This window comes from Perognathus longimembris, chromosome 5 (assembly GCF_023159225.1).
Source record: "Perognathus longimembris pacificus isolate PPM17 chromosome 5, ASM2315922v1, whole genome shotgun sequence".
Lineage (NCBI taxonomy): Eukaryota > Metazoa > Chordata > Mammalia > Rodentia > Heteromyidae > Perognathus > Perognathus longimembris.
Window position 1 is genome coordinate 17467733 of NC_063165.1, and position 72089 is coordinate 17539821.

Here is a 72089-nt window from a genome sequence, read left to right on the forward strand (position 1 = left end):
ATTCAGTAAAGCATTATATAAGGTAGGAAAAGTAGGAAGATTATGGAGAAAGGCACATATTAGGACCTGTAGCTATTCATGCTTGTGAAAAACAGGGATCAAAGTGACTAATATTAGATTGTATGTATGTTTCCTTGTCTATAGCTAAAAGATCTGTAGATCAATCTTTCATCCAATAGTAGCAACATAAGAGGCCTTAATCTGCATAAATAAGATTTACACACGAGAAGTGAATAGTACAGATAAAGCAAGTCCTACCTGGTTGTAAATATAACATTGGAAAGATACAGGCTATTCTACAAATATAGTGCTAGAGCCCCTCCCTTAGCTCACACCAGGCCCTGAAATCCATTTCCAGTACCAAACAAGAAAAAAATCATGGTTAAGTAGAGCCAAGAGTGGTAGTATATGCCTGTAATCCCAGCAACAGTTGAGGGTGAGAAAGAAGGATTGAGAAGTTATGAACTGTTGCAAGAGAGAGAGAGAGAGAGGGTGGGGGGAGGAAGCAAGGAGAGGGAGGAAGCAGGGAGAGGGAGGGAGGGTAGGAGGGGGAGGGAGAAGGGAGGGAGAAAGGAAAGGAAATGAAGAGAACAAAGAGAAAGGAGAGGAGGTAGGGAAGGAAGACGGAAGGGGTAAAGGAAAGAAGGAAGGAAAGAAAGAAGGAAGGAAGAAAACTAGACGAAATTGGATAAGTAAATAATTAAAGAGAGCAATGAATAGATACATTACCTTTTTGCATTTTGAAAAAAAATAAATTTAATGTTTCTGATTACAAAAGATTACATGCTCATTACAGAAACTTCAAAGCACAGAATACAAGTATAAAAGAGAAAATTTTAAAAAAATTAGTCCGCTATGCTAATTTTTCTAGGCTTTTTCATTCAGTATCTTTATGTGCATATATTACAAATGCAATTTCTTATGCAACTGGGACCATCTTATTTTGAAAAAAGTCTCTCAATCTATCGAGTGATATGATGATCTTCTTTCACCAGTAGATGTGGAACCATTTTAATTTTTTTTTTTTTTTTTTTGCTGGTCCTGGGGCTTGAACTCAAGGCCTGGTTACTGTCCCTGAGCCTCTTTGTGCTAAAGGCCAGTGCTCTATCACTTGAACCACAGTACCACTTCTGGCTTTTTCTAGTAGTTTATTGTAGATAAGAGTCTCATGGACTTTCCTGCCCAGGCTGGCTTTGAACCATGATCCTCAGAGCTCAGCCTCATGAGTAGCTAGGATTACAAGCATGATCTACCAGTGCCAGCATGTTCAATAACTTTTAATGACTTTATGAAAAGTCTGCACTGTGGTTAGGCCACAAGTCACTGGACCACTCTAGTGAGCATGTGTCTTTTCCTCATATTTGCACTGTACACAAGGCTATAATAATAAATCTCACACATAGTTCATGTGTGCATCTCTGAAAGTTTTTTCAGAATACTTCTTTTCAACATTAAAAAACTATAGGCATCTTTAAATAATGACACTAAGGAGTTTCAATTCAACATGTCCATCTATGAGTACAATGCATCTTGATCAATGGGACAACTCCTTACACATAAAAATTCTGGGTCCAAGTACATGATTTAGTGTTTTGCAACACACTTTTACCTTTTAAAATGGATGAAAACAAGTGCTTTGAATGAATACTTGAATCTTACTCAGCAAAAAGGAAAATAATGGCATAAAATCAATATTATAAAATGGAGTAACATATTTTTAAAGGAAGGCATAGTAATTAAAGAAAAATTAAGGGGCTGGGAATATGGCGTAGTGGCAAGAGTGCTTACCTCATATTCATGAAGCCCTGGGTTCGATTCCCCAGCACCACATATATAGAAAACGGCCAGAAGTGGCACTGTGGCTCAAGTGGCAGAGTGCTAGCCTTGAGCATAAAGAAGCCAGGGACAGTGCTCAGGCCCTGAGTCCAAGGCCCAAGACTGGCAAAAAAAAAAAAAGAAAAGAAAAATTAAAGTAAGAGTGAGAAATTATGCCATGAAAAATCGCAATAGTGTAATGAATGACAAGCAAAATTTAAGAAAAGTATTTGAAATCTATGATAACATTGCATTTATGACCTTTTAAGAAACATTAATATATTTGATTTTACCCGTATTTAAATCCAAGATGTGTCAAAATACGAAGAAATCACAAGGCACTTTATCATAGATGGAAAATGACTAACACCTAAACAACTTTCAAAACAATTAAGGCATATAATATTTTGTATAGTAATTTAGCAGATAAAACTGTTTAACAAAACAGATACACAAAAGGGACAGATAAAACAAAGAAGATGTAAAAAAAAAACTAAAGCAATATTGACATAGTATACATTTTTCTCTTATTTTAATACTATAAAATTTAAAAGGTTTCTGGAAAGCCACTTTTATAAATATCTATATGTAGATATAGATACATATCTTTATATATATTTATAACTTTATATAGGTAATAGGTTTATTATATATGTAATATATATAAAGTTGCTTTCCAGCAAACTTTAAAATTTTTGAATTTTCTTTTTATCTAAGTGTTGAATAAACATTTATTGATTACTTTTGAAAATACTAGCTATAAACTCACAAAACAGATAGAAATTCTTACTCATCTATCTTAGATTCGGTGAAAGGAAACAGATAATGAACAAGGAAACCAGCACAAAATGAATTACTCTTGGACATTACTATGAAAAATGATGCAGACTAAAGAGACAATAGGTGGTGTTAGGTATGGAAGAGATGACATTTTCCGTAAGTGCTCAGCGAATGTTTCTCTGCTGTGGTAATATTTGAACATTAATTTGAGTGTGCTATGAAAATCGAGATGATAATATGTGGGGCAAAATCACTGTCAGAGAGAAAGATGCTGACCAGGGAAATAGCCAGTAGATAGAGATATGATTCCTCCTGATTTATATGAAAGATGCTGTTAAGAGAAATTCACCAGTGAGATAGACAAACATTACTTTTCCAAAGTTATTTATAAATGTCTATAAACTAGAAGACGGATATGCAGTTCTTATATTATACTGTCATTTCGAATTACTTTAAAAGTTATGATAGAAACTTGAGGTAAGTAAAAGCAGGAAAATGTCACACTCTGAATAATATATGATTCAATTTTTATAAAATGTATGTCTTTGATAATAAAAAAGGAAATTCAAGGTATAATAAAAATATGGAAAAATTACAGAATTATGCTTTTTGGTTTGCTTTGTCAAGTTAAAAAACATTTAAATGCATTTATAATAAATGAAAGGCATTAAACAAAAGAAGACAGGTATTATCCATTTAACAGTACTAACAATTCCATCTCTATGTTTTTGTCATAAATCTCATATTGTCAACTTATTTTTTGTTCCATATTCTCCCTAGTATAGACTCTTGTAAAGTCATTATAAATTCTCCCTTTGTCCATCACATTTGCTTTAATCTACAGGAAACGTTTCATGTACATGTATAAAATCAAGTTAGTGAATTCATATCACTTTTGTTTTTCCACTGAGAGCATGTAAAGAGTCATCTGTTTTAGTCAGTGACAAAGACCCTCCCACAGTATCTACTGATTTGACCCTTACTTAGATTTTCCCAGGCCATGTAAAATAACTCTGAAACCCTCCCTGTCTATATGGCTTCCAAAGGTTTGGAGCTTCAGCAGGGTAGCAAAAAAAGGCTCCTCCTCAAGTTCACAGTGTGAATGGGTGGTCAAATGGCTGAGTAGAAAGGCAATTGATTGAGTTGCTTCAAAAATATAAGACGAAAGCAGAGAAAAGAAAGGAAGTAAATATAGAAAGCCTCCTATTAGATTACTAATGAAACAGGGGAACCTTAATGAGGTATCAGAGCATCAAATCAAAATATTATGTTGAATAATTAGAGAACAAATGGTTATAATAGCCAGCTCAACAACTTCCATTATCTTGAAAATTATATAGTTTACTATTATTTAAGCATCTGGTCAAAACAGAAAATAATCAAACAAAAATAAGTAGATGATAGAAGATGGATGGATAGATAGAAACATAGATGCATAGATAGACAGATAATAGAGACAGGGAGGGACCAACTGCATAATTTAAAAAGAATCAGAGTCACATAAAATCTAGAAAAGAGGAGGAAATACAGCTTCAGAATATGTGACAGGATAAGCATGTGTAAATAGTTCTGACACATTGTTAGATACATGGATACTTTAGAGTAGAATGTAGAATATGGTCCAACTAAGCTGGAGGTGATGGTAGATGCTAAAATGTTACTGTGACTGGAAAATACGAGTTTGATTCAGACAGAAGTAACTAAGACCAAATACAAGAGATTAAGGCAAAGTTACACCATGGGAAGAAAATAAAGTCAGACACAAGTTGCATGGTTTAAGAATAGGCAAAACTTGAAGACTGAGTCTATAGGATGATGTTGAAGGGACCAGATACTTCTCAAGGGAGGACCTTACGTGAATTCAAGGCTAACCTGGAGTTCTGATCTTCTTATCTCTGATAGAAATGTTAAACTCTGGATAAGGTATGATTCTAAAATTTCCCTAATATGCCTCATTGTCAGTAGACTCTATTCATTTGAGCTATTGCTATAGGTGTTGCAGATGAACCTGCTTGAGAGGCCTAGAAAGACAGAGCAGTAATGAGGACAATTCAACAAAACAGAGGTGTAGTATAAGAAGCTCACGTTGCCTAGTACATTATAGCCACACAGAACAACAGAATTTAGCCAGGAACAAGAGATAAAACACTGCTTTGGCACTTTGGGAGGAATGTATGCAAGATTAACCAAGTCTTCCATGTGCAGATGGTAGAACATGATAAACTGCCACAACTTGAGGACCGAGGAAAACTCAAATCTATCTAATCTTTCCTTTTATGTTTTGTGGCTCCAAAAGCATTTTTAAAGATTTCCGTGTCCAAACCTTCACAGTACCAAGACATTAATTCTTACATAAGTAAAAGAGTCTCTCTCAAAACTCCTATAAATGTAAAATAGAGTATAGTTAAGCAAGGTGCTACCAGCTTAGCTACTTGAGAGGCTGACATTTGCAAGGATTATATTTCAAGGCTATCCCTGAGAACTTATCTTAACCAATACAAAAATTGGCTGTTTTTAGAAAGGATGATATTGTAGCTTTGGGAAAGAAGTGTAAGGACCTGGAAAAATAATGTCAAGTGAAGTAAGTTAAGTTGCAAGAGACAAAGGTTGTAAGTTTTCCCTCATATATAGAAGCTGGAATTAATTTTAAAAACACACATAACATTGTTGGATAGCATACAAACATATACAAATATATTAACTAAACTATGGTAGATTCAAGGGAAAGCTCAAATAGTGCAATTCCTTAGAAAGGCAAAGTCAATGTTCAACCAAATAAATACCAAGAAACAAGTAATTGAAAGGAGTACAGTGAGGTCAAGTTGAGAGTGGTAGATGAATGAAGAGAAGAAGGACAGAATGTAATCAATAATTCAATATATATCCTACAAATTAAGAAAAATGAAGGAAGGACCAGGTTGGGAGAGGTGGGTAGGAATATTGAAAGGGGAGACATTGATCAAGAAGAATTGTATACATAAAACTTTTGTTTAGTGGAAACTCCTTTGTACAACGATTTAAAGATTTTTTAAAGTATTGTAGTGATCACATAAATAGGACAACTTTGCTCAGTTCTGGGCAAAAAGCTAGATGCTACTGCAAAAATACCAAAGTGACAGGATTTAGCTTAAGTGATAGATTGTATAACTAGAAAGTACAGTGCCTTCAATTTAATCTCCACTACCTCCTCTCAATATAGTCAAGATTATATTCACCTTACAAGAATCAGGTTTTAGATTAGAACATTTGGGGCCCCTTTTAGGGGAGAAAATTCTAGATTAAAAATACTTAGATGAAAAGTTAGCTAGATGGAATCAGAACCGGGAAATTTGAGTTAAGTCATTTATATCACTAGGTCTAAAGTCCTTGTGGTACTGTGGCTGTAACTACGGGGCTTATATTGTTAGTAAAATTTAACCTCCAGAGTAGAGAATCCTAAGAGTTTAACCCCAGGCCACATACCACTTTCCTGAACCCTTTGATCCCATTACAAAAGTTTAGACCCATACCTCTGATAAGCAGAACAAATAAAGTTCAGATTTCCACTCTGAAATCTTCAATGAAGAATTAGCTTTCAATTCCTTATTGCTATTAAATTGGACTGGGGATTTGGTTTTATGTTTGTCTTTTGTCCCCACTTTGTACTTAAATTAATTAATGTTGAAACTTTTAAGGAAACAAAATTTACACTATTGTATGTGATCAAAAGGTTATGTAATTATCAGACATAAAGCATTTTTCATCCTACTATACCAATTTTACATTAACATTTTTATCATTTTCCTACTCTCTTATTTCAGAAAAGAATGCTCATGAAGAAATAGTTGAATATTACAGGATACTTGTAAACATAGAACTATGAAGACCCACTATGAAGGAGGTAACTCTTCAACACGTATCAGACAAGAAAACCTGCATTTTACTAGAATTCTAGTAGTGGAAGGTACAGAATAAGGGTTAGCTCTTCTTTACTTGATAAATGTGTATTGACCAGACCAATGCTATAGCAGAAATTTATAAAGAAGCTAAAAATATAAAAATAGCTCCCCCCAATTGAAACTCGGGTAGCTGTTCTGAAAGGTAGAACCTCTGAGCACATTTTAAAAGAAAGTGGTAAGTGTGGTATCACACACCTGTCATCCAGCATGAAAAATGCTAAGGCAGGAAATGGACAGTTGAATGGCCACACAGCAGGTTCCAGGTTAGCCTGACCTATATAGCAAGAACTGTTTTGAAAAAACAGAGAGAGAGAGAGAGAGAGAGAGAGAGAGAGAGAGAGAGAGAGAGAGAGAGAGAGACCAGTCACCAGTGGCTCACACCTGTAATTTTAGCTACTCAAGAGGCTAGGATCTGAGAATCATGTAAAGCCAGCCTGTAAAAGAAAGCCTGTGAACGTCTTATCTGCAATTAACCATCAAAAAGCTAGATGTGGAGATGTGGATCAAGTGGTACAATACTATTCTTGAACAAAAACTACTCCTCAGACCAGAGTTCAAGCCTTAGAACTGGAGCAAGGGAAGGAAGGAAGGAAGGAAGGAAGGAAGGAAGGAAGGAAGGAAGGAAGGAAGGAAGGAAGGAAGGAAGGAAGGAAGGAAGGAAGGAAGGAAGGAAGGAAGGAAGGGAAAATGGAGAGACACACAGAGGAAAGGGGAGGGGAAAAGAATAGACAAATAAAGGAAGATATTCCAGGCAGTTGACAAAATATTTCAGAAACCGTGCTGAGTATAATGGCAACGATGAACGGCAGGTGCTGGAAAGGATCGGGAAGCTAGCTAGAGATTTCCTTCATACCTCACTTTCCAAGGGTTGTACACATTCTATATTCATCATTATGCATTCCTTAGTGCTGCTGAAGCACTAAAAAAAAAATTGGATGGCTATACAGCTTTTCCTATCCATGCCTTTTCTCAGAGAGTCTTTGGTGTTGAAGAAACTGGGTTGTACATTCTGTTTTCCTTTACGTCTTGCCAAATGACTTCTCCCTTTTATACTTTTAAGGCTCAGGTATCATCTCTGGACTTTCCAGACCACTGTGGACTCTCATTGACCTTCAGCACTCAGTTCCTGCTAGCATCACACTACCATTTCTACTTAAAGATAGAAATGCTTCTGCTCTGTAACTTTGTCTCAGAATTCTATCTGATCCCATTCTTGTCTGTTCTAGCAGTTCTACTTTGGCTGGCTCATTGTTGACTGATGCTCATCTGGCCTCTTACAAATCTCTCCACCCTCAAACCACCTTCCCAACTTCTCTTCAGCTGTGAAACATTAAAAGAAAAAAAGCCCACCATTTCCTTCCTAAAAGACAAGTAGGCCCATGCTATTTGGGTGCCTAAAGTCTCTATTTTCCCATTCTCAAAATAATAAATGATTGAGTTAAGACCTGGGAACAAGGAGATTATTTGAATCACTAAGAAAGATGTGAGAGATAGCTAGTTATAATCACCTCTCCACTATAGAACACCCATTGATCTTCTTTTCCCTAAAGGAACATCTATAACATAAAAGGGACAGATATCATAAGCAAAAGTAAAAAGAAAGCTTACAGTGTTTATACAACAAATAGAAGATTCAAAGTTCTTCTTTATAGCAAAGAGTTTCCACATAAAAAGAAAATACCCTGAAATATAGAAGTTCATGTTTGTTGTTCATGTAATATGCTAAGTGCCACTTGTAAGTTCAAAGGAATGCCTATCTTCTATACAGATTCTAATCAGATGTTTATTAACTCATTCAAGAAAGTGACTGATAGTCAAGAATTATTACAGTGAATCCATGAAGGATAAAACATGAAACAAAGTAAGTAAAAGTAATTAAGTAGATTAGAGAAACAATATTCAATGAGGGAAAAATTTAAAGACAGGGTAATGTTTTTATCATAACATAGTCTAACATTAGAATATTTGAAAAAAAAGTTAAAATAAATTGGAAAGGCCAAGCACTTAAAAACAGGAGAGAAAACTACTCTTTTACCTGTTTATCATAAAAGTGCCCATGTAGATAATCCAGACCATGTGGATATCTCCATGGAGATTAGAGGAAATTCTGGTGAAGAAATTATTAAGGATATAGTACAAGAAAATCTCTCACAATTAAAAATATCAGTCTCCACATACCAAGTGCCCTGTCATAGGTTTGGAGAATCACAATAAAAACAAGTCTGATAGAATCTATTATGGAGAATAAAAACAGAACTAACTTTGAAAACAGTGTTTGAGAAACAGAAAAATAAACTCAACATGACATTCTCAATATCCTATAACCAACTGAGAACACATTTTCAAACATTACAAAAGCAAAATTATGTTTACCATGAGCAATCACAATTGCTTGATAAAGTAAATACATCTAGCTTGACTTTAACATAGGCAATATGTTATAATATTATACATATGTAACATTTAAAATGTATGGAACTCCATTAATATAGATTAATTTCCTACTTTCTGTTTCAGTTAAAATAAATTTAAAACATCATGAAACAATTTTTAAGCTATCAATCTCTATGCAGTGAAATTCAATCATATATCAATATAAACATTTATTAATTTAGTCACTGGCCTGCAAATATATTAAATATTTATTGCTTGTGAACGTTTTCATGAGATGTTATTAGGGCAAGTATTAAGGAGAAATATAGGCAAATACAGGACACTAATATTTCTAGAAAGAATGAATTATGTTATACCAAAATGGAAAAAGAAATTTTCAGGATGACAGCCCAAAAATCCATAATAGGTTTTTTACCTTTCTCTCTCTCTCTCTCTCTCTCTCTCTCTCTCTCTCTCTCTCTCTCTCTCTCTCTCTCTCTCTCTCTCTCTCTCTCTCTTTCTCCCCTTGCTTTATTTTATGCATGGGGAAACTTGGCCTTGATATCAGAACCTGGATGCTCTACCACTTGAACCCCAGAACCAATTTCATCTTTTTTGGTGGTTAATTGGAGATAGGAGTCTTACAGAATTTCCTGCCTAGGATAGGTTCAAATGCTTATCCTCAGATCTCAGTTCCTGAGTAGCAAGGGTTACAAGCATGAACCACTGGTGCTCAGCTCTTAATAAATCATTTTATACGATGCCTTAAAGAACAGATGATGAAAGTGGGAAGGGATAGTGTATCAAGAAGGATTTCTCCAATGGGGGAAAATTGGAAAAAAAAATGTGCTCAGTTATCTGACCACACATTGTCTGTGTCTCAAATTCAATACAGAAGCATTTTATAAAGACATTAGAGGTTTGAGAACACTTAGCCAGAAAGAAAGAAGAAAAGGAAGGAAGGAAGGAAGGAAGGAAGGAAGGAAGGAAGGAAGGAAGGGAGGAAGGGAGGAAGGGAGGAAGGGAGGAAGGGAGGAAGGGAGGGAGGGAGGGAGGGAGGGAGGGAGGGAGGGAGAGAGGGAGGGAGATAAAGAGAGAAAAAAGGAGAGAAAAAAAGGAGGGAGGGAGGGAGGGAAGAAAAGTGGGAGGAAGTGAGAGAGAGAAAAAGGAAGGAAGGAAGGGAAGGAGGAGAATAAAAGCAAAGAAAACCCCTCATGAGATAACTGTGTGTATTATTAAAGGTCATAAAGTAAAATGGTAATTGAAAGAATTGAAATTATCTTCCTGAGGTTGTGTCAAAGCATTTATTTTTTAAAATTATTAGCCTTTAAATAAAGTTTAATTTTAGATATTATATATATGCATTTATTTCTCTGGTGAAAGAAAATTATTTGTAAAGAAACACTATATTTATTTAAATTATTCCTCTTCCCTTTACTGGAATGAAAATTGAAATAAATTACTTTAGATCCTTTTTTCTTAATATATTTCCAAAAAGGTTGATTATACTACTAATATGGGTTTACTGAATAAATCTATTAATGCATGAGTATATGCTTTGCGTATTTCAGAGAGCATTGACATAAGAGATGCATTAAATTTGATAGCAAATAGAGTTTCTTACATTAATCTGTAGGTCAAGCTTGATTGGTAACTTTTTCTTTTATGAAGGGAACATACATTGCTAAATATCATCTTTGCTATATTTACCTGGTTTGTAGAGAACTGTCTTGTGGTCGTTTGAAACACTGCGTTATTTATTCTTATCTTCAAATCACCATGAGCAATCTAAGCAAAGTAAAAGAAACATTGATTTATAACTTGCGCACTCATTCAAAAACTTCCCAGCGCTAAAATTAATTGATTTCTATCAGATTACAATAATAATATCTCATTTTTCTCATGTAATTTTATATCCACTTCAAATGCAAAGTAATATTTTTCTGAGCTAGCTAGCCCTTTAAAAACAAAATTTCCACTGAACACACAGAAAACAAAGTACAAAGAGGTTTTACACAACAGGATGAGATTCCCTGTTATTATTTCTGGAAAGCATGCTAGCCCAATGTTTTTCCTTCTCAGTTCTCAGAGAAAACACAGTATCCACAACAAGTCAATCTAAGTCCTATTTATTTCCTCAGTAATAATGGTCAGACAACATGAATATCCTTGGGAAAGTGGCCCAATATGCCAAAGAGGACATCTCAGTACAACACCAGGAAGGCCAATAGTTTTCACTGACTCCAACATAATGAAAACAAAATGCTCTAGAAACAGTTGCTGTCTGATTCATAGTTTGTGAAAATACAACTCAGGCTGTGCTTTGACCACCCAAGAAAATAAAAGTCACTATATCTTCATAGGAGTATTAGTCCTACTGATGTTTATGATTCTAAAGCCATGCTCATTGGTAGTACAACCTCAATTCCTAGAACAGGATTGGTCAGCATTGGCTAAGACAATCTCATTAAAAAATTTAAAGGGGCTGGGGATATAGCCTAGTGGCAAGAGTGCCTGTCTCGGATACACGAGGCCCTAGGTTCGATTCCCCAGCACCACATATACAGAAAACGGCCAGAAGCGGCGCTGTGGCTCAGGTGGCAGAGTGCTAGCCTTGAGCAAAAAGGAGCCAGGGACAGTGCTCAGGCCCTGAGTCCAAGGCCCAGGACTGGCCAAAAAAAAAAAAAAAAAAAAAAAATTTAAAAAGCTAGGGGGCTGGGGATATGGCCTAGTGGCAAGAGTGCTTGCCTCGTATACATGAGGCCCCTGGGTTCGATTCCCCAGAAAATGGCCAGAAGTGGTGCTGTGCCTCAAGTGGCAAAGTGCTAGCCTTGAGCAAAAAGAAGCCAGGGACAGTGCTCCGGCCCTGAGTCCAAGCCCCAGGACTGGCCAAAAAAAATAAATGAATAAAATAAAAATTAAAAAAAATTAAAAAGCTGGGCCTGAGAATATGGCTTAGCAGTAGAGTGCCTGCCTAGCATGGATGAAGCCCTGGGTTCGATTCCTCGCCACCATATAAACAGAAAAAGCCAAAAGTAGTACAGTGGCTCAAGAGGTAGAGTACTAGCCTTGAGCAAAAAGAAGCCAGGGACAGTGCTCAAGGCCCTGAGTCGAAGCCCCAGGACTGGCAAAAAAATAAACAAAGCAGTATAAATGAAGAAGCTTGAAACTCCTCTCTTAGTTTCAGATTACTATGAGAATTCATGCTATGCAACATGAAAGGCATAAATTCACTTCACCTCTGTTGTAGCCATGTAGGCCTGTGAATCAGCAATATGCCACACCGTTTCCCATTTACATTCAGCCTCTACCATTTACCTGTGGGTGATCTTTGAGAGCTGACAGAGAAAGGACTCAGACGATTTTTGGAATGTGGACATTCTCAGAAAATCGTTCTCAGAAAAGTAGGCAATATTGGTCAAATTATTGATATCCCTCAGAAAAGACCCAGTAAAAGAGACAGTCTCAAATCTAAGTTGTTCAAAATTAAAGAGTCTTAGAAAAGATTTCTATTCACCATAAAATAAATAAGACATGAAGTTTCTCAGGCAGAGGGCAAATATGCACAAGTAAATTAAAGCAAGCTGATTAAATGCTCCTGCAGCGGTTATCTGTGGATCCTCATTGTGGTCAGAATCTCAAAGTTTAGGGAAGACCTTTACATGAATTCAAGATTTATTTTCTGTCTTGAAATTGATAAATGGAAATTAACATGACACTTGTGTCTATTCATTTTAAATAAATAGGCATTAAATATAACATGGTAAAATTGTACTATGCAAACCCAGCAATAAACGGATAGATGTAAAGTGAAAAACATGAACTACAAGATTTTGTTGCTATTTGAAAAAAACATCCATTTTAGCCTTTTTGATGTTTCCTTCAAATATTTCTACTTGAAGACTGGCAAGAGAACCAATGTAGCATTTTTTTCCCCCATCAGCATAAGTAGTATTAGATGGCTTGTATCATGGTACCTTTGGACAGAGATTTAAGCACACTTTGTGAAGAAATATTATCCAATCACTAGAAGCATTTTCTAGTTGTTCAGGAACATGACATATAATAAAACTGATAAACAATAAGTGGATAATATTTATGAAGCTGTTTCTGACTGCTTGTCAGTACCTCCACAAGTTACCTCAATATTTATATGCTCAGTAAGGGCTTAACTTTGTAATTCACTCCTTATATGCAAGAGAAAATTTAGGTTGGAAATTATCTGCAGATGTATTATCTCATTCTAATTTCTAAAAACTGGTTTACTTTGAAATAAGAGCAACTTTAAAATCATTTATCAAATGTTCATGTTCTTTAGCATGTCTAATTTGGGTTAAAGTCTATGTATGTTTTTGACGTGTAATTTCTCCAACGAAGATGTAAATAGTCTGAGAGCATAGACTAACACAAACCTTCATACACTGAGAATTTTCTTTCCTAGTGCTGAGGCTTGAACTCAGGGCCTACACATAGTCCCTGAGCTACTTTTGCTCAGGGCTAACACTCTACCACTTGAGCCACAGTGCTTCTTCTGGCCTTTTCTGTTTATGTGGTACTGATAACCCAGGGCTACATGCAAGCTAGGCAAGGACTCTATTACTAGCCACATTCCCAGCCTATACTGAGAAATATTATCAACTATGAACAAAATAAATTATATTGCAAAGAAATTACACTTAAGAAAATCAGTCATACTCTTGATCAACTTGAATATATGTGCATGTGTATATACAGACATACATATCAAAGTTTTCTGAGAGAACTTTCATTTGCCACAGTTTTTCTTTGCTTGCAAGGAAACAATATAACATTTCAAGTCATAAATGAATGCAATATTTTACTGAGCAAAGAGCAGAGAACATTGTGAAGGAAATTGTTGCATCTGAATCGCACACAGATTTCAATGCAGAACTGAGATGTGACAGAGTGCTAGTGTCAGATAGATGTGGAAATTAAGCCGACGTACATATGAGGAAAGTCATATTTATACAAACAGGCACTTGCTAAGGAAGACAGTTTCAATGCATGCTCTGTTACTTTTTTTTCACCACAGACACTTGGAAAAGTTGTTTAAATTCCCTATTCCATTTCTCACCTCTACAAAAAGTATGAGCACTCCTTGTTTCCTAGTTATATGTGAATGAGCTATATAATGTGGGGCCCTTTGCAAAATCCATGGAAACTATGGACATTTAACAGGATTGTGCTCCAATTTTGCCTTATATTTAAGGTGTAGTAACACAAAATTGTTGATTTGAAAGAAAAAAGACTTACAAATCTGGAAGATAAAATAGAAAAGGCAAGATTGTCAGGTACTTTTAGGGGAGGAAAAATGGCTCAATAGTGAATGTGTTTGTAGAATTTAAATGAATGAATTCAGTATGAGGAGGAATATTCATAGTCTTGGAAAGATGAATCTGTTTGAAAAATGAGGATTTATGAGGAAAAGTAGCTATAAATAAAAGTAATAAAAATGTAAGAGAGGCCTGTAGTATGGATTTAGGTGGAAATATGAGCCTATTTTGGAAAACCAGTGCAGCCCTCTGAGCGGAGCAAAGAGAATGAACTTTTCTAGAGGTAAATGGGTGAGATTCCTACAAAGCTCAATCATTACTATAAAATACTATTTGATGCCTTTCTTATTAAAAATGTAAGTTTCTTTTAATCACTGCTAATGAAAGCTTACTCTTCATTCATTTGTAAATTAAGCTTTTAGATAAGATAATTTTTCTTAAAGAAAAGAAGTGTGTGTGTGCGTGTGTGTGTGTGTGCAAGTACCCGCACATGGGCATGTGCACATGAGCATGTGCTCCTGGGACTTGAACTCAGGGCCTGGGTGGTGCCCTTAAATGTTGTGCTCAAGGCTAGCACTCTACTACTTGAACCACAGGTACACATCTGGCTTGGAACAGTTAACTGCAGGTAAGAGTCTCACAGACTTCCCCACACAGGTTGACTTTAAATCCTGAGCTCCCAATCTCAGCCTCCTTTATAACTAGGATTAGGCATGAGCTAAAGACCTCTGACTCATTACTATCATTTTGCTCTTTTGTATATTGTGCTTTTAAAAAATGGCAAAGGTAACAAAATCACTCTCTGCTTAAATAATTTGTAAACATGCAGAATTTGGACTAAGCATGAAATAGAAATACATGTGAAAAGTCTGACACAGTATAAAATGACCATGATTTGGGAAACAGAACAGACTGGGGTAATCATCATATTGGAATTTTAATGTCTCTCTATGGAGTTCTTCAGATACAATGACATCTCTTTGTAATGACAATAAGTAGTATGGATTATAATTGGTAAGGACATATTTAATTTATCTGAACCAATTTTTTTAGATGGGGAGTGAAACAGTCGAAAGAGGGCCTTTAGACATGCAACTTTGTTTATTTTCCTTCCCTGGAATAATTTTGCCCTATTTAAATAATGAGTCTGTTGGGTTTTTGGTATGTGATACATGTATTATTTTCCTGTAGCCTGTTTGTTAGTATTGCAGCTCTATTCCAAATGATGTTTTAAGGAACCTGGAGGGGAAAATTGGCACTGAGATGTAAAGTCAATATGCTTAGGGTTTGTTCTAGCCCATCCTGAAATGTCACTTATCTTTGTAGAGCTCATATAAAGGAAACTTACTTTGATTAAAATAATATTGAATGCTCAACTCATGAAGGAAAAGCTACCACACAGAGACAATATATGATGATTAATGTTTTTGTTGTTGTTGTTGTTGTTGTTTTGGTCAGTCGTGGGGTTTGAACTCTGGTCTTGGGCTGGCCCTGAGCTCTGCAACTCAAAGCTAGTGCGCTACCACTTGAGCCACAGCCCCATTTCTATGATGATAAATCTTTATACAACTGCTGTCCACAAATACAAGATTCCTTGAACTACTTCATCTTACTGAAAGGAAAAGCACAAACTGATTTTGAAGAGTTTCTTAAAATTGTATTATTTTAAATAAGATGCATGTCATTCATCCACATTTCAATTCAAATCAACTTTGAAATTCCATGAAATAGGGATAAATATATCCAATTTATTTTTGCTTTTCTTATTTTTCTTACTTTGATTTTCAATTAATTTATTTGAGGCACTGTGGCTAGACCTCTTGCCTTGCTTGCTTCACTTGCTACCAAGTGTCCTACCAGTGAACTATACCTCCAGCCCCTCATTCTGAATGTTAAATCTGGTATCATTATTAAAATTGAGTATAATGTCTAGAATAGCTTACATGTGTGTGGTAAATCCCCCACCCCACCCCAAAGCATTTTCACATTCAATTTACAGATATCCAAAACAGATCTGAAAAGAAGCAACAGTCAAGGGTGATGATGGAGAAAGACTGCCGGTGCTCACATGGTTCTTCTAGATGAGCAGACAGCCAGATTATTGTTCAGAACTTTTGGGTCAATCGAGGTCTTCATGTCTAAGTCATTTGCAAATACTCTAACATAGACAAATCACTATTTGATGTGCATAAATGAAAAAGAAGGTATATGCCTTTAAGAACTGTAGGAAAAAAACAGGCACTAGTGGCTCATGCTTATAGTCCTTGCTACTCAGAAGACTGAGATCTAAGCATCCTGGTTTGAAGTCAGCCCAGGCAGGAAAGTCTGTAAGAATCTTATCTATAATAAACCACCAGGAAACCAGAAGTGGTGCTGTGGCTCAAAGTGATAGAATGCTAGCCTTGATTGAAAAGTTCAGGGACAGTGCCGAGATCCTGATTTCAAGCCCAACAACGAGCACACATATATCCATACAAAGACGTGTAGAAAAGTCTCACAGAGCTCAATGAAGGTTATTCACAAAGAGGGAGATACAAAGAAAAAAAAAAAAAAAGAAGAATTAAAGGGGCTGGGGACATGGCCTAGTGGCAAGAGCGCTTGCCTCGTATACTTGAAGCCCTGGGTTCGATTCCCCAGCACCACATATACAGAAAATGGCCAGAAGTGGTGCTGTGGCTCAAGTGGCAGAGTGCTAGCCTTGAGCAAAAAGAAGCCAGGGACAGTGCTCAGGCCCTGAGTCCAAGGCCCAGGACTGGCAAAAAACAAAACAAAACAAAAAAAGAATTAAAGAATTTTAAAAAAGAATTTAAGAACTAAAAAGACAAGAAAATAGAATGACAAATTGGTGGTTGGTTTGAATAAGAAGTCATAATTTAACATGAGGAAGTGTGTTTTTAGCTTCAATATTGGGTATTATCCAAATGGAGTTGCTGGCAATAAGAATAACACATGTTCTTTGTAAAAGAGATGAGAACTAAAATTCAAATTTCTTTTTTTTCTTTTCTTTTTTTTTTTTTTGCCAGTCCTGGGCCTTGAACTCAGGGCCTGAGCACTGTCCCTGGCTCCTTTTTGCTCAAGGCTAGCACTCTGCCACTTGAGCCACAGCACCACTTCTGGCCGTTTTCTGTATATGTGGTGCTGGGGAACCGAACCCAGAGCTTCATGTATATGAGGCAAGCTTTCTTGCCACTAGGCCATATTCCCAGCCATAAAATTCAAATTTCTGACCCTTCTGTGATCAGGAAGAAAGTATCACAAGAACACAGATTTTACTAATAATGCAAGAACAAGAACAATACCTATAAATATTTATGGACTAATAAGTATAATCCCTTTATTCTTCCAGCACACCTGGAAGTGAAGGTCACAGGCTCCCTTATAGTTTGATGTAGGAAGTTAACATTCGCTATCAAAGTCACAGCTGGCCAATTGCAAATCCCAAGGTTTGAACCTCACCCTTCTGGAGTCAGAGCTCCCACTGTTGAAATTTTCTGGCTTTCCAAGTTGTTCTGATTTTTTTTTTAATTTATAAAATCTGTTATTATCATGTTCCTTTAAGGTTCGTGTTAGCATATGCACATCACTGATTTTTCTTATACAGTGAATAAAAGTGTAGAAACTGCTGAATGAGGGAGGAATTGATAGCTGGGATGAGAAGCAGGAAATGAGGAATAACATATCAAAGAATTTAGAATTCAGGCTGTATCATTTCAAAAGGCCCATTTGAAATAATCACTGTTATAGTTTAACCATCATAGATTACTTCCAGGTAACAAATTACTTAGAAGCTTAAGGACTCACATCATTTGATTATTGGCTCCAGGGTAACAAAAAAATGAAGAAATTCTCAAGAGGTTTGATCCAGCTCCTCTGGGGAGAGTAAACAATCTCTTAACCAATACCAAAACAAATCTGGGTTCTCTCTCTCTCTCTCTGTCTCTCTCTCTCTCATTGTATATTATGAAAGTTACATTATACTCATAGATGACAATAAAACTACCTTTTTCCTGACGTTCAGAAAGGTCTTGACACCTTTGTCCCAACCACCTTACCAGGCTCACCTCTTGTGATTCATAAATCACTCCTTCACTCTGGTACACCTGTTCACCAATACACCATGAGCTACTGTATTTCTTCTATTTAAATTATAGCTTCATCATGTTTGTCTTGTTGGCATGCTTGCCAATTCAGTTCAAATCTCAACTACTGTAAATGTCAGGTACTCAAATCTCAACTGTTTCCATGGCTTATCCAAGGGGGAAAAGTCCATAATACTGGGGTTTGAACTTAGGTCCTCCAAACCCATGAGCTCAACTCCTTTTGCAGTGTTCTACAGATAAGAGCTCATATTTTTTGCCTTCCTCCGCTACCATTCTCTTTATGCCTAATAAGGATGAGTTTCTGTGCCTAACCCTCAAGGTAAGCTTTTCTTCCATCACTTCATTGCTAACAAATAGTTTCATGCATATGTGAATATTTCCTTACAGTATTTATGTAATACATTGCCTCTCTTACTACATTTATTATAATCACTGAGTAAATATTTGTTGAGGAACAAGTATGTACCAGGCACACACTAAACTCTTTATACCAAGTACTATTATTGGTCATTTTGCCACTTGAGAGACAGGAAATGTTGTTTATCAACTGCTAGATTCTTAACAATTAATATTAGTTGTATTGAACCACTGAGGAGAGCCTCAATGAACATCATGGTCAACAATCATTAACACACAATATGCTACACATCTTTAGAGAAAAATGATATGTGGAAGGATCTGTATGTGAAGTTGAAGACATTTCCCTCTAGTTGTATCTCAGACCTGGACTTTTTATAGTCATAATTAGAGAGAGATAGATGAGGGGCTGTGCCATTTTGCTCCTTTAAATCTCCTTTCTTCATGATTTAATTGGATTTTCATCTCCTCCATACCCTCAAGTTTGATGAATTAATTGCCCTATAATTGAAGTCTTCCAGCTCAAGCCTCACATTTCACAGATGGGAGACTATGTTCATAGAGATGCTCAACATGGAAATGAGAATGCACGTCTCCTCCCAATGCCGCCCCCACCCCAACCCTCAATGCCTTGTACCAGAGAATTCTTCTCTTCCAGTGTTTGTTCTCTAGATGGCCAGTGGGATAATGACAAACCAGAAGCCAGTTGGAAGACACATGAGAATGAATGGGTGTTTTTCTATGAGCTCTCTCCTAAAGTTGGATTCTTGAATTTTTTTTATAAGAACATGAAAACATTTGCAGAACTCTGTTTTTTAACAAAGAGAATCTTCATATTAAGCCATTATGTATCCTTTTATTCCCTCTCCAGCCTTATGTAAACTCAAATCTGTTCCATGGCACATATATGCATACACATTATATATACATATGCACAGACGTATATGTTAGGAATACATATATATGCACACATACATATATGCACATGTATATATATTCGTTATGAAAAACAAATGTTTCTATTCATTTTATTACAAAATTCCTTGGAACTGTTTCATGGCTGATTATGATTAATTTGTCAAGTGCTTTTTTTGAAGCAGTACAGACTGATATGATTAATGTGTTTATCTGCCAAAAGCATTCTTTCAACAAAGCAAGTCACTGTGTTCTACATATTCATAAATCATTTGTTCTTCACACATTTTCCCTTCTGGTTTGTTTACCATTTCAGAGGCAAAAATCAACCTTCTTTCACTCAGAAACAGTACTACTTTCCTAACTACCAATTTAACTTTCTATGATTTTAAAAAGAAGTTAAGGCAGATTTCTGAAAGTGTATTACAAACATGAAGAATGAGGGAGGAAAGAATCCTACCTCCATTTGATTTCTAAGGTGTCTTTGTATCCCACAGCCAAAGTCAAAAGATATATAGGTGCTTTGGTTGGAAGAAGTTTGATTTTAAATCTCTGTATTTGAACCTAGACCTAAATAAGCAGAGGGGAAGGGTGCTCACAGGCTGACCCAGGATGCAACCTTGTGCTTTTGCTTTGCAGGCTATCTGCCTGTTATCCAGTTCACTGATCAGATTTTCATTGTTTTTGCTTACTAGTGGTTGACTCTTTCTTTATAAGTCATGACTTCGAAGACCCCAGTCCTCTTCCAAGCCTCTGGTCTCCTTCACTTCACTGTATTTTTTTAAACCACCATTTACATTATGTTTTTATGCTATTAAAAATAGACACAGTTTCCTCCTCCTGTTTTTGAAACCGGCTCATAGCCTGGCACTGTTTCTTGAAACAAATCACCGTGTCATTCCAGTCTAATAGGCAACAAATTCAGCTGCAACCTCTTTCAAAACATCTTACTAGGTTACTTTTCTGTCTTACGTCACCCAGGTTTCCAAAAAACTACTCAAAATGCCTAATGAGGCAATAAATTCCTTTATTGACTGTTCAGAATGTGGAAACAAATTGGAGTGACTCACTCAGGCTTTCTCTTAACCCTCTTATTCAGCAGAACAGTTTATTTTACTGAAAGAATGGGGAGAAAAGAGCTGACAATTTAAAATTAACTAAATAGGCCCTCCCTCCTTTATGCCTCCAGGACATTCAAGAAGTCTTTTCACAAGAGTATATGTTACAGCTTAATTGGGATTATAAAAGAGTAAAATCTTAAGTATATTCATCATTCTAGTGAAAATAAACCCTGTGTTTGTCTTTTCATTTATTATGATTTATTACTAGTTTATATTAATAAAAAGTCCCACTTCTTTCCTCTCCTCCTCCTCCTCCTTTTCCTCCTCCTCCTTTCTTCTTCCTGTCTTCATATATTTTCTAATTTTTTTCAACATCTTGTTACTTACTATCTATAGGTAAAAATTAACTTCATGGAAATAAAAATCTATTTGCTTTATAGCAAAAAAAAAAAAAAAAGAGCAAGTGCAATGAAATGTTGCCCAGTCTCTTTATAGTATGCTTTGAAAATATCAAATTATTTGCATCCTTTGAACATATCCCAAAGGATACAGGTGAAAGTGTTGAAAAATAAGGAGCTCTTTCCTTTTCTCTCTTACGCTCTCTTGCTCTCCTTCTCCTTTTCTCTTTTTCTCTCCTCTTCCTTCCCCTCTGTCTCCTGGGCCTCCATCTTATGTAGGCTGGCAGTTTTCTCTCCCACCTATAAATTCTTCTCTGACTGAGGGAAAAAAAAAACCCACCAGTAGGAAAAGTAAACAACTACATACAGAAAAAAGAAATGAGTTTAAATGAAGGCAACATATATATCCCAAGAAAAGTGTGTTTACAGCTAGAAGTGGAATAGAAGTGATCTCATCCTTCTCATTGCAATAGAATTTTCAAAGAAAGCCTAGGGAAATTAAAGGATTTAGTGAACTTCCCTGGAAAATTGGTATGTGGAACCGAATCTAGAACTCTCATCTCAAGTCCCCAAGTGTTGGCTCTAATAAAACCTTCTTGCTTTACTTTCCATTCTGCAGCTGAAAATAATATATAATATTGCTTCCTTTTTATGTGTTCATTCATAAAACCAAAGCTGAAGGGCAGCAGAGGAGGAGAGAGTATCAGCTTTGTCCTAAAATGTTAGAAGTCAGCTTTTTTGTGTTCCTTGAAACTGCTCCACAGTTAAAAATAGTTCTTTGTCTTCCCCTTTTCTCTTCTTTTTAAATTGTGACTCTTACAAACTGTTTGTTTGAAGAGGATAGGAAATGAAAGCAATACCATACAGCTATTGTTTTTTAACTCTTAGGGTGCTAGAAAATAACTTATTTTGACTCTGTGAAACCTTATTTTGAGTTCTTGGAAGTCCAAAGAGCTGTATGACACCAAAAAGTTTATTATAATAACTAATAATAGGAGAGCATAAAATATTGTGTTATTTATTGTTTGGTTTTTCAAAAGAATGAGATATGAATTTTCATCTTCGTCTTTTGAATTGGGATTTATGTTCTTGTGTACAATGAGCATTTGTCAAAACAAACTAGAGCTGGAAGAAATCTTAACTATGATCACACTTTAACTTCTGCATTTTACTGATAATGCCTAGGAAAATAAAATAGTCTATGGCAATAGCAAAGTAGTAGTTAAGAAAAAGCTGTGTATGTAGCTTGTATATGTACATGAGGACATTTAAATGTTCTACTGTAGATCATTTGATGTGCTAGAGATAAATGCACAAAACTGAGAGTAGTGCATACCTGTAATCTCAGCAATTTAGAGATCATAATTTCAAGGCCAGCCTGGGCTCCATAGCAAATTTGAGGCCATTCTGGGCTACATAGTAAAATTGTATCTCTAAAAATAAAAACAAAATAATAAGAATAATAAATATACAGATGAGTCAGTTCTCCACAGGGTTTTTGTTAAAACAACAACAACAACAAAATCCTTTTTAAGCAGCACAAAAGCTATAGAAAACAAAACAACAACAACAAAAATACGTCACAGGAATATCATGCCAATGGGTTACTGAAATAATTGCCACTATTAAAAATGATTGGAAGTGGCACTGTGACTCAAAGTGGTAGAGCATTTGTGTTGGGCAAAAAGAGCTCAGAGACAGTGCTCAGGCCCCAAGTTTAAGCAGCAAAACTACAAGCAAACCAAAAGATTAGTGCTTAGGTAGGTGGTGGCTCATACCTGTAATACTAACTACTCAGGAGGCTGATATCTAAAGATTGCAGTTGCAGTTTGAAGTCAGCCTTGGTTGAAAAGCTATGGTACTCTATCGAATTCTTATCTCCACTAAACTACCCAAAAATCTGGAAATGAAGCTGTGGTTCAAGTAGTAGAGCACCAGCTTTGAGGAAAAGAAGCTCTGAGATAGGCCCAGGTCCTGAGTTCAAGCCCCAGCCCCAGCACCAAAAAACACAACTAAAAACAACAACAACAAAAGATTAGTGGTTAATGAAGAGCATTATGGGAAACTATCTTTTACTAACATACACCAAAACATTGTACCTCATTCTCTTTATGAACTTCCTGGAGTGACAGTTAAAATCCAAATTAAAGGAATTTACAGAGGAGTAAATAATGCTAAAAATAGTATTATTCCTTAAAAGTAATAGATTTATGCTACGAGCCTAATGAGAAAAATAAGTTTTAAATATATTTCTTACTATAGTAATTATTTGAATTATAGTAGTTACGTATAATGATAGTCATTTGGTTAAGTTTTATTTATAAGGCTCGCTATAAGGGCCATCTGTGATATGTTTTCTCTATTCTCAATGTACCTCTTTAAATCATCCTCAATCTTAATACTTGAGTCAGGAAACATGGAGCTCCTTAAATCCATTTGGTATGAATTACACATACTAGTTATGTAATTTACTGATACGAAGCTGGTTACTGATACTATTCTAGTTACATATTAATATTCCATTGTTGGGATGTTATGTCAGTCCCCTGTCTCCTCAAACTTCCTACACAGGGTAAATACCTTGTGACTATGAGACACTGACTTCCACAGAGATTCTCTCCGTGAAAATGTTCTACATGACACCAACTTGACTTACTTGGCTGGACACTTGACCCATGCTGATCCATTCAAAACTTGTTCCCAAAGGAATTTAGAATTCAGAATTCAGATTGGGAAATTCTTTTTAATGGAGTTGAAGCCTTTAGGGGAAAAAAAATTGTGAACTCATGACTGGAGAGAAAATCCTGTCCAATTTCTAGAAGAACTAGAATCCAAGAGTTTGGCAAAACAGGAGCCATAGAAAGAGGTAGAGATGGAATGTCTTCTGTTAAGAATCAAGTTCCAGTCTCTTCCATGGAGACAGTTGTGTTTTTGCTATGAGTTTGCATGAGACAACTCAGAAGCTGTGCAATACATGCAGTTTGGGTTCAAGCTAGTACAAATTGGCATTTTCTTTATATTTGTAAAAATAAGTCCAGAATATTGTGGAATTTTTGTTAAAATCAGCCATAGACTTATAACACACACACATCTTTGTAAAAGAGAAATATTGAAAGTATTATATAAGTAATAACTGAAATAAATTTCTCAAAACAGTTTATTGTATTTTGTTTCCACACACAGAGATTAGAATATTTGCATGTATATATATATATGTCCTTAATCACTTAAAGTACAATTTATTGTTCATATTTATTATGTTAAAAGATTAATTTGAATATTATGTTTTTTTTCCTTACTACTTTACAAAAGACTTACAATATAGCCCTTGGATAAACACTGCAATGTTTTATTGCTTACTCTCAAAGGTTAAATTGAAAGGAGCTTACCTACCCTTTCTATCTCATCTTGTGTTTTAAGAGGGCTGTGAAGCAATGAAAGCAGAATAATGAAGCCATAGATCAAAGCACCTCATTCATTAACTTTTAAAATATCACCTCATTTATTTAGTCTTCGTCTGGAGTCTTTCTCTTGATATGCAGCAATTTTATTAAACATTCAGTTAAGGGCAATGAGAAAGAAGGACATGCTTTGCTCTAAAACATATAAAACAACGTTTATACATCTAAATTTACCTTAGCTGGGAACAGTACACTCTAATCACTGCATCTGTTTTTTGTATTTCTAAAGAGAGGGAAGAGTTCCACTGGTTTTTAAATTACAGTACACTAAATAGCTAATACAGATTTTGGCCATGTGGCAAAAGTTAGATGAAATTAGTCTGTCTAAACGAACAAAAGGAATGAAATCATTAGATTGATGGCAGCCAAGATATTTGAAAGGTGAAAGCATGCTTCAAGTCTCTGCAAAAGAAAAAAGTTAACGAACATAGTTCACTAAAAGCACCTCTGGATGCTATCTTTTAAGAGATACTAGTTGGAAACTTTAACAACAACAACGAAAAAGTCAGTAATCTGACTTACTTTTGTTTGTTTATTAAAGTCCTAGGGATTGAACTCAGGGCCTAGACACTGTCCCTAGACTTTTTTGTTCAGGGTTAAGACTCTCACTTGAGACACAGCTCCACTTCTGGCTTTTTAGTGTTACTTGGAGATAAGAGTTTCATGAACTTTCCTGCCTACATTGAATTCAAAACTTGATTCTCACATCTCAGCTTCCTGAGTAGCTAGGGTTGCATGTATGAGGCACCAGGGCCAGGCTTAACATGACCTTCTTTATATAAAAGAATAACAGTCATGGCAGGCAGTACATTTCCAGGAAATGAAACAAGAACTGTACAGTGGAAGAATCTTGGAGGAAGGAAGAGCTTTAAGAAAGAATATAGCATACAACCTTCTACAGCTTTAGACAAAAAACATTTGTTAAAATATCTAATTCATAAAAATGAGAAAAATTAATGGCCTTTAAGATCTCTGAATCTTTTTTTGGCCAATCCTGGGCTTTGGACTCAGAGCCCCAGCACTGTCCCTGGCTTCTTTTTGCTCAAGGCTAGCACTCTGCCACTTGAACCACAGTGCCACTTCTGGCCATTTTCTATATATGTAGTGCTGGGGAATTGAACCCAGAGCTTCATGTATAGGAGGCAAGCACTCTTGCCACTAGGCCATATTCCCAGCCCCAAGATCTCTGAATCTTAAGAGGATAAGATATACTCTTGGTATGAGACATCATAAAACTCTACACATACTTCAGCAATCCAATTATTACTTCTGATATAAGATCTTACTAAGTATAGGTTGATTATTCCTTATACAAAATGAGTAGGACCAAGCATGTTTTAGATTTTGTTTTCAGATCTTAGAATATTTGCATGTACCTAATGAAATGTCTTAGTGATTATTTATAAGTCTAAGCACAAAATTTATTTATGTTTTAAATACTTTATATATGTTCATATATTTCTCTATATATATGTATGAAAGAAAATTTTATACAGTATATTTAGTATATTTGTGGGGGTTTTTTTGGCCAGTCCTGGGCCTTGGACTCAGGGCCTGAGCACTGTCCCTGGCTTCTTCCCGCTCAAGGCTAGCACTCTGCCACTTGAGCCACAGCGCTGCTTCTGGCCGTTTTCTGTATATGTGGTGCTGGGGAATCGAACCTAGGGCCTCGTGTATCCGAGACAGGCACTCTTGCCACTAGGCTATATCCCCAGCCCTTATATTTGTGTTTTGACTACAATCCTGGATATGAGGTGAGGTATGAATTTTACTATTTATATGGTCATGTCTGCACTTAAAATTTCAGATGTTGGAGCATTTTGAATTTCAGATTTGACAGATTCAATATTCTCAATCTCTAATAGGAAAAATACAGGAAAAATAAAATCTAGAGTCAAGAAAAGAGCCTGTATTTCTTCAAAAAATTTTATATAATTGTGTCTTTTCCAATTAAAAGACTAGTAAGTTTCTATCACATAACTCTTTAGAAGTACTCATAAAAGTAATATTAGCCTCAGGGTCGCAAGACAACCATTTTTTTCCCTTTTTGCTAGAAAATTCCTTTTTCGTCCTCATTTTGTTGGAAAGAATTGAATTTTACCTCACTGAACTATCTTATAGAGATGGATAAAAGTTCCAAGAAGCCATTACATTTGCTTTTTCAATTCATCTATGAATAATAATGAGCCATTCAAGTAAAAAGTAGGAAATTTATTTATTTTACACATATTCTAAGATTGCCTTTTGAATGCAGCTAACACACCCAGTTTTACAAATAGTTTATGTGATTTTTAAAAAAATATATGTAGAGGCCGGACATGGAGGTATATAATTGTGATCTTAGCTATGAGAGAGGCAGAAGTAGGAAGGTCATAAGTTAGAGTCCAGCACAGACAAAGTTAATGAGATTCATCTCAAAGAAGAAACCAAAACAACCAACCAAACAAACAGATTGAGAGTGTAACTCCGATGTGGAGTATTTGTCTGGATATCAAAAGGGCTAGGATTTAGCCTTAGTCTTGCAAAAAGAATTTTGCAAAAAAAAGAATTTGGGTACTTTCATTTAGTCAATAAGTAAGGAACAATTTGGCTTTATATTATAAATACAGAGAAGAACTTTGTGTTTACATAATGGATCAAGATCAAGTTCACACTGGTAACTAAATACATTTCTTACCCAGCCATTTTCCATCTACTACAAAAAGACCACATTACAATCTGAAAAGTGTTGTGAACTTTTCTCCTTTTACATCAAGACATAGACTCTAACTTTACCATACAATATAATCACTACATTAGGAATTTATTGCTTTCCTATCAAAAGGGAAAACAAAGATTGTTATCTTACATTTTTTTCTTCAATCTTCAATCTACAGTTTGACAAAATGAATGGTTCCTGGAAGGCATACTAAAATAGGTTTTAATTTAAAAAAGTGCACAAAGATGATTATTTATTTCTCAGTGGTGGTATTTCTCAAACTTGGTTACACAATGGAATTATCTGGAGAGCTTTTGAAAATAATGCAGCCTACATTCCACCAAAGTCATACTTATATTTGATTTATATACGGTGCTTTTGGCATTAGGGATTTTAATACACTCCCCAGGTGATTTTCATATTTAGCCAAAATTGAAAATCACTGCCCTAGGAGGCAGATTAGTGCTAGGTTAAGCTAATCTTTAAAATAACATGGGAAATTTTATTAAAAACAAATAAGAGCAACAGTTATTTGATACCATTGTATACTTAGTAACAGGCTCCTAATTAAAAGAATAAGCATTTAAAAATGTTGTGTCACATTCGATTAGTATACTCAATCCATTATGAATTCAGTTAAAGACATCATATGGAATAAAATATTTAAATAAGACCACATGTACATGAGTAAGAAAACCTAAATTTCAGAAGCATGTCTATACTTAAACTACACTCATTTTCTTTTTCTTCCTGTGAGAGATGATGGAAGATAATTTTAAGTTTATTTTTTGACAATTAAATTGTCCCACTCATTAACTTTTCCAATAAGGCAACTGGAATTTTCTAGTTAAAAAAAACTTTTAGAAATTATAGAATGAAAGATGATATCTAAAATGCATCTCTTACTTCATGTCTAGACTTCTATGGCTCAGAGATGGAAGAAAGGCCATGCTTCTCATATATTTGGTAATATGCAGTGTGGAAATCAAAAAAGGACAAATAATATTCCAGGAATTAGGAGTTCTCAAGATAGCATTGCTTTAATAGGAAAAATAAAGCACATTGTAGCTTATGTAATCTAAATAGGTAGGCTTATATTTGTAAAGGACTACTTCTTCCTACACAATGAACTCTGTATGTCAGGGAAAAGTATATACACTTTAATTAATAGGTAGATACAGCCTCCTGTAACCTATTACAGGCTGAGATCTGTGAGTCAGTTTAAAGCCCAACCAGCGAAATGAATCTGAGAGATTATTATATACAATTAATTAGTGAAAACCTGGGGTAGTTGAGCCCAGTCTTGAGAAAAATAGTTGAAACAAGAAAATGGAGAGACGAAGGGTAAAAGGTGAACCAAGGCAACAGCAATACTTACAAGGTGATAGGCTATAAACCAACTGTACAAGTTGGGGAATGGTGGGAAGAGAGCCAGAGAGGGGGAAGGTGGGAGACAAATGAAGGAGGAGGTAAAAGTTTGATAAGAAATGTACTCACTGCCTTATGTATGTAACTGCAACCCCTCTGTACATTACTTTGACAATAAAAAATTGAGAAAAAAAAGAATATGAATTCCTGAACTTAAGTCCCACACTGGCACACAAAAAAATGGAAATGGGGGCTGGGGATATGGCCTAGTGGCAAGAGTGCCTGCCTCATATACATGAGGCCCTGGGTTCAATTCCCCAGCACCACATATACAGAAAATGGCCAGAAGTGGCGCTGTGGCTCAAGTGGCAGAGTGCTAGCCTTGAGCAAAAAGAAGCCAGGGACAGTGCTCAGGCCCTGAGTCCAAGCCCCAGGATTGGCAAAAAAAAAAAAAAAAATGGAAATGGCTCTAGAAAATACTATATTATTTAAATGATAGGAAAATATATATCATTTTCTATATATTCATGTTCACATGTACTTATAATACAAATTAATCAGAGAAATAGTAAACCAATGAAGATGACAGGATTGGGACAGCACCAGAATATATATATATATATATATATATATATATATATATATATATATTTATATATGTTGGCCAGTCCTGGGCCTTGGACTTAGGGCGTGAGCACTGTCCCTGGCTTCTTTTTGTTCAAGGCTAGCACTCTGCCACTTGAGCCACAGCACCACTTCTGGCCGTTTTCTATATATGTGATGCTAGGGAATCGAACCCAGGGCTTCATGTATAGAAGGAAAACACTCTTGCCACTAGGCCATGTTCCCAGCCCCAGAATATTTTTTATATGGTATTGACTTTGAAAAGTTAAAATGCATTTGTTAAAATTAATAAATACTGTGAATTTTCCTGCTACTTGAATTTATTCTACTTATGTGAATAAAAGATCTACTAACAAAAGCTTTGAAAGCAATACATATTTCAACAAAAAAAAAAAATTCCAAGAAAATTTAGATAAATATCTTTTACAACCAGAGAATACTATAACAAATTATAAAAGAAGATATTATATATAGGAGGTTTATAAAATTGGAGAATAGTTCAGTAATAGAGCATTCAGGGACTATGAGTAGAGACCTGAGTTCAACCATTAGCAACACACACGTACACACACACAGACACACACAAATAGATTTGTTGTTATCGTTAGCAAACATTGTTGCATTAGTAAATTGCCCATGATTGTGAGGAAATTCCAAGCAGACAGACAATCTGTAAAGCAAAAGGTTGATTTTGGCACCTGGTTTCAGAAGTTTCAGTCTGTGATCACTTGGCCCATTATGATGCTCTGAGCCACAGTATAGAAAGGATCTTGTATCAGAGAAGTTGTTTATCCCATGGTGTCCCGGAAGCAATGAACCTGAAGATGTTGCCCAAGGCTCCAATATCTCTTAAGACACACTACAAAGCCTCTTCTACTAGGTCCAGCCTCTTTAAGTTCTACTAGCTCCAAGTAATGTCAAGCATCATGCAAGAAACTATTTAACACAATGGGATTTTGAAGGGGGGGGCAGACATTGATTGAAACTGTAACTAAAAGTTATTACACATTTTCAAGCATAAAAAATGGTTAAAGGGAAATACAGGGCAAGGCCAGCCATGGTAGCACATCAGGAGGCTGAGGCAGAAAGCAAGCAAGAGAGAGAGACAGAAAGAGACAGAGACAGAGAGACAGAGAGAGACAGAGAGACAGAGAGAGACACAGACAGAGACAGAACAAGATATAATCACTAAAATCTCATCAGCAATGTTCCCTGGAATGTGGCAATTAGTGTGAACTTCACATTCTTGATGGTGAATGCCTGGATACCTAGCACATTCTTTCAAGCCCGGTTGGTGCCCTGTCTGCTGGAGAAAGACCTTGAACAGTCTTCTTTCTCCAGTGATTAGAAAGTTCACACCATTCCCTCCTTTCCCTTGGATTTAAGGAGGAAGCCCTGAATGAAGACTAGACTGGAAATTTGGAGAAACCCAGATCTGAGATCCATTTAAGATTCAGAGGAAAACCTAGGTTATGACCTCTGCTTGTCTTCCTTTGTAAAATGAGGGTCATCCCATACATCGTGTCACTAGTGCTAGGCTAGAAACTCTGGGGTGAGACCTGGATGAACCTGAAGTTGATAGCTGAGGGCTCAAGACACAATGCTGGTAATCAGTTCATAAAATAATGTATCATTCAGAGAATTGTTACATTAGGGTGGACTTATCTCCAAATCTCTTTATAAAATATATTTTTGTTGCTTTCAAGTAGTTGTTGCAAAAGAGTTGTCATACAGAAAAGCAGTTTAAGAATACTATGTGTCTTGATCGATGTTACCTACCCATTTCAACGTTGTCAACTGTTTGGGTGTGTGTCAACTGTGGGGCTTGAACTCTGGGCCTGGGGGCTGTCCCTGAGGTCTTTAGCTCAAGGATAGAACTGCACCACTTGAGCCACAGTGCCACATCCAGTTTTCCGGTGGTTAATTGGAGAAAAGAGTTTCATGGACTTTCCTTCCCCAGCTGGCTTTGAACTACGATCCTCAGATCTCAGCCTCCTGCATAGCTAGGATTCTAGGTGTTAGAGACTGGGTACCTTGCACATTGTAAAATTTCTTTGGGAATTATTTAACTTTGTTTTTATTTTGATTTTCTACTATAAAATATTGTTGTTGGAATATTTCTTCTCTCATTGCAATGGCCAGATTTGCCAGAATTTACCTTTTCTATCTATGATTATATGAACACCTAAAAATTATGTAAAGATATAACTTCTGGAACAATATTCCTGATACTAGATTGTTACATGTAGCCTAGGAGACCTATGACTTAGAGTTTGAGAAATGTTGGCATGCTAGGCTTTTGTACCACATCATTGCAAGAATGCCAACTATTTGACAAAGAAAGCCCACATACACACCCTCCCTCATATATCTGTAGCACATTGTCATAGCTAGTAAACTGGAAAGGACTATTTAGTTGTGATTTCCAACTATTTCAGTACTCCCAATTATTTCTCCATGCCCAGGGACAATACACTCATTCAGAACTTTTTAAGGGAAGCAAGTAAACATATTGATGGGCAAAGGTGGACTCTCAAGGCACTCCGGCTCTGGCTTGCCTGGGGATATTTGTAAATGTTGCCACTGTTTGATGGCTTTTAGCAAACTGAGGCTCTTATTTTTGTTTTAATTTTTGGCCTGCTCTGGAGCTTGAACTCTGGACCTGGGTTTGGTCCCTGAGCTTCTTTTGCTTAAGGCTAGCACTCTATCACTTGAGCTACAGCACCACTTCTGGCTTTTTGGGTAACTTATTGGAGATAAGAATCTCATGGACTTTCCTATCTGGGCTGGTTTCAAACCCCTATCCTCAGATCTCAGCCTCCTGAGTAGTTACAATTTTAGGAGTAAGCCTCCAGCATCTGGCTGAAGCTCTTATTAAAATGACTTTGTTTCCAGAATCATCTAATAAAAATACCACATGTATACTTAGACATTTGAAAAGGGACATACATCACAGAAGAAACTGACCATGGTACTTACGGGAGGAAAAATACCCAGAATTCCTTCAGATGTTACCACTACTCTCAGATTCTGTCCTTGAAACGACAAATGTCTTCAGTTCCCCAATCTCACACCACTATATCCAGCAACAAGGTGTAGTAAGCCTATGTCTAGGATATGAATGTTTCCTAATCCTCAAATACATTTTCTTAAAAGGAAGTCAAAGTTGCAAAATGTTAACCCACTTGCTACTGTCTAGCAGTGACTACCCCCAGTTGAGCAGTAAGTGGAACTAACACTAACTTTATTATACTCTCTTCTTCAGTATGGTTTAGAATCAGGTTGAGACAATGCATGTATCCACAATATAAAACTCCAAAGACTATATACACATTGAAGTGATATATTATGAAGTTTGCAGTCATTTTGTTACAATAATAATTGCAGCTTATAAAAATACATAATGCATTTCTTCTTTAACAGTTTTGTAGGAACTTCAAGATTTTATGCAGCCTGCAACTATTACTTCATATATACAAATGACATCTTAGAATTAGTTTCCAAAGCTTTTTATATTGTATCTTATTCCACTGACATACCATAATACCTAGATCTCTTTTTCAACCAATGTTTTACATAGCAATGAAAAAAATAAAAACCACCCTTGTGAATCAGAGAGTTATATAACTGGCCTAAAGATACATACTAGTGGATGGTTTAGCTGGGATTTTGACCTAGACATTAAGTAAGGCTCCAGCCAATTTTAGTGGCCAACCAAACACTCCAGGGCCAGTAAACAAGAAAAGTGCTGATTAAAGGCATCTCTTATCTATAGCCACAAAGAATATTTAAAATTCCAGGGATGGTTGCTTAAATTATTGACTCCAGGGAATGTGTTATAGACACTAACCACTAGTTGGTACAGTTGTGTTTATTGAAGGAAAGATCCTCATAAACTAGCAGGAAAAAAAAGTAAAAATGGTTATGAATATTGCAGTGAATGAGATCCTGCTTCAGTGAAGATCTATGACAGCTATATTAGTACTAGGCTCATTAGGATCATATTACACCATATTTGTACTTTCTGTCCTATTCCTTTTGGTAATAAGATGATTTTTTAAAAAGAGATGGCATGCTAGACATAGGTATAAAATAATAGCTAGCATTTATTAACCACTTCACTTGTGCCAACAAGTGACTGAACTGTTGTTCACAAAGAATCTTCTTTAAGTTGCATTTCATTTTTTTGAAAGTTGAGGTAGTTCTTGTTAGTATTGCTGTTTCATAAATGTAGGAGCTTAGGTTTAGAAATCTTCCATAACCTTTCAATGGAGTCGAAATGCTTACTGTTTGAATCTCCAATAAATGCCTTTAGGCACCACACTGCCATGTCCTCTGCCACCCTTGGGTAGGGGCCACTAAAGCCCTGTGGTCACTTCCAGTATTTCTTGTGGGACCCTGAGTGCCATATTCTAAGTATCAATCGTGGTAAATTTTAGAGTAAAATCATTCATTCAAAACTCAACTGTTGGGCTAGGGATATGGCCTAGTGGAAACAGTGCTTGCCTCGTATACATGAAACCCTGGGTTCAATTCCCCAGCACCACATATATAGAAAACGGCCAGACGGGGCACTGTGGCACAAGTGTGGCAGAGTGCTAGCCTTGAGCAAAAAGAAGCCTGGGACAGTGCTCAGGCCCTGAGTCCAAGGCCCAGGACTGGCAAAAAAAAAAAAAAAAAAAAAAAAAAAAAAAAAAAAAACTCAACTGTTCATTATGATCAAACCAAGTCATATTTATGTTTGAGAACATGATCATTACTAAGGATTGACTCAAGTGAGGAAACATACTCTGGATGGAAAACTCAAGTCTGGAGGTCAGAAACAGAAAATTATTTCCATGAATTTTGAAAATTAATTCCACTGAATTGTGACATTCAAACAGGAATGTACTCATTACATAGAAGTGATGGTTTCTGTTTAGCACCTAGAAATTCAGGAAATATTCCAATGTTCATGTGCTCTGATTTCCTTCCTTTATACATTGTATTTTTTCATACCATGTTTGTGTAGGGGAAACCTTTGATTTGTGTAAAGGGTTTATCATTCAGATTTCTCACTGATAAGCTAATACACACTTGATTACTCTGAATTCTCTTTCCTCTTTCCCATTAAAACTCAGTGGGAGACTGAACTGTAATTGCAGGAAACCATGTAATAGTTAAACAGACTGCAGTAACTTTGGTTCTATAATAAACTGTTAAGAAATTAAGAACCTTCTATTCTCTCACGCTAAGAAATCTATTCTACTAGGAATATAAAAGGTGAACCAATGCAACATCAATACTTACAAGACAGTATGCTATAAACCAACTGTACATCTCAGGGGAGGGTAAGGAGGGAACTGGGGAGAAGGTGGAAGAAAAATGAAAGGGGAGGTAAAAAGTTTGATAAGAAATGTACTCACTGCCTTATATATGTAACTATAACTCCTCTATACATCACTTTGACAATTAAAAATAAACAATAAGAAAAACATAGCACAGAGATTTCTGAGGTTTCTCCTATTCTTTTCTCATCCCTCTGGTCATGGTTAATGGACAGCTAGTGCCCTAACCCTATCCTAACCCACATCATTCAAAGCAGGTATATGATTGACAGCTGGACCCACATTCAAGAAGATTCCAATTACTCCACCCTCCTTCCCATTTCTTTGCAGAATCTCTACTTTAAATATAAATAAGTAAAACTAAATACCCTCTATCTTTAACATCACTATAGTGAATAGCATTCAAAAGTACATATGTTACATTATATTTTCCAAGCATATAGTTTAATTTTTTTAATGTACTATGGATACTGGGAAGGTGCCCTTAAGCTGGCGTGGGGGGTTGGGGCGGGGGGTTGGTACAATTGTTTCAAACCCTTGCCTCTGACTTCACTCTTTAATGAACATCTCTGGAATCAGTAATTACTGTGGGAACACATCTTTAGAGCTATTCTCAAAGAGCAAAATTGGCAGAGGTTGGTTTTATAAAGTTCACAAAATGAATGGTGCCTTATTGCCATAAAAAGGGGGATTTTTAAACAACCAGTTTTAAAATACCCAGAGAATTACCGATAAGTGAATCATAGAATAAAGATAAGTCTTTAATTAACAAGAAAATGAAGGCTTAAACTAATAGCATATTATGGAACTATACCTTGAATTAAAACTAGGCTTTCTTCCACATTTGAACTAATTTTTAAATGCCTTTAAGAAAGAAAAGCATGGTGGCTATTTCTTCTGCAACATTTTCTATTAATGTATCCTAAAATTCGTGTGACTAGTCTTCAGTCTCTGCATGAATTCTCTAAGTGACAATCAGATCCTCACACTGTGTATTTGATATGTCATAGAGTAATTTTAATGTTAATTTTGAAATGAGTATTATTATAAAATATGAATAAAATTAATTGCACTTCTATCCCCCCCAAAACATGTATACATACTTAAAATTTTTGATTCACAATTAAAATGTTTCAAAAGTGCAAATAAATCTAATTAAGAGCATATTCTTATTGTGGATACATGTTAACATTTTCTGTTTTAAATCCAATAAAAAAATGAAGTAGTAATATAAAAACGATGAAGAAATAACATGAACTTTAATGCAGCCAGTGGAGATCTAGATTCAACATCAGAGGCAAGTTGAGTGAAAATGGCCAAATTAAACTAATCTTTATCTGACGTAGTTTGAGACTCACTGTTTAGATACTATTGTCATCCCTCTGTTATTTACAGGTTTTTTTCTTTTTCTTTCTTTTTTTTTTTTTTTTTTTTGCCAGGTCTGGGGCTTGGACTCAGGGACTGAGCACTGTCCCTGGCTTCTTTTTGCTCAAGGTAGCACTCTGCCACTTGAGCCACAGTGCCACTTCTGGCCATTTTCTATATATGTGGTGCTGGGGAATCGAACCCAGGCCTTCATGTATACAAGGCAAGCACTCTTGCCACTAGGCCATATCCCCAGCCCAAACAGGGTCTTGATTTTACTATCTAGCAAATACCAGAGTCTATAAGTATAAAATGGCACAGTCTTTTTATCTAACGTACACATATTCAATTGTATAATTTAATAATTTACTTTACATATTATATAATGTAAATGTTGCCAAAATAATTTTATGCAGTTTTAGGTGCAAATAATGACAAGAAAAGTATCTGTTAATATAGACATGGAACTAATGTTCAAAGCAAGTGCATTTTGTCTGCCAAATATTTTTAATCTGGGGTTTGTTGCATCTCTATTTTTCATTATCTGATTTTTTAAAATGGAGAAAAAATATTCTTGAGTCTAGATTTTTGTATATAGTTCTGGTTTTCTCAAATCTAATGAAATCTCTTCCATCAGACTTCCCATTGTAAAATGCATCTTTCTAGGCAAAAGATATATAACATGTCCCTAGGAAGAAATGGTAGAAAAGTAAAACAGAAATTACCTCAAAGCACAGAAAAACAAAAAGAAATCTCAAAGCAGGAAAAGAATAGAGTTCACAGTGCCATGCTGAAATTTTGTGGTGCTAAAAGTAAATCTCATTTTCCTTTATTTTCTCACAGACAAAAATATTCAGAAAAAAAATTCCCAGACATTTTCCATTTAGGTCCTGTAGGAAAATAAATCATTTTGATGTTATTCCTTACTTTGATGACTACAAAATATGATTAGGGCATCTTCTTTATGTCCTACATTATAATTTAACTCATTCAGTCTTCATATTCTGTGAAATGGAAAGTATTTTGGCACACCTAGGTAGTTTGCATATTCATACTATATATTCAGTTCCATGTAGTTTTTTATGTTGATTGAATTAATTTAACACATGACTGTATATTGTGTTATGAGCTTTTCCTTCATTTTTGTCTTAGTTTTCTCATAACAGTTTGAAGTTTTGGCTACTTAAAAATATTAGTCATCTTAATATTACAGATTGCTTAAAAGCACAACACATCTTTTCCCTAAAAGTTTTCCTTCAAACTATGGGCTTTTCCCCTTCATCACTATTAAAATATTATTAAACTTTTATCAAACACTTAAACTAATCATTAATCATTAATCATTTCTTGAACAACCATTAACACAGAGACCAGCCACAGGTATTGGGATATGAATTTCAAAATGAAGCATCCATACAATTTATGTGAGAATGTGTTTTAGTTACTTTTACCAGCCAATAAATTTTGAAAGGGAAAGACAAGTGTAAAGAAGAAAGGAAAGAAATCTAACAAGAGCAGCGATGAACAGTGATTGAGAACTTACTGGGCCACAGTCCTGTGCTAAGTGGGAAAAAGCTATGGACTCTTTCATCCCACTGTGATATTAGAAGGCAAGGATTATCACCATTGGACACACAAAATACTGAGACTATAAGATACTTAGAAAATCTCCCCATTAGACAGCTAGCTGCAGTGAGGCCCAGATTTAAATCCATATTCATTTAATTCTAGACTTAGTGCCAGGTACTCACCCAACCATAACCATATGCTGACTTCTAAGGAAAAGAAATTCCAACGTGTCAGATTACACAGTATAACTCCGAAGTCAAACTCGAAGACAATAATAACAAAGCACGTGGGCCAAGAAGTAGTTTACCATTGCTTCTAGAACTGTTGAGATAGCGGTCTTACTGATAAATTAGCTTCTCAAGGAGAAAATAAGGGCTATGTCATGACTCTACCCACAAGAGACAGCTTGCTGACTAACGGGTATTATATGTAGGAGACTGTATGAGTGTAAATAGGAAATAGCACATCAAAATGTAAGTCAATATAACCAATATAAAAGGAAATCTAAATAGTTCGAGAACAACCGGGAAATATTTTTAGGATATAAAATGTTCTCATTTTTAAGAGTAGAATGTGTCTTAGCCTCATTTTTATTAACACCAATGAAAGCTATTTTTCCTAGCTTATTCAATATGAAATGTCATAGTCTATATTTATCACAGGTTCTGTCATTGGTGTTAGCACAATTTAATTTTTTTTTTATTTTTTGGCCAGTCCTGGGCGTTAAACTCAGGACCTGAGCACTGTCCCTGGCTTCTGTTTTTGCTCAAGGCTAGCACTCTGCCATTTGAATCACAGAGCTACTTCTGGGCATTTTCTACATATGTGATGCTGGGAATCAAACCCAGGCTTCATGTATATGAGGTGAAGACTCTTGCCAGTAGGCCACGTTCCCCTCTTAGCACAATTTAAAATGCATCCTAAAAGAAGCACAAACCTTTGCCTTTTAACATAATTTGCAAAGCAAAAGTAAGATTTAGCTTATATTAGTACCTCAGATTTCTCCAAATTATATAAATGATGAAATATCCCAAAGCTTGTCCAATGTTCATACTATACATCTATAAATCTCAGAGTGGTGTTTATTTCACTATACTAGAGATCACTTGAATCAGTTAACTTGTTTTCATATATACTTCCAACTGATTTATTTATGTTTATGGAAATATTTGGTTTGAATCACTATCTTGCGCTTTCTAGTCAGACAGTGTACCCCTTCAGGCATGTCTCCAGCCATTTTGGTCTTAGTTATTTCTTAGATGATGTCTTGGATTTTGCCTGGGGTTGGGTTTTGATCATGATATTCCTAATTAAACTTCCACATAGCTGCAAAGATAGGCATGTGCCACCATTTTCATTATATTTGTTAAGAAGGAGCCATACTTTTTCTGCTTAGCCTGGCTCTACAACACAGAAGCTTTATTTCTGCCTCCCAAATAACTGGTATCATGGGCATAAGCCCACATACCTAGACCCACCATCATTGTAGGTAAGAAATAACCTAATTTTTTCTCATACAAATAACTTCCCTTAATCAGATATGTGTGCAATTATCATGGTATTTAAACATTACAGGGAGAAATAAAATTCCATATCTTATATTTCCAAATTTTGCAAAGTTGAATAAAACAGACTAAATTGCAAAATATACCAAGGACTCAGGGCTAGTGCAATACTACTTGAGCCAAATGTCCATTTTTGGCATTTTGGTAGTTAATTGGCGATAAGAATCTCAATGACTGTCTTGATGGGGCTTGATTTTAACTGGGATCCTCCAATCTCAGCCTGTACCTGGAAGAATAGCCATTCTCTAAAACAATAGGCACAATAAGAAAACATGCTAACAAAACAAAATGGCTTATTGGGATAATAAACACAATTGATAATAATAATAAATGATTTGATATGCTTTAAATTTTAACTTTTTATTATACCGTCTCTCATATTGATAGACATCCTGAATTATTATACAATAAATGAGATAATGTTGAAACTTTTTTTAAACCAATATTGGTTATAAAGTTTGTGAAAGTAGTCAAAATCAGAAGAAAGAAACATGTTAAACAAAAATACCATGAGAATAATAGAATCACCTGTTGAATTCCATGTAGAATTTGATAGGAGAATCAAAGATAACCCTCAAGGATTTTGATCTGGAGAACTGGAAGGCAGATAGAGATTGGAGGAGGAATGGATCTGAGTTTAAATAAGAAGTTTAATTTTGTATGTTTGTATGTTTTCCATCTGAAATACCTATATAAGACCAACATAGGAATGTTGAGAAAACATATTTGATTCAAAGCTGGACAGATAAGATTCAAGTTTTGAAGTCTGGTATGCAAACACTTACTTGGGTGCCAGGGACTAACAGACAGTATTGCAAGCTATTCTTAAAGTCAAGACACTGGATGGATTTGTAAATTGAGTATGATCAAAGATCCCAGAAATGAGCAAGAAGAGATGCCAGCATTTTAAAAATACCAAAATAAAGAAATACAAAATGTTAAAGATAGAAGTGCATCATTTGGTAACCTTCTCAATGATTTATGGACCCATTTTTCTGTCTTCAAAATTTGTGCTAGTTTGGACCATAAGAATACATGAGGGGGCTGGGAATATGGCCTAGCGGCAAGAGCGCTTGCCTCCTACACATAAAGCTCTTGGTTCCATTCCCCAGCACCACATATATGGAAAACGGTCAGAAGGGACGCTGTGGCTCAGGTGGCAGAGTGCTAGCCTTGAGCAAGAAGAAGCCAGGGACGGTGCTCAGGCCCTGAGTCAAAGGCCCAGGACTGGCAAAAAAAAAAAATAATAATAATACATGATAGAAGACAGAAAAATACTATGAAAGTTTCAGGCCTATGCTACAAGGGGTGGCACTTTCTGCCTTTGTTCACTTAGAATTCTGAACCTCAGTAATCTTGAGGAAGGGACAGGAGCAAAAGCCTCATGGTATTTTATTTGGGAAAGGACCCTAATATGCCAGTTTTAATTGATGACACAGGCACCAAAGTAAAATTGCCTTGAAAACCTTCAGAGCAAATCAGCCTCCAGTGATACAGACTCAAGTCATCTATACACAGAGGACAAGAGGCACTCAGTCAAGCCCTACCTCAAATCCAAGTCCAAGGATTTGTTTGGAGTAGTAGCTTTGGAATCAGAAATGAAAAGGACCCACCAAAGAAAAGAAAGGCAAGTGAAGTGAGAGAAAATTAAGTTGCAGAAGCTAAGTGAAGACAAGATTCAAGCATGTGAATGTAAGCTGCTCTATGAACTCCTGCTTGATTAGAATAAGAACTGAGAACTCACCACAAATGCTCAGCAACACAGAGGTTGCTGGTGACTCTGATGGTTATTTCTGTAGAAGATTGTGGGCAAATCTTGTAGCAATAGATTACAGGTAGGGGATAAGAAAGGGGGTCACTGACTAAGAGTTTGGAAAATACTATGTCAGTCTTACCTGAAAGAACACTCGAGAACTGGAAATACAGAGAGTCTGTTATATAGTCAAGACAGTTTTATATTTTTTGTGTGTGAGCAAAGATAAATATGGAATATTTTTGTTATTGGAAATGGTTTAAGTTGAATAGGAAAATTAGTAATGAAGCAGAGAGACTGAACAATTAGGGCAACACTGATATTAATTCAATTGTTGAATGGATGTATTATACAAATAAGGATAGCTGTAGGTGAAAATACAAACAATGAAACCATGAGGAGAGGTCAACGATTCAGGTAGAGGATTTCAGTCAGTCAGTGGAGGGTCCATATGGCCTTAATTTTCAGTGTGGTGCTGACACAAGTCTAAAACAATAGATCATTTAAATAAAGTAATCTGTCTCTAGACAGTGACAGGAATGCAATATTTAATGAAAATAATATGATACAGAAATAGAAAGTAAAGGCCATTTAATAAAATATGAGGCTAATTAGCACACCATGAATATTCTGACTGCCATCACTTATAGTCTTCACAGCAGTTAATTGCAAGTATATACAAAAGCTAAATGGCTTATAATGAAACAATCATTTTTTTAAAATCCACATCAATAGAGAATGGAATCTTAACAGATCTTCTGATGGGCAGTACTTTCATAAACTGTGACATAGTATAAGTTAAAAAAAGAAAGATTCCAGAAAACAATATATTTACTATAAATATGCTTATTTGGTCTGCCATGGTTCAAATAAATAACTTTGAGCTGTTTGATTTATACAGCTTAGTTTTCTGTTTCTTCTCAATCTTTCAGATCACAAATCTAAGAAAGGTCTAAATCTAAGCTTTTTTCTTCTCAAAGACACTGTTCCCCAGCAAGGGGCAACTTTTCTCTGCTCTCCAAAATAGCCATGGTAATGTAAATTATTCTAGAATTGCTATCTAGATGGAAGTTAAGGATAGAAGCAAGGACAGAAAATATTTGAACTACAACATAAAAGACACTGACCAATTTTGCTCTGACTCTGTATACCTCCAGACTGCCCAATTGATTGGGGTCTTACACCTAATGGTGTTCTTCATTGTGAAGAAGGAAAAAGACAAAAAGCAAGCCCATTAAGAGGTGGATAGTTGCTAAGGAGTGTTGAAATTATGGATCAGGATTCTGTTTTTATACTTTATGGTAATAATATTTTTAAATATTTTATATAAAAATTGATAATAATTTAATTACAGTAGATCTCTCAAGATTACTCAAGTTGATGAATATTCCTCTGAGGTAAATTTTACTTTCCCATTATATTTATTCCTCCTACATGTTTTTATATTTACATTATGATTACTCTTAATTCTGATGGGTTTGGAGTCAATCAAGGTCCACATCTGTTACACTTCAACTGTGTGTACTCATCTGACCAAATAAAAATAATTGTAGCTTGTATTCCAACCAACTTGGGGGGAGGAAATGAATGAGATAATTTAGTGAGAACATTTATGAAGTATGAAATGCGTCTTTGATTATTTTTATGTTAGAATATTAACCTGGATCAAGCATGTATTCCATACGTAATCAAAGTATATTTGCCTTCCTTTAGATCAAGATTCAATTTGAAAGTTTTGTCCCAAAGGCAAATGTAAGAATAAGGAACCAATGGATAACATCTACACCTGTAATCCTACTCAGGAAGCTGAAATCTAAGGATCATGGTTGGAAGCCACCTGTGAAAGGCAGGAGGGAGGAGGGAGGAGGGAGGAGAGAGGTGGGAGGAGGGAGGAGGAGGAGGAGGAGGAGGAGACAGCCAGTAGTGGAACTGTGGCTCAAGTGGTAGAATGCTAGCCTTAAACAACAAGCTCAGAGACAGTGCTACACCCTGAATTCAAGCCTCAGGACTAGTATAAAAACAGAATTAGAGTTTAGGATATCACAATATTAAGTTTTTAAGAAATGTTATTATATCATAATTGCAATCACTGAGGAACTCCACTCTTACAGAAGAAGATTAGTATCACACTGCTATGAGAATAATATTGAGATGAGCTGGGCCATAGTGATTCACTCCTGTAATCCTAACTACTAAGGAGAATGAGATCTGAGAATCAATCACAGTTCAAAGCTAGCCCTGGGCAGGAAAGTCTGCTCTTATGGCCAAATAACTACCAAAAATGCTGAAGGTGGAGTTGTGATTCAAGTGGTTAGAGCACTATCCTTGAGCACAAAATCTCAGTGACAGCAGCAACCAGACCCTGTGTTCAAGCCCCAGATCAAGCACGCACACATGTATACACACACACACACACACACACACACACACACACACACACACGATATTTAAGTGAAATTTGTAAATTCTCTCCATTGATTGAATTGCTATAAAATAATTCCTCTATGAATAATTTAAGGTATAAATATCTACTACATAAGTTTATAATAGACTCTAATCTATTAGTATTTAAATTCTAGATCAAGAACGTTTTAAAAAGTTAAGAAAAGAAACACTTTCATTTCCACGAGTAAAACACTAATCATTAACTTCCACTCTGACTCTACCCAATGATTAATAAACACATGATGTTTGAGTTATACTTTTATTTATTTAAATCATGAACTCTTCTTTGTGTTTCTATGACTCCTGAATTTTTACTTTAGGCAAAATATAAATGATTTTTCTCCTCCCAAATGGACAGCCACTAAATAAGTCACAGACTTTTCTTATCTAGAAGACCTGTCAAATAAATTTCCTAAGGAAAAGTGACAGAGTGATTTGGGAAATATAACCCAAGTCTGCTGTTCTTCACTCCAGGCACACATGATTAGGGTCTGGAAAATGATGAGAGCAGGATATTTTCATTAAATTCCACAATGTCCCCAGTGCCTAGTGAAAAGTATAATTTCCAACAATGTTACTTAAAGCTTTCAAACAATTGTGTCTTGGTCACTTCCCATGGGGAGAGTTGGAGAATCGAGTTCAATTTTTACAAGTGTTCATAGGAAGCCAGCTCTCCATTTTCTTATAACAATTTCCTCAAGGCCAAATTTCATTGAAACCACTTTTCCTTTACAACATGCTTATTATTCTACCCAAAGAAGGGTAACTTTACCTAACCTTATATGTTTTCTATATTCTTAAATAGTGGTTTTAAGTTTCAGTAGTATGGAATTTGAATTCAGGGCCATGAGCTTGCTAGCATGTTCCTTTACCACTTGAGACTGCAGTTCTAGCTACTGTGGAGGCTGTGATTTGGAGAATAATGCTTGAGTCTGTGGGACTTTATCGCCAAAGTAGTCAGCAAAAAGATAGGTTCAGAGGCATGGCTGAAATGTACGTGCCAGCTGACCCTGAAATCCAGTCCCAGTACTAACTACCCAATATATGTCTGCTTCCAAAAGAGGAGAGAAAAACTTACGTATGTCAATTGGTAGGTTTGCTTAGAAGTAAGTGCACACTAGTGGGTCATGTGACTTTGTTTTAGAAAGGAAATGGAGAAGTCAGAAGATGCTAGAACCACCATCCAATATGATCTATTTCTGATCCTGATAAGGCAAAGTAGTTTTGGAAGCATCTTAGCCGTACAGTTTTAAGAACTTAGCAAAATGTGTTGTGGAGCCCTGGACCACAGTTTTCTATTAGATGTGTTTCAATTCTCCCAACTAACTAGCACTGTTGCTTCACTCAGGCACTGGTCACAAGCAGCCAGTGGAAATCTTGTGCAAAAACACTGATGGAATTACAGGAGTTACTGATGCTATCATGTGTGTTCCTGACAGGTTAAAGAACACTTACATGCTCCTCACAACAATGTACGTCCATTTTAGATACCTCTACTTTAACAATGAAAAATTTTACTACTTACATTTTCACATACTGCCTGGCTTAGTGGTACACACTTGTAATACCACCACTTGGGAGGCTGAAGCACAATGGTTACACATCTGAGGCCAGCCTGGATTCACATAGTGAGTTTTAGACCAGTCGATTACATCAGGTGACATCATCTCAAACAAACCCACCAAAAAAGAACATGCATTAAAACTGCGGTTAGTTTGAGATAGGTACTTAGAAATTATGGTCTTAATCTAAGTGAAAGAAATAGATAGCAATGAATTAAAGTCATTGTGGTGATTCTAAGGAGAAAATTAAACCAGAGCCTACATGATGACTATCTCCATTATCAGCACAAAGAATACAGTAAATTTTAAAAGGATAGAATTGACATCTAAGTAAGGAAAATTTAAAATCTGAAAAATATTTCTAAGATTACAGATAGGATTATTATTTTATACAAGTAATATAGAAAGAAGGATAGGAAGTAAGATTCAACTATAAATGACAAGTTTTCTAGTCAGTGGTAATATGAACAAAAGTGATATGACTGTATAAGCAAATTGCAGTGTACATAGTGAAATAATTTTTTAAAATGTGTTCCTAATGCAGAAAACAAAACTGTGCCAAAGGGAAGACAAAGTAGGAACAGAAACTCTCAGACATCTGACAATCCCTTGAAGTCCAAAGTATGCTAAGACAGATTCAGTATCACTTGACTTCTTGGAGCATATGCATAGTCAAAAGCACTCCCAAGGTGCCATGAGTTGTCTTTAACATGCTTAGTAAAACACACATTTCATTCACTAAAATAAAAGATTCAAAATGGTCAGATAACAGGAATATTTGACCTACATGATGAAATTCTAGAATACAACCTTAGGTACCCGAATAGTTAATTATATATATATTTATATATATATATATACACATGTATTATAGTACATATATGTGACATGCACATATCATGTGTATCATATATACAACATGTCTATGTGATATATATGATATACAGACACACCATTAACACACACGCATATGTGTGTGGGTTTGTATAGCACATGGCAAAGTCAAGACTACAATTGAACTACAAAAAACAGCCATATTTCCTATTTCAAATGATTCCATACAGTTCACCCTAGAAATTATACTATCATTCTTACTTAACAAATATGCCTTTATCAAAAAAAAATCCAGACTATCTCTTTTTGATAGTTTATCACGTTCAAGTAGAATTGTTAGATTAATACTACCCTGTGCGGTTGACCTACAAAGCACACAAATTTCAGAGGTATTTACAAAGGGTTTTGAAGGGTTTTTGTGGTTAACATGTTTGGTTTTTAACGGGCTTTCTTTAAAACTATGACGAAGGAATCAATCCCATTGTATTTCAGTGGTTGCCTGTTTCCACTCAAGCATTCTTGGCTCCAGTGATTCAGGTTAGGTGCCAGAGAAGCAATTCAGTCTAGTGGACACGTTAAGAAAATGTGGTTATCCAAAATCTGGGTCACAGTGAAATTCTGAGCTGTTCCTGTGACTTGGCCAAATCTTCAGATACTTTTAAAACGCTTTACATAACTATACTCAAAGGGGAGGGTGGGGTCTGGGCAGGAGGGGTAGAAGAATGAAGTGAGGAAGGAGGGCGAGAACACAGGCAATAATTTCATTGCATATACCACAGAATTGAGAAATATAAAGGGAAGGGTGGTGTGGAAGGGGAGGGGTGAAGACATTGAGAAAATGACACAATTCAAGATGCATTGTATACATAAATTGATTTGTTAAATGGCCCCCCAAAAGTTAACACATAACCTAAAAATTCAGAAAAATGATGGGAGGGATGGATTAGGTGAGAATGTTGAAGGGGTGACATTGAGCAAGATGCACTGCATTCATAATTTGCTCTGTTCAGTGGTAACTCCTTTGTACAATTACTTAAAGAGAATTAAAATACTTTTAAGTAGTAAAAAGGCCAAGAAGATGATGTGACATTGCTTTTCATTTTACTGTGGGATGTCACGAGGTGTCCTTTGCCTTTAGAATGGCAAAGTTCTTATCCTCTTACTATGCCAGTCAAAAAAAGAAGTAGCTCAGTGTTTCCCAGCAGTGACTTTCACGTTCTTCATGCTGACGTTTTCTTCATCTTGCTGATCATTGCAGCTCTTGAAGACAGCAGGCAGATAGCTTAGGAGATATTCCTAGTTGTAGCCATAAAAATATTCCTTTTCTTACGAAATCAGGACATTCAAACAAAGAGTGTGAGCTTTACCTGTTCAAGTGCCATTCTCTAATGTGAAAAAGAAGTCGTTTTTATCAATCTGTTTCCTGGTGGACCAGCTAAGAATCCATAAAGATATTCTCTTTTCTAAATTAGTTAATCCCATGTTGTCATGCAATGAGAGAAGGATGGTTACTTACCCTTTGCTAATCTGAGATAATTCTGTATGAACAAATTTTGGGGTGTACTGATAATAAAAGCTTGGCTGATAAAATTTTAACCACATTGCATTCTGTTTGCTTGAATTTTCATATGAGAATTTTAGGTCAAAGTGTTTCCTATTCATCTGTTTATTTCTGATTCCTAGATCCTTGGGCTATTTATCAGCTTCAAAAGACTACCTTTTTAATAGGCACTTTTGCAGTCTCCAGAGAAAATAAAATCTATTCATTCAGAAGCTAGTAGCATAATATTGAATAAGCATTTACCAATTTAACTAATTCTGCTTCAATCAAATTAGAATCAGTATTGGAAGCTATTTATTCAGGAAATAATCTACTTTTAGCTTCGAATTGGCAAATAGAAAATTATCTAAAGTTTTAACAAATTTTTCAGTTTCAAATTCTACATATTCCTGAGAAGAATAATCTCATATTCATTAATATCTTCATTTCATACTAAGATGATGAATATTGTAATGTTGTTCTTAATTTCCTATGTTGAATTTTGATGCATTTGTTTTTACATTTCAATATTTTGATATAATTTTAAACTGATGTTGGATCTTTGTTGATGACTCTGAATAAAAGTCAATAATATCTAAAGCTGAGATTTCCTAATTTTAAAGAAAGAGACATTTCCCTTTCCTATCAATAATAGCACTATTTTGGGCTTGTTTCATATTTAGGTTTATTTTACAACATGGAACACTTTAACAGTAAGATTTTACAAGGACAAAAATTTTGCTTAGGACAAAATAATCATTTGGTAAACAAGAAGTTACACCTGGCATTTCTTTCTATATGGAGTACTGACCATATTTTTATTTTTTAAGTAGTTATATATTCATATTCTTTTTATAAATAAATAATATGCATTTTAAACTACCACATAGCAGTGTTAACCTGCCTGACAGATTTTTTTATAAGAAAAGACTTGCAATTTAAGGAAATTGTCTATGCAGTCCAAAATTATATAATAGTGAGCAAAAGTCTTTTATGAAAGCAAATGAATTAAAATATTACCTGTATAACTGCTACTTTAAAATTAAATCATTCTTTATAACATACATTTAAACATAAAAATTCAGTAGATTTATATAGTTGTAAACTTCTAGCTATATCTTTGGGAGTATATAGATTACTTTTCACTTTATAATGTAAGAATACCCAAGAATGAAAAAAAAACTTACACTTTGTATATTGATTAGAAATTTTTTCTGAAGTTGCCTTTGACTAGATACTTGTTCCAGTCAAGAAAATATTATACTCTTGCACACAAAGGATTATTTTCTAACTTGAGAAACCCACATTTTTCATAAAAGTCACTGGCCTGTCTCAAAGTTTAATTGGAACCAAATGAAGTCTAGTAAAACTAATCAAAACCAAGAAGCCCTTGGGCTACATGAAGGACTTACAGCTAGCAGGTTTAACTTTGAGTTACATGCAGTTCTCAAGGATCCAGTTAAAGAACTCCAAAATAAAATTTAGAAACATTGCCAAGCTTTGTAAACTAGGCACAATATAGTCTCCTAGGAGTTTTTAGGATGGCTAAATTACAAATGGACCATATTCCCTATATGCTTGTGTACATGTATACCCCTTTATACTATGATTATTAAGAATATACGCTGCGGAGCCAATTAATAGAAAATAATTAATAGTAAAACAAATTAAGTTTTCCAATATTAAAATTTACATGCTACATCAACATTGCTCATTAAATAAACATGTCAGAAAACTTCTTAAACACGCCATTCCACAAGCTCTAGCTTCTCAAAAGCAACGCAGGAGGGGGTTGGAAAGGCATAAAAAAAAAGGGGGGGGGGAAATCCTTGCAGATAACAGAGAGAATACCAGATCTGAATCTGAGTACTAAAGTCACACACAAGTTCTTGCACCAGATTTTCTTATACCGAAACAAGACAATCAATCTAACTCTTAGAAGTTTAACAATGCATTTCTCTTGGACTTATGCATGTGAACATTGAAGTAAAGGCAAATTATTGTGAAAGAAAGGCTGATGTAGATAGCAGCAAATGTTGGAGTGGTAAGCAAGAGAAAATATAATCACTTCCAACTTTCAGGTTCACTAGTAGGAATATTATGTGTGTTTACAGGAATACAAAAACCTGTAGAGAAGAAAATGACTGCACCTTTGATACCTAAAAAGATTTGCATTTTGATGTGCCTTTTTCATATTCAATAATAAGAATTTAGTTATTACTTTGAGGAATTCATGTCTGAAGTGAGTTTCTATTCAATGCCTCAGCAGTCAGAAGAGAAAGTAATATGGCCATTTGCTGAACAGGACAAAAATGTCAGACATAAAAGTGATTTAAAAGATTTGGTGTTGCAATACTGAACAGACTTAGGACCATTTTTCATTCCATGCATTGGGCTCCTGCCAGGCCACTGTAAAAAAAATATGGAGTGTTAAATAAACAAATAGACATAAAATACAAGAGCATTGTCCTAGGGGAAAATCAAAAGAAATATTTCCTTTCAAGTAGTTAGATAATCAACATTTTTGGCAAAGAAGGAACAAAGAAATGTGTTTCTAGCAGATAGTAAAGTTTATTACCAATAATTTGATGTGCTTAATCCAACCTTCTAGTTAAGTAAGGACATTATATGCAATTGTTACTTTTAATTTTATACAGTTAATAATCTGCATAATTTAATAATACATCTGATTACTTTTTGTTTGCAAATTAATATTTAATAATTTAATGTTTGGAAATTTAGGTTAGTACCTTCAGAAAATTACCATTACATATACTTTATAGTTTTTCAAGTTTCTTATTTGATATCTAATATCTTAAAATTCTAGACTGTCACTCAAACAATGTACTGAAACTCAACTGTATTTGTTTAAACTTCTCTGGTAAACATTAAGGAAAAGGAAAAAGAAAAATATTAAAAAGAAGAAAGAAAAATGATTAAAAAATACTACTCAATATTTTACTGGAAACAAGATATATATGATTCATTAGAATCACACTGCTGACTTATTCAACAGTTTCACCTCTGAATACATATTTATCATAAATAAATATTTTTTTTCTGAATTCATTGTTATACTAAGACTAGGTCTATCTCCTACTGAGCATGAGGACTAAGGAAGATGATTGTGTGCTGTATTGTCCTTACTGCAATGACTGTTCCTTTTGATGGAATTTATACTAAAACTACAGAATTCCAGGAATCTGCTTCTAAACTAGGCAATTAAGGCTACTTCTCTTGATGACAAAAAATAAAAACTATTCAGTGAAGTGTAAAAGTGATTCTTTAGTCACTCTTTATTTACTGTACCAAAGTTGGTTAATATATGATTATTTACTGGGATGAAATTCCTGAGAAGATGAGAACCCAATAACCACACCAGTGTACCAGGACTAGTTCCTAGATGTAAAGAAGTTATCTGAGAGCCTAAACCGTATCTTGCTAGTTCGTCAGAAATCCAAACAGAAAATGTTGTATCCAATGTCCTAAAAGACTGGCTAAATAGGCCTAGACCAAGAACCACTTAGGTTAATATTATTACCCCAAAGTACGGCTCCCTAAGAGCATGCTGGAACAAGAAATAAATGACCAATAGTGCTTTAATCACAGCTGTGATGATAAAGGTCCAGATAGTGCTGAAACTTGAAACTGGATTAAAGGCACCTCAGATTTCTAATACCTCAACAGTTGGAGAAAAATCAAATGAAGGTTTTCTAAACAGAAAGATAATATTATACTAGGTCCTGAAACTTATCTAAAATGTTTTCTCAAGTGCAATGTCTAGCCCAAAGTCAAAGATAACCAGAGACTCAAGAGAAATACACCATTTACAAAGCCCAGCAGAAATAAAAAAAAGACCCTGAAGACATTACATAATGGAAATAGTGACAACAAATATAAAATAGCCAAGCTTAGACTTTTCAGAAGGAAAGAATTATGCTGGAAAAATCCACAAATTCAGAAACTTAATGAAATATAAGCAAAATAAAAGCAGACACGTTCACAGAAAAACTCAGGAAACTATAGGTAAAGAGTAAAACATTTTATATGAAAATAGAAATGCCTGCATACAGGCAGATTAAAATAAAGACAGAAAGAGGGAGAAAGAAGATAAATTTCTTTCCAAAGATTAATGACTGACTTTTTAACTAAAAGCCAGAAGTATTTCTTTATTATACTAAAATAAAATTTCAGCTAACGATATTATAAAAAGATCTTTTGAAATTGTCAAACATTAAGAAATATTATAGCCAATCATCCTACAGTATAGTAAAATCTGAATAATATCTACTTCGGGCAAAAGGAAAAAATTCTGAATTTCCAAATGTAAGCTCAGAGAGGCAAGAACAGACATCCAAAAGGGGAATAAGACCAAGGGATGAGGGGAAGACAACAAAGTCGGGGAAGGGTAGGAGAATACAGTCAAGAATTCATTGAATATTCCACAAAATTAAGAAAAGTAAGGGAAGGCTTGGGTGGAAGAGGATGAGAATGTTAAAAGAGGTGATACTGAACAAGATGCATTGTATGCAAAAACTGCTTTGCTAAATTGTAACTCCTTTATACAACTACTTAAAGATAATTTTTATAAAATGATTAGAAACATTAATTGTATCAGTAAATTTCTGTTACAGTAATGGGTTACTGTATATTGATCATTTACATTAACTATAGCATTAACAGGTTCACAAGTCAAAAAACTTCATGACCCCTGTCTTCTTGGTACAATATTAACATACGGAACAAGAGAAATCCATCTATGTAAGTTTGACTTCATTAAATTAAATAAATATTGTACCTCCACAGTAACTATCTAGAAATTGAAAAGATAACCTTAGAATAGGTGAAATTTTCTCTAAAGCATTGTATAAGAATATATAAACAATTGTTATAATTTAACGATAAAAAATAACCTAATTTAACCTAGAAAAAATGAATAAGAAGAAAGGTCAAAGGAAGTACAAGAAAAGAGATAGAAATGTAGAAAAATCCAATTATACTATGAAAGTATTTATCAACAAAAGGTATTTTAAATATGCAGTATAAATAATGACTAATAAGTGAAAAACATTTCAAAATAATATTATCTTTATCTACAGCTTAGATTCTTATCAAGAGAAGCATTAAACATTAGGTCTACTTTCTTCTTCCCAGTAGATAATAACAACAACCCATAATAGTGCCTCAAAGTTATTCTTCAAAAGACCCATTTTCTTTTTTATTGTCAAAGTGAAGTACAGAAAGGTTACAGTTTCATAGGTAAGGCAAATACATTTCTTATCCAACTTGTTACCGCCTCCCTCATTTCCCCCGCCTCCCTCCGTTTATAAAAATTTTCAATGATATTCTTTGGAATTATTATTGATATTATTTCTTTATAAAGACATAATATATTGAGCATTATACTAAATATATACACATTAAGAAACAATTTTAAGGTATTATTTTCTCATATTTGGTAACTAAGGAATATATAATATATCCAGTATGCATATGATAAATATACATATGACTAATTTTCCTTTGTCTTTTTTCTAACTTTTTATTATAGTATAATGTTGAGTTTGAAAACTTTAAGACAAAAACAAGTTTTTTTCTCTCTTGCCTTCAAACAATGTAAATTTTACTTTAAAATATGAACAATTTCTATATTATGAATTTAGCTTCTAATTTTATTTTTCAAACAAAATATTCAATAAACTTGCTTACAAATTACTGTTTCCTTATTTGTAGTTGTTCATTAGATATATTAATTAAACTATTCAGGTCACAATTACACTGAGAATAATTGGGTATTTTGAAGTCACATATTATCTGATTTATAACAAAAGATTGGGTCAGGTGCTGTTGATACAAGAAGTAGCCATTGCAAGTATATTGCCCTACTTTTAGTAACAAAAAAAAAATGTTACGGCTTTCTTCACATTACAGAATTAGCACAGAAATCTGTTTCCAATTAAAGAAACTGTGGGAGAACCCAGCTGTACTTTTAGGATTTGGCAAATGCCTTAAACTGTTCTCCAAATGCTTTGGTTTCAGCAAAGCCTGTAAAGTATTTGCTTGTGTCCTTTCTTCCTTAACTTGAGAGTGTAAGTCTGTGAGCAAGGGTTTTTTAGCCTCTCATTTCAATGGTGAGAATTGGAAGGTGGAGCCTTCAATGGGTTCAGGAATCTTGTCTCTTTAACATGTACAAAAGGTGAAAAGACTAGATCATGAGGCCACATGGATAAGTTAAATTGGTCAAAGTCCCACTACTGTGAACACCACCAATTTCATGGAACGGGTTCGTTCGTTGGTGGTAGAAGCATTTAAAAACCAGGTTCACTCTTGGAGACAATCAAGAAATACACTTTTGCCAACATTTAATGGCATTCAGGCTATGAGTGGCTTGGAATTGGTTTGGAACAGAAAAAAAAATGAGATAAAGGGGTTGTTTCAGGATAAGTCTCCACAGCTACTTCTCATGTCTTCTGAAATAACATTTTTGTTTCTAAAGCAAAATTTAATTGTGGGAGGAGAGTGTTTTCTAGGGGTATTAAATCAATTTTAAAGCAGATATCCATTAGAAAAACTTTGGAAATATGAATGTATAAAATAAAAATATCATGGAAAACCCAATACATTTAAAATAGAAGATTAAAAAAATATAACATGAGATCAGTCCTCAAGACTGGCCGATTTCCCAATAATATTAAGATAGATAAGCATGATTCTATCCTATTAGCTTATTTGGTGACATGGTCAATTTTTACCATAAAAACTTCTAGAAAGATATGACTAAAGGAAAATACACATTGACAGTATACTTCTTATTATACATTTTTATTTTTAGTTCTGGGGAGGATTAAAATAAGGATTGAATTTAGAGCCTCACTCTTGCTAAGCAGGGACCTTAGAACTTGAGCCATTCTTCTGGTCTGTTTGTGTTGGATTTTCAAGGTGTCTGCATTTCTTGGAGTTCAGAAGTGTCCACCACTGTGACCAGCCATTAGATAAGATGGAATCTTACCAACTGTTATGCCTGTACTGTGGACCGTAATTAAGCCATAATAACCATAATACTATAATAACATACCAAGTGGCCATGATTAATCTTGAGTCACCAGATCTAACTTGACCATCATATTTTCAATGTCACATTTAATAGGTTTAAAATACCATCATCTATAAGAGGAAAATGTCTTTTCTTCCTTGAGATGGATAAAGAAGAGTAATACATTAAAAATCACTAGCACATCCATAACATTTAATATATGCCAGGTGCTTTTCAAAACCTTTTAAATGTATTATTCTAATAATCCATTCAATATCTTATAAAGTAGCTACTGTTCTTACTACTAATTTATATGTGTCAGAAACTGACACACTGATAAATTAGGTAGAAATTAAATGGACAATTAAATATCTAGTATGTGGGGTTATGGAAATTCAAACCCATAAAAAAAGCCTTGATAAAAAGTACTTCTCGTCATCACACTGTGTAATATTAGAGTGTGACAAAATAATATAAAATGGCTGAAATGCTCAGATTCCTACTCTATACAGATTTTTATGTTTTAAATATGGGTACCTCCTAATTTGTTTTCATCTATTGCAATTTCATTTTCCTTCATGTATAAAATAGCAATGTCTGCCCTCACTCACGATTGGTAAGTATCTTTAGAAAGTTGTAGAAGGCTAGGATTTTCAGATAACCTCTGTATGGCTCTGCTCTTCTAATGCTGAGTCCTTAATGTTCTAATGGTCTTTTACATATATAAAATGGCTGTTGTTTTCATGGTTTTCTGATTGGTTTATTTTTTTTTCTTGCTTTTTGTTGTTTTTATCTTTAGAGATTACATTGCCAAGGCTGTACTTATATCCCTAGGCTGGAGTGATTCCCTTCACCAGCTTTCCAAAAGCTGAGATTATAGTACGCACCAGCATACCCAGCCCATGGTCATTTAAACTAAGCTGAGTGTATGGATAAATTATAGAATGCATATCTACTATATTCTTATGTTGTTATTGTATATTTTGTTTGCCTACGTTCTCTTTCACTATTTTATTTTTGAGAAAATCATTACACTGATTTCCAATATGATAATATAGTTTCCAACACTTGAATGGTCCATTACAGACCTTGCATAGGCAGAAGATCTCTATTACAATTGCATTTTTTCCTCAATTTTCATTAATGCTTTAATTATAATCAGACTTCTTGTCTGTGATCTCTAATATCTAGATCATCCATGGATTTGGTTGAATTACTATCTTTCTCTTGATTATCAGTTATATTCTCCTGCTTTATATGTTGACTAAGTTTTGTTATGTCTTGGATATTTTTTTAAAGAACCACAGAGTCTCAATATACAATTATCTTTTATTGTGGAAGATTCTGCCTTTCTACTGTTAGGTACCTTTTGCTCTCAACTATGGCTTTTACTAATTAGATTAAACTCCATCAATATGTGTTCATAATTTCAGTAAAACTTAGTTTATACCTAGTTCACTCCTGCTTTTCAGTCATGGACTTCCTGAGGTTTTGATAGAGATTCTGACAAATATTTCTATTCTTATCCTTGAAAGAGCTAAAATCTTGCCCTCCTATCCTATTCCAAGGTGAGCTTCTTAGATTCTTGATTGTCAAAAATTGGCATTCTCCTATGAGGGCAAGAGTAACTATGTTTGAGTAAGTCATTTTTATTTGATAATTGGATATGCTTCTAAATATCAAAAGGTCTTCAAATATTTTATGTTGCTTTTGATGTAGTTGCCTCTAATAGTCTCAGCACATAGCTATTTATTAGAATAATCTCAAGTTGACAGTTTGTCACTCTAACACTTCAAGACAATGAAAAAAAGCTCTGTTGATTTCTTTTTACATAACAGTATCTCTGTCCTTCATTCAGTTTATTTTTTTTACACTGATTCAAGGTTGGTTAGTGTCTTTAGAAAATTGTAGAAGCCTATGGTTTTCAGATAATCCTAGAATGATTTTTCTTCTTCTAATATTTAATCCTTAATATCATATTGCACCTTAACAAATAAAAGTACTTTTGAGTTCTGATTTGTCTTCCTTTTACAGTAGAAGAAACATTGAGAGTAGATTGTGGCCAGCACAAGATTCCAAGTAATAAAGGAACAGGTATCTTTTGTGACAGCAAAGTGTTACTCTTGCTTACTAGCACATGGAACTAAGATTATTACATTTTATATGGAATTGTATTGACAAAGAAACTGCAAAGAAAATTTCAAAAAGCCTTTTAACTCTCAAGGCAAAATTCTTAAGTTTCCAAATCTATACCAGAGGGAAACAGACTATAAAATTTGGAGTGTAAAATTTTCCAAATAGCATACTTGCCAACACTAAGTTGGAGCCATGGAAAATAAAGGTGGGGGGAAATTTTTACCAGATGGGACATCTATGAACCATAGAGGACAACAGAAAAAAATCTCTAGATAGCAGAACAGTAATGATGGTTGATACAGAATAATCTAGTACATTTTTTTTGTGTCAAGATTTGATAACAATATAAACCAGTAAGTTTCTTTTGTCAACTACCCTTATAATTTTAAGGAAGTATTATTTCTCTGTTATTCTGGTCTACTATGCTAGCTTTTTTATGTAAAGTCAGAAAATGAGTGACTGGTCAGTCATCATTTAGTTTATAGGTTGCTCAACAATTAGTTTGAACTGGCACAAAAAAGAAAAACATCCCTTAACTGAATTTAGCAATTTAATTTTTGTCAGTTTATATGTACCAAAGTATTTTTTAATTACATCTAAAAGTAAACAAAGTTTTTTTTGTTTTGTTTTTTGTTTTCGCTTTTTTGCCAGTCCTGGGGCTTGAACTCAGGGCCTGAGCACTGTCTCTGGCTTGTTTTTGCCCAAGGCTAGCACTCTGCCACTTGAGCCACAGTGCCACTTCTGGCTGTTTTCTATATATGTGGTGCTGAGGAATCAAACCCAGGGCTTCATGTGTACAAGGCAAGTACTTTTGCCACTAGGCCATATTCCCAGCCCCTAAAAATAAACTAAGTAACTTACACACACACACACACACATATATATATACATATATATGTGTACACACACACACATATATATGTGTGTGTATATATATATGGTGAATCAGACTATTAGAAAATAGTATTGTCATCTAATGTAGGTTCTTTTATTTCATTCCTTTAGGAACAAAATCCATGGAAAGCAAAGCACTTTAATTTCCTTTTTAGCAAGGGCCAACAATCAATTGTCAACAAAAAAGCAGCTACATATAAGACAAAAAATTGACCTTGTCCATCCTTTGTAAGATTAAAAGAGACCAATATTGTTTTGGGGGAAAATGAGGCAGGATAGATCATGAAGTGACAGGGAAATTTATATAAATACATATTACACACATATGTATAATTTTATATATAATGTATATTTACATGTAATTTATATAATATATGTTTACATATTATATATAAATGTATTTATATAAATTTCCCTCTGTTGCCCTGTTATTTCTCCATGGAACATATCAATATTTTGTCACTACATATTTTGTCTTATGATGACAAAAATTTTATATATATTCCCACTTTATACTTCCTTATTTGTATTTCCAATGCCTTGCATACCAACGGTCTTTAACATATATTTATTGAATATAAGACCAAAGGAAAAAGTGAGATACATGCAGTTATTTAAATTTAAAAGGTAGATGGGAGAGGAATAGAAAGTTGTGCAAGATACCAAATTATTCCAAATTCTGTCTAAATGTACTTGATGTGATATTTGTCTAGATCAATGAATTTCCTTTGTGATTTAGATAAAAATGGAAAAGTCATAAAAAGTGACCACTGAAATATTTTGTTAGTGGATAAAAAGGAGAAATGTTGGAGTGCTTGATAAATATGCTAAGAAAGAAAAGGCTATCCACATTTAAGAGAATGAAACTGTACTCTTCCATTACACAATATAAAATGAAGAGATCCAATTATAAAACCTGAAACCAAAAGACTCCTAGTAGAAAACCTAAGGGAAAATTTCTTTGATATTAGACCTTGTAAGAATGTTTTATGTATCACACTAACTGCTCAGATGGCAAAAGCAAAAATAAACAAATTGGACTAAACTAAACTAGCTTCTGGAAGAGAAAGAGAGAGAAGGGAAAGAGAGGAAGGAAGGAAGAAAGGAAGGAAGGAAGGAAGGAAGGAAGGAAGGAAGGAAGGAAGGAAGGAAGGAAGGAAGGAAGGAAGGAAGGAAGGAAGGAAGAAAGGAAGGAAGGTCAACAAAGTTGAAAATCATCCAATGAATTACAAAAAAAATCTGTGAAATACATATCCAGTATGAAGTTGATATTCAAAAATAGATAAGGAACTCAACTTAATAGGAAAAAAATAACTTACCTAAAACTGAGCATATGAAAAGCATATGAACACACTTTTCAGTAAAGAAATTTAGTGAAAAGGTATCCCATATCTCTAGTCTTCAAGGAAAATTAATTATAAGTCAACAGTCAGCTGATTTATATTCCTAGCTGTAAGTAACACATTAAAGAGAAACTAAAATTTTGATCCTTTACCTTGTATGATGAAAATAGATTAAGAATATAGATTACGCATACAAACATCCTACAGTTAAGCTGTTGTGTAAATGTCATTTACCACAATCACCCTATTTAAGATTTTAAACTTTTCAATACTTCCATAGTTTTTATTGTCTCCTAAAGTAATATACGATGCCCTTACATTCTTCATTAACTGTTTATTGTCTGTCTTCCTCGATGAGCAGATAAATTTCATGAGAATATAACTTTCCTTTTCCAATAATTCTCCACAACCAGAGCAGAAGTTACAGGGTTTTTTTTAGTCACAAAATTGCAAACATTTATTACCAGTGAGAAGTGACTTCAGTTTCTGGATGAAAGACCATATCTCATTTTCTAGATAACACAGGTCCCCAAAAAGAGTGAATTCAGTTCTTATGAACAGTAGGAGGATGTCCTCATTTGATATTAATCTACTCACTATCCATCTGTTTTATGTCACCTATTGACTTGTCTGTCTCCAGAGAACTTACAAAAGGTTTTTAACAGCTCCTAGATTTTCTATGTCCTAACTCAAGCTACAAAATTTCAAAGTTGAGGAGATGGAACTTGACTGGATATGATGCTCATCACTGAAGTGTTAAAAAAAAAAAAGACACTTGACTGGATATGGTGTTCATCATTGATGTGTTTTTTAAAAAAAACCACAGGAGATTGCTTCCTGAGCAAGGTATTGGGCTCAATTCCAGTGCCCAAAAGAAAAGCACAACAAAGGTGCATGACATAATTATCATCAGATAAGTGTATATCATAAATCCAATGAGAATAAATAGGGATGTCTAGTTTTGGATCTTGGTAACTGGAAGACTGATGGCATAATAAAATATTGGCATGTGGAAGCAAGTTGGAACTGGAGGAACAGGGCAGAATTTTAGCCCTATATTTGATGTGATATAAGGACCCATAGAGTGGAATTATCCAACAGATAGATGAAGATTTAAAGCTGGAATTTAGAAGAAAGGTCATTTCAGGATACATGATTATTAAAAACAGAAACACATGCACAAGCATAAATGGGCAAGTGGCCTGCCTTCCTTGATGATGAATGTTTCTATGTGTATGCTCACATGTACAGTGTTATGAAAAGCTTATATACTCACTACCTCAAAAATAATAAGAGCTGCATAAATGTTTGTCAGCTTCATACTGTGTAAATGTTCGTCAGCTTAATAAAAATCTTTTGAATTTAAAACTAAAAAGCAAAGCCACAGAAATAAAGGGGTTATGTTTTATCAAGAAGATAGTAAGAGGGCTGGGGATATAGCCTAGTGGCAAGAGTGCCTGCCTCGGATACACGAGGCCCTAGGTTCGATTCCCCAGCACCACATATACAGAAAACGGCCAGAAGCGGCGCTGTGGCTCAAGTGGCAGAGTGCTAGCCTTGAGCGGGAAGAAGCCAGGGACAGTGCTCAGGCCCTGAGTCCAAGGCCCAGGACTGGCCAAAAAAAAAAAAAAAAAAAAAGAAGATAGTAAGAATAGAAACAAATAGAACACAAACTTTTAAGATATTTCATCTTCATGATGTATTCATCATCATTACATACAATGGTGAAGGCTAGATGGTAAATAGAGAATACATAATAAATTATTATAATTATATCAAGAATTTATTTAACTTTTTTCAAAAGTTCTCTTACATTATCATAAATTTATTCAAGTCTCTTCATTACAACATAGTTGATTTCAAACAAATAGATCACTATAAGAAATCCACAGCATGTTTATCATGTGTGAGTGCAAGAGTTGAAAGCTGCATGTAATGAATGCACCACAACCACAAAGGATTATTTAGTCTTTGCATTTCATTTTAAATTTAAATTTTAAAATGAATTTAAAAATAACCTTATATTTTTACAAGATCTTCAAAGATATAATCACATTAATATTAAGAAAAGCAATACATGACCTTATGAAATCTATCTCCATACTCAGTATAGGTTACTATCCTTAAGATTAGAGTAATGGGTTCTTGTGGCCATTAAAATCCTGAGCTAAAACTGGACCCTACTTATGCCATTATCTAGTTAATCTGTAAAAACATTTGCTTTTAGTGCGTGAAGCTAATGCAAATTTATAGCCAACACTGAAAGCTAACAGGCTCAATACCCAGCTCAAATATCCTAGAAAGGAGGTTTATCTATGCAATCCCACACCAATTACATAGGTGTGATGGTTTTACTTTCTACAGCGATGAATCTACTTTAAATATGACTCTAGGAGGCCCTCAAATTTTATGATTCCTACCTGCACAGCTCAGATTCCTGCCTCGCCAATTTTCCAGAGATTTACTATTGATACCTAAAGCTTTTAGGCACTCAATTATTACCTAATGAACTCTACACCAATAAATTCTGCCTAGTAAAGGAACCCACACCTCTGCTTGAAGCCAAACAAATCTAGACAGAAGGAATGTGATGTTATACTTCAAGCAAAGCAACACATATTTTTCAGTGTTTATTCCCCAGTATTGCATAGTACACATTAAAATGTCTAATTATGTAAAATTCTCGTTCTCTGAAATAATTTCCATTATTGATTCCAGAGGAAAATTGTGTAAATTATGTATAGTTAGCCTTGTTTTTATAGAAAATTATTTAGTTGCAAAATGCCAAAGAAGCAATATTTTAGACTAATTTTAGCAGGTATTACCTTAATTTCTACTTAAACTATAATATTAAAAACTGGATAAGCAGAATCTTTGTGTGTTAAAAGTAATCTCAGGAGAAAAAAAGTGCCTTTAGGAAACTTTCTCTAAAATGCCACAATAAATAAAAGCAACCAACAGATAGAGAGGATTACTCAGAAGGGACATGAAGATTTCTCATTCTTGTGCCTACTGCATTCTTTAAAATAGCTGTTATTAAAGATTATAGAGTAAGATTTTTTTAAAAAGATATGATATCATAAGGATTTAAAAGTATGACAGTTCAAGTAATAAAAGTCAATACAAACTTTTTTTTTTTTTTGGCCAGTCCTGGGCCTTGGACTCAGGGCCTGAGCACCATCCCTGGCTTCTTCCCGCTCAAGGCTAGCACTCTGCCACCTGAGCCACAGCGCCCCTTCTGGCCGTTTTCCATATATGTGGTGCTGGGGAATCAAACAGAGAGCTTCATGTGTAGGAGGCAAGCGCTCTTGCCACTAGGCCATATTCCCAGCCCTAATACAAACTTTTAATTAAAATTTCTCATGCAGGTGTGTGTGTGCATATGCACATATGTGCCAGTACCTGGTCTTCATCTCAGGTCCTCTAGCTTGCTTGGCTTTTATTTATTTATTTTTTTTGGAATCTGGCACTTTACCATTTGAGCAACATCTCTACCTCCAGCTTTTTGGTGATGAATTGGTGGTAAGAGTCTCACAGACTTTTCTGCATGCACTGGCTTTGAACACTTATCCTCAGATCTCAGGCATCTGTGTGGGTTTTGTTTGTTTGTTTGTTTGTTTGTTTTTTGGCCAGTCCTGGGCCTCAGACTCAGGGCCTGAGCACTGTCCCTGGCTTCTTCTTGCTCAAGGCTAGCACTCTGCCACTTGAGCCACAGCGCCACTTCTGGCCGTTTTCTGTATATGTGGAGCTGGGGAATCGAACCCAGGGCCTCATGTATACAAGGCAAGCACTCTTGCCACTAGGCCATATCCCCAGCCCAACCATCTGTGTTTTGGACTACAGGTGTGAGCCACCAGTGCGCAGCTCATTTCTCATATTTTAATGGGTATGTAACTTGACAATATATTTATGAAAGATAGAAGGATTGTGAGTTGATATTATATAGAAATTTACAAAAGAATTCTTTAATAAAGATATATAATCTTGCTATTTATACAATCTTTTGAAATGAAAGAAATTAAATTTACTGAAATTACCAAAAAAATAAAATAAATAAAAAAATAAAAGCAACCAGTAAATTTTGTAACCACATTTCAAGAGTAATAAGTAGTGTACTTGTTAACATATGTTTTGGTAATAGTTTTTACTAAGTTAAAATTATACATATGAAGGAAATATAATTTTTTTAATGATGACATAAATCCAATTGTATGATTTACTTTAGACACTTCTATATAATAATCATTTACATGAGCAAAATCAACCTCACTGACTAGTACTTTGAAAATAATTACTTCATAATAAATATCTAAGGATTATTAACATTCACTCAAAAATATATTCAGAGTCCCTATTTGTCCTAGGCAAAATTGTAGGTATATGCGTAAGATGATGAACAAATTGAATAAATATAATTCCTTATCTTTTGTAATGAAAGCATGTTAAATATTTGTTCAAAACAATATAAGTGTTTATGAGTGTATAGAAAAGGGTTTTCTGTGCATTAGACATGCATTTGTTCTTGTGTAGACAGGTGTACTTAATGATAACACAAAACGTAAGTTTTACAGGAACCACAATCAAAACATATAAAGCTATTGATCTGATAAATAAGTGTGGATAAATATGTTTGTAAGTTCACAACTATGAAGATGAGACATATTAAGACTTTTTGGTGAATGTTTTTAAACAGCATATAATGTTGATGGACCACAGTGGAACAGAGCAGACTGGGGATGCCAGTGGGGGAGGGATGAGAATAAGAGAAGAATTCAGTCCGCGGAATCTCGGACTGCTGGATGCATTCTATATGAAGTTGGGAGACAAAAGATGAAAGAACTCACAGACACACCAAAGAACACACACACACACACACACACACACACACACACACAAACACACACACTTCAGAAAAGGAAAGCAGAAAATGGACACGTAGGGAAAATAAAGGAAGAAAAATGGCAAATCTCCAGCAGCATCATACTTTGCAAGTTTACTTAGAGCGGATCATTCTCAAAGATGAAAAAGGCCTCTAATAATAATTATTAGCTATGGGATAAGTTCGGCAAGGAAATCCTTTACAAATCTGCCTAACTTACCAACACTGAACCACAATGGAAGATTTTTATCCTCTCCACTCATGGTAAAGATAGTATCAATTATGCTTTTGCAATCACATACAAACCAACACCATGCAAAATGTGACTCCCAAGAGAGTTCAAGAAATATGGTTATTTAGTGCTGTTTTCACAGTGATGTATTCCCTATGGATAGTAACATAACAACTCCATAAAGCACAGGTCTAAAACAACTTCTTTCCCAAAACCATTGAGAAGAGAATCCAAGGAAAACCAAGGGAAAAGACCTTCACAATTGGAAAAGGCCCCTCAGGGATAGTGACCTTTCAAGCACTGGAACTCAAAGTTATAAACTGGTATTTCTCTCTAAAAGATGCTCAATTTGTTTCAAAATGTGAGAAGGTAGGAATGAGCACCAGGTCTGGAAAATTATAGAGCATGTTGATCTCTCTAACTAATCAAATGAAATAGAATTTATACTAAAAAATTAATCATCATATAACCAAACAATGTGTGACTGATGTTTAGCTAATAGGGTTACTAAATTGATTTCCTTGTGACTGGTTAAAAAGAAATACTCCAAATTAATGGTTTGAATTGTAAATCCTGAAACAACCTCGCCAGGTTAATCCTGTGATTTGTATGTCTTGTGATTTGGGTGAGTTTCATTGAATTTCTACGATCCTGGTTCCTCAGTCTAAAGAAGGAATAAAAACCTTTCCACTACAATCAGTTTTAAGAACTACATGCTTTTCAATAAAAAAAAAGTACAGCCCAGAGCTTGTTTCATAGAAGTTATCAGTAGTATTAGAGTTATTGTTTCTGAAATAAAATGATGTTTTTCTTTAACAACTATTTATCAAGAAAGAGATAATGTGATTATTAATTTTATTATGTCGAAGTCTACTGGCTTAAGAAATAAACCACGTGTGTGTATGTGTGTGTGTGTATGTGTGTGTTTGTGAGAGAGAGAGAGGGAGAGAGGGAGGGAGGGAGGGTATTTCTGGAAGAGATTAGCATCTGAATCACCAGACAGAGTACAATACATGTATCATTATCAATGTAGAGGGCAAAGGAACATCATCTAATTCTTTAATGGTCTAGATAGGAAGCAAACAATGGATTAAAAACTATGGGAGGAAAATATTTGAACCTGGTTGAATTGAAAAAATATGGATGTTAGGACTTCCATGCAGAATTGGCATGTGGTGTGTCATGCATGTACTCCTACTACTCAAGAGTCAGATATCAAGAGGATTACAATTCAAGACAAGCGTGGGAAAAAGCTTGACTTCACTAAGGTTAAAACAAAAATAAATACATTGCTACTAATAAATCAGTAAATAATTTTAAAAAGCTAAAAACAATAGTACATATCTGTTATACCATGTTAAGTGGGAGGTAGAAATATGGTGGATGGTAGATCAGGCTGACCTGAGTATAAGACCAAACCCATTGTGGAAAATAGCTATGGCTGAAAGATTGCAGGCATAGCTCATATGATAGAGCATCTGCTTGGCTAGTGTGAAGCGCTGGGTTCAAATTCCAGTATTACAAAAAACTCCAAGGGAACAAAACCTTCCAGCTAGGGACTTGACTCCATTTGTAAAAATCTTGATGTTAAAACACAAGAAATCTGAGGAAAAACTGATGAGGAAAAAGTGATTAATAATTGATTCCAATGATATGAAAGTATATGAAGTTACACATAAAGTATTCAAAAACCAAATGATTGTAAAATTATCAACAAATTCAAAGAATACATAAATTCCTTAGTAACTTCAGGAAATACCAATAACAGCTGAATGAACTCAGGAAGACAATATTTCATATGAAAGAGGAATCTAATAGATACCCAAATATGTAAAAAAACATGAAAATTTATAAGTGAAAACTCAGTGAGCCATATCAAAAAATAAACCGTAAAACACCAGGAGTAAACCTCATCAATAGAATAGATTAAGTGAAAACAAAGTAGCAGGGTGTAACACCAAGGTAGAAGAATTACTGTATCCAAATAATAATAAAGAAAAAGAAAGTGGTATTAATATAATGTTCTAAATTACTAGAGTATGTTGAATAGTCCAAACTTAAGAAACATGAGCACAGTGAAAGGAGAAAGCAAAGACATAGAAAATATATTAAATAAAATAATGCATAGCATTTCTAAAAATCATGAGACTTAAACATGTAGGTACAGGAGACTTTTAGAATTAAAACATGACTAGAAAAGGATGTTCACATATCATATGACACCTAAAACACTCAATGAACTTGAAAAAGAATGGTAAGAGTTGGAAGAGAGATTTGTCAATCATGTATACAGGCAAGCCAATCAGAATAAAAGCCAGTTTCCAGAAACTTTAGAGATCACGATGGCCTGAAAGATAGTCTAGGAAGTGAAAGAAAGTATGCAGCAAAACAACCCTTGATAAATGAAGGAGAAATAAAAATGTTCCACGTTGAGCAAAGAGGATAGGAATTCATGACCATTCGGGCATGGACAATCCTTAAAGGTATTCTACACAGATAAACTCAACAATGATAACAGAGAGAATAAATTTCACTAGAAAAGAAGATAAGCATGTAAGAATTATAAAAGCAGTGAAATGACAGGCATTAGCATATAATTTTCAAATGCTAATGGTCTCAAGTGTCCTGAAAAGAACACAGAGGAGAAAACTATTAGATTTTAAAAAGAAGACACAATGGGCTGGGGATGTGGCCTAGTGGCAAGAGTGCTTGCCTCGTATACATGAGGCCCTGGGTTCGATTCCCCAGCACCACATATACAGAAAATGGCCAGAAGTGGTGCTGTGGCTCAAGTGGCAGAATGCTAGCCTTGAGCAAGAAGAAGCCAGGGACAGTGCTCAGGCCCTGAGTCCAAGCCCTAGGACTGGCAAAAAAAAAAAAAAAAAAAAAAAAAAAAAAGAAGACACAAATGTTTTCTGTGTGTAGGAAACATAATTGATTGGTAAGACAAACTGACTTAGAATGGAAGAATTGAAAAGATATTCTAACGAAATGGAAACTCAAAACAATCAAACTAACTATATTTAAATTCGATGGCATGCAGTTCAAATCAAAATTAATAAGAGTCAAAAAGATCATTTTTCATTAACAAGAAACAATACATTAAGAGGACATGGCAATTATAGAGACACACAAAATGTCAATTCACCTCATTTTTTAAAATAAAATGAACATAACTGACCATAAAAGCACAGAATTTCCCGCTTGCAAAAAGAGCCATTGGCCTCAAAACACCGCTCTTTTCAATAGACAGGTTGTCCACAACCAAAAAAAAAAGTCATGATGGAAATATAAATGAAACTATAGATTAAATGAACTTCACAGGTATCTATAGAAATTTCATCCAACAGCCTCAGAATACATAAACACCTATTCTTCTCAGTTGCCCATGGAACTGGCTTGACACGTCTTCAAAACATTAGAAAATAAGAAAACTTGTGCATTTTGTCAGATAATAATGGAAAAAACTAGAAATAAGCAAGAAAAAAATTAAAAGTATACAAAACATAGACACTCAACATACTTTTGAACAATCGGTGTATTGTATAAGGAATCAAGGGAGGATTTATAAATGTCTAGAGGAAAATAGAAAGGAAAACATACATTTGAGAACCTATGAGATACAAGGAAAGCAGTTTTAAGATAGAATTTAATAGCAATAAATGTCTACATTACAGAATCAATGATATTTAAATAAATTAGGTTTGCATTGGAATCTATATCAAACATTTAAGAAGTTAATGCTATCTGTATCTATTAACATTAAGAATACAAGACTAGAGATTCAATCAAGATAAACCTTTCTGTAATACCCTACCTCTCTAATAAACCACATTAGTCCCTACTTATTGAGCATTTACCTCATAAATATAAAAAACTCATACACAGATACTAAATTCCATGAAATTGGTCTGATATTTGAAAAATACATTGCATCTTTTCAATTTTCTCTAATACTACTCATACTATGATCTATACCAACATTTCTTCTTAATTCCATATTTAATAAATATTAAAATCATGGCTTGGTTTTCTCTTTTTGGAAAGAAGATCATAAAATGACAATTATATCTGCAGAATAAAACAGCCTTTTCTTAAAGGAATAATATAACTTTTCAAAACTCTGTTAAAAGATGATAAAGTAATATTTTAGCGCAAAGGATATAAAGTCAGTCTATAATATGTTGTTGTCCCCCTACTCAATAAATAAATCAATATAGACAATTTAGATCTTCTTACAATTTCTCCAAATTCTAATTACTATAATTATTTTTCTTGACGTTAACCTGTCAAGTATGGGTATTTGCCTGATCTTTCTATAGCAGGCGGTTCCATTCCTGGTAATGCTGTTATCTGAAGTGTCAAAGCACAGAGCTTCAAAGGGAGACAGCTGCAAAACACATCTTTACAGCTCCTTGATCTCTGGATTGGAGTGTGTACATACAGATCTAAATTGTCTAAAGGGAAATGGAGAGTTTACTTTTGGAATGCTTAAAGGTAATTTGTTCCAATAAAGGCGACTGAGGAGACTATCAGTCCAAGACATAATGTCAATTTCATGTGACTAAATGATGACATGTGAAACTTAACCCTAGACTCATTTTGACCAATATTTGTTAAACACATACTGTGACTGGTGTGTTAAAGCCACACAAAACTGTGTTTATCAAACAGCACCTCTCACTTGGAGCTAAATTCTAAAACATGTGAGGATAAAATGATATCATGATTGGATTTACTTCCAAGTAATAGAGAAGGAAAAGTTGGATACATGTGTGGCTAGGATTTAATTTGCCACTGGCAATGTTTGCCTGGATTGGGTTGATGCCTCCATGGTGATTCCATATACTATTACCAACTTTTGTGTGTGCAAACTTCTCCATAATAAAAATAAAGTAATAATATACTGATAGCCAGAGCTACATTTAAAAGCCACTGTTGATGTCCAAATGAGAAAGCAGTAATATGCTAAAGCTCTTTGGTAAGTTCGTTGTTGGAAACATAACCACATTTTTGTTTTGTGCAGTTTTATACACATGGTTTAGGTTCTTGAACCAATCCACAAAAACCTACGAATATTTATTTCACAATTGCTAATAACCATTCTCAGCTCAGTTATGGACTTAAAAATATTTTGTGGTTGGCTTGGGCACTTAACATCCTAATAACATTTTATATTTATATCTTACTGTGTTCCACAGAACTTTGAAAGTTTAGGTTGATAAAACAAGTTTAGCTGTTCCACTGTTTACTCTGACTGCATCCAGATTTGTCACAAAACATTCTCTAATTTAGTGCTACCTTGGATGCAACCATAAACTCCACTGTGTAGTTGCCATTCCGCATGGCCATATGAATGTGCATATATATATATTTGAAAGTACATATCTCAAAAACTCAATAATTATTTTCCTAGTTCCACCATGCTATTACTTGACAAATAAGACCTTAAAACTCTAAAATTGGATCATTTAATCACAGGCCATTACAGATTTTTTTCCTTGCTATATTATGAGGTTTGACAGATTACATTAGGTGACTAAAACAGTAGTACAGATTCATAATTACTTCCTATAATTTAGTCCATTTAGACTCTGATTTGTATTATAATTTAATATACATTTTTCAAATCATGACCTGTCTAACCCAATGTTTGTTTGAAAAACTGTCAGTTGTAAGAAAGACTAGGTGAGGACAGAGAAATATATAATAAACTACATGTTACAAAGTCCCCTTATTTGTAAAAAAGAGTTGGGAAAGAAGTAAATCTTGACATTTTGATGGCAGAGGACATCAAAGTTTATTCTCTTATGTCTCAGTGTCATGCTTTCACTCTCCTTCATGGCAGTGATTTTCCATGCAGGGGTCTGCAAACCAAGTATATTTCCTGCTTGGGGCTCTTCATTTCTAGTGTAGTCAGAAGAACAAGGAACATTAACACCTTGCTCTAGGAAACCTACCTGGTGATTTCTGGTGATATCTCATTGGCCAGAAGTAATCATGATGCTACCTAACAGAATGCTGGGAAATCTACTCCAGAAAAGGAATATAAAATAGAACTTGTGATTAGAAGTTAATTCTTTTCCTTTCCTTTTTTTTTTTTCAGAGATAAGAAGCTTTCATCAATCAAGCAGCCACTTCAATCCTAAAACTGGAAGTCCTACAAAGATATTTGTGAAAACCCTCAACAGTGTATGATAATTGCTTAATACTGTAAGTGAAATAAATAATCTCCAGAAAAAGTATTTGGCCCAAATGCGTTTAGAAGCCCATTCTGATAGCAGGCTTAATGGCATTGTTCTAAACAAAGTTTCTCAGTTATAATTTCTTCTGTTTCTGATGTAGGACAGGTAACTGCTTCCCTCACATTGACAAACAATGAAATATTTTTATAACCAGCCATAATGAGTCTGTCTGCCATTTATGCATAGCAAATTATGTTAACCATCTTTGGACTCCGGATTTTGTAAGTTTTTCTGATTTTAAACAAGCTATGAATTCCAATCGAGCTCAGTAACTGCCAGTTCAAACAATATTAAATGCCTATACTCTCAGGCCATAATGTTTACACTAGTTATATTGTGTACATTGACTCTGGCCTGAAAAGCAGAAAATACTGTTCAAAGCAAAGATGATTCTGTGTTCAGGTAATTGCATACTTGATCATCCAAATTGGGTACGTTTTGAGAATAGAATAAGAAATAGTTAATAATTACAGCAGGAAAGCAAGCATAAACTGTGACTAGTTTACATTAGCTATTTAGTGAGTACAACCTGTCCACAGTAGACATCAACCATACACAGTAAGATATTACTCATAGTCTGTAAGATAAAAACAAATTACTCATTGGTTATCCAGAAAATTCCACTAGAAATAGGATAATATACATCTATGATAATTGCAATAAGCTTATATGATCAAATAAATGCATTGATTTGGATATTATTCAATTCTTAAGAAATTCCTATCACCAGAAAGCAAAATCTAAGCTAACTCATAGTTCCACATCATCTTTAAAACAAGACATCAAGGAAAGAGAAGAAAAAAAAAGCAAAATGAAGAATTTCAAATGTAACATAAGAAAGTTGGAGTGCTTAAAAATTGGCATAAATACTCCAAATGTATGCTGAAATATTAGATGGGAAAATGCCTAGAGCAAAACTTAGAACAAAGATTTGATTTACTGCCATCTAGTGGAAGTTTAATTTCTTCTTGTTTGTTGGGCGCTGCAAAAAAAAAAAAAAAGAAGAAAAGAAAAGAAAAATAAAAGTCTAATTTCAAAAGTTTAATTTTCAAACTCTAGAGAATCTCAATAATTATCTAGCTGATATATGAGCCAATCATCAATACCTCAGGCACCACCTGTACAAAAGATTCTGAGGGCCTAGCTTTAATCCAATAAAAGCTGCTGGTATATATGATATATATAAAATAATACTATATGTAATATTTTTGCTATATTTATTATATTTGAGACTTCTAAGTTGATTCAGTTTTGAACTCTTGATCTTTGATCACCATTCTGTGAATAGGTAATCCAATAAACATTGGTTTTATCCTGCTACAAAGATGGCTAGTGACTTCGCAATAGAATTCAGATCTTCTGATTCTTCTTCTCAATAAAATACTTTAAGGGTAATAAATACATGTCAAATACATTATTCTTGCTTAATAGAACAAGGACCTTATTTCCCTTATAATGATCATATCCTTAGTTGTTACTTAAGATAACTTTGCCTGTCTCTGTCTTTGTCTCTGTCTCTGTCTGTCTGTCTGTCTGTGTCTTTCTCTGTCTCTGCCTCTCTCTGTCTCTCTCTCTTTCTCACTCATTTTGTTGAAATATAAGTGGACAAGAGAATCTGAAAATACATAAATAGAAATGAGACAGTGTCTATAAAGTTTGAGCATATTTTTTTCAAATGTACACTAGAGTTAATCAAGAGCTCTCTAAAATAATAATGAAAAGGTAACAAACGTGGTATATTTCCTGTCTTCTCCTTTACATTTATTTAATTTTAGAAACAGTATCAACACCACAAACACTTAACAAAAACTCCACTGCTTTACTTAAAAAAATCATTGTGTATTTTCTAAAGTATAAAAGTATCAATTGTGCCAGGATGTAGAGAAATTACAGTGTTTGTCCCAAGTAAGTCTGAATATTCCCCCACCCTGCTACTTCCTGTCATTCAGTGAAATAGATAAAGGACAGATGAAAAAAGAAATTCATGGGAAATGGTTGTAATTTTGTTTTTCTGTCTGGGTAAAAGTGTACCATTGTTGAATATTAAGAGAAAACAACTCTAAAAAATGGGAGAGGCTAATATAGGAGTTAAAGAATTCAAAATTAGTCATAATCTACATTTATCTTATATCATCTCAAAAAAAATTTAAACTTGTAAGTCAAAATGTCTGGGTTTTTCCCAAGC